At 35.3% G+C, this 72,089-nt stretch overlaps 1 protein-coding gene and 2 pseudogenes across 1 annotated transcript; all 3 read right to left on the minus strand.

The window, feature by feature from the left end:
- Positions 1–28,285: 28,285 nt before the first annotated feature.
- On the minus strand, positions 28,286–29,248 carry LOC114081922 (olfactory receptor 2B6-like; annotated as a pseudogene).
- Positions 29,249–44,129: 14,881 nt separating this feature from the next.
- Positions 44,130–44,828, minus strand: LOC139706262 (olfactory receptor 2J3-like). Its single transcript, XM_071613967.1, has one exon. The coding sequence runs from the start codon at positions 44,826–44,828 to the stop codon at positions 44,130–44,132; it is 699 nt and encodes a 232-aa protein (XP_071470068.1).
- An 11,577-nt stretch (positions 44,829–56,405) lies between these two features.
- On the minus strand, positions 56,406–57,323 carry LOC139706263 (olfactory receptor 2H1-like; annotated as a pseudogene).
- Between the last annotated feature and the right edge of the window lie 14,766 nt (positions 57,324–72,089).

Genomic DNA, 72,089 nt, shown 5'->3' on the forward strand with positions numbered 1-72,089 from the left:
TACAAAGCAAAATTATGAGCCTAGATTATATATGCAGGTTGAAATGAGTACCCCAGTCATAGTAACACTTCCATCATTTCATATGGTTACCATGTCATGTGTATGAATGTATGTGCAGTTGGGAACATGTAAAATCTGATATTGCTAAGAAAGTTTCAAGTATGTAGTATGATATTACTAAATATATTCCCATGATATATATTACATCCTCAGAACTTATTCATTTTATAACTCAGTTTTTGTACCATTTGACCAATTTCTTTTTTTTTTCACTCCCCAATCCCTAGAAACCACCATGCTTGTATGAGTTCAAGCTCCCTACATTGTACATTTATGTGAAATCATATTTATTTATGTGTGTATATTTACTTCATTTATCATAATGTCCTTTAGTTTCTTCCATGTTGTCATAAAGAGCAGGATTTTCTTCTTATGGATGAATAACATTTCATTATTTAATACGTTATATATTCGTGTGTGTGTGTGTGTGTGTGTGTGTGTGTGTGTGTGATGTTTTCTTTATCTATTTATCCATCTATGAACACTTAGGTTGTTTTCTAACCTTGGCTCTTGTGCTGCAATGACTATGGGAATGCAGATATCTCTTTGAGGTACTGATTTCATTTCTTTAGAATTTCTGCCCAAATATTTTTAGTTTTTGAGAAACTTACAAACCATTTTGAAATATTATTCATTTTTAATGTTAGAAGTAATATTACCCATAAGCTTTAATTTTTTTACTCTTAGTGATATTTAATTATATTGATGATCATAACTGAGAGATACTCTCAAGCCAAAGATAGATTTCTCACTGCCCTCTAGTTTTTCAGGGGATTTAGAAGTATATAGATGGTGTGAATAAGTCTCTAAATTGTGATTTATACTCTAAATAATGCGTCTTCATAAACTGGGAACCAGAAAATATGTATGTATTGTCCACTTACCAAATTGCATTTTTTGTAATTCTTGAATATGTTGTACATATCACTCCTGGCATCACAAACTGGAATAGTGCTACTTCACCATATTGCTTTAAACAGACAGATTCAGTTGAAGTTAGTCAGCTTATAGAAATAGTGGTATAAAGAATGAGTATTTGAATACTCTTTTTTTATTTTGCTTTTGTAACTCCATCTAGATATTAATTGTACTTTTGTAGGTATTAGCCAGACATTCGTTGTAGTTTTACATTCCTTTTATGATCTAGATGTAAGTGATTCAAATCCTGTGTGAATTATTTTAAAATTAAGATTAAAAATATTATAGAAATTCTCTCAGTTGCTGAATGTGTCATCATTACACAGTCAACTCTGCCTGGATTTTCTGCCTGCAAAATTTGTTTCCATTGCTCTTTATACATATAATTTTTAAAATTTTCACCCAACATGAATGGTAATATAGGGTAGAGTTCCATGTGCTTGGACCTATTCCCCAACCCAGGCTTATATATGTAATATAATTCCTATAAATATCTGAGGACATGTAATGAGATCATTTCACATATCACACAAGCTTAACAAATGAAAAGAGATTCCTTTGCCTCCACTTTAATATTACATTTAGAATACCTCAAGTGGCACACCAGCTTCCGTATAAATGGATCTATTTTTTTTAGGTTTATTGAAGTAAAACTTAAACATAATAAAATCTACACATTTTGAGCTATAAAGTGAAGTGCATTTTACTGAGTGCAAAACTGTAAACACCACCACAGTCAAGACATTGAACATGTCCATTAATCTGATTAAAAGAACTTGGTGTTCTTTTGTAGTTGATTTATTCCTTACACCCATAACTTCACCCATAATTAGTTGACCTCTGATTTGCTTTCATTCCAGTTTTGCCATTGGTATAATATATAAATTCAATTATATAGAACATAATCTGACTTCTTTTATTCAGCTAGATGTTTTTTGAAATTTATTATGTCATTGAATTATCAGTTACTTCTTTGTATTGCTGGTTATAATTCCACATTATGAATAGGTAAAAATGTATTCATTTATCTGTGATGGACTTTGAGGTATCTTATAATTTCTAGCTTTCATGAATCAGGTGGCCATGAAAATTTATATAGAAGTATTTATGTTGATGGTCATTTTCAGTAACTTTAGTTAATACGTAAGTGTGGGGCTGATGGATGCTTAGTGTATATACACCTTTATAAGTGACTGTCAGAAAGTTCTACAAAGCTGGTCTTCCTTTGTAACTTTAAACAGCAGAGTATGAGAGTTCAAGCTGCCAAAACTTGATGTTTTCCGTGTTGTACTTTTAGCCTCTCAATTGTGTTTATACTTATTTTTTATTGTGATTATAATTTTTTATTGTGGTTATAATTGAGACTGGTGTTACCTTCTTTTGTGTGCTTCATATATTTTATTTTGTGTAACTTACATTCAAATATTTTGCTTACTGTTTATTGGGTCATTTTTTGCTTATATTTAGTTTTCAGGGTAATTTGTTCTAGACATAAGCCCTTTGTGTACTTAATGTTTTGCTCATGTTTTCTTCTAGATTGTAGATTACCTTTAATTTTTAAAATAATAATTTTGAAAGATTTTTAATTTTTTTTAATTTTAAAAATTTTTTGAAAGATTTTTAAACATTTTTATATTTTTACATTTTAAAACATACTATATGTTATTTCCATGAACACACACACGAAAATGTCTACTAGAATTTCTATTATATTTGCATTGTATTATGTCACACAATTAGGAACTAACAACTTGACTTTGGCTTTTCTGATTCAGCAATATAGCTTTTGTGTGCATTTATTTATCTTATTTTCTCTTGGAGCAATTTCAAGTTTTTTTCTGTATAGATATTAAACACTTAGTTAAATCCACCCCTAAGTATTTAATTTTTGTAATACCACTATATGAATACAATGTGATTTTTAAATATTGACCCTATATGCTGTGAATGCACCTATTGGTAGTGTTTTTATAAATTCTTTTGGTTTTCTAAGTACATGATCGTGTCATCTAGAAATATAGACTTTTATTTATAAACCTGCAGCTTTTATGACTGACACCCAATTATGCTGACACCCAATTCAAGTCTTCATACATCTAATTTGTATAATGACATCCATCACATTCCACCATGCATGCTAATCCCCTAGAGGGATGGGAGGGAAAGGGAGGGGGCAGGGGACTAGCAAGGATGGTGGAATGTGATGGACATCAAAGCTTTTTATGCATGGATTATTTTATTAAATTTCTTCCTTACTCTATTAATACTGTGAATTTCAATTATTGATTTTCATATGTTAAAATAGCATTCCCTCATGAGAAAGATACTGAATGTGATCATCAGTTCCAGAACCTAGCTATATAACACTAAGCCTGATAAACATATATAGTGCACAGGTTAATGGATAGTTCTCAGAATAGACACATAGCACGGAAGTAAACACTTTATGCCTTCAATTTTTCTCATATTTTATTGAGAATATTTACACTGAGGGAGAAAATTATATTGAAAATATAAAGGAATTTACCCTGGGATTGGCAATTTTTTATAGACAGATATCTGTATTTATAATTTATAATTTACAGCTATATCTATTATTATATCTATTGATCTATGTCAACTAGCTCTCAACTCTCATTGTATAGGGGAGACACATGATAGAAGAATATAAATGATGATGGTTTTCTTTGTACCTGTATGTGATATCATGAAATATCAAATCACTACATGCAATCCACCTGTAAGAGCATGAGAAGGTGTGGTATGAGGATAATGATGGTTGTGAAGATGAAAGCCTCAGTGTCCTGGTATCCACATAGTAGGGGGCAGCATCTGTATCTATGATGCCAATGTGAAAACATTGCAATTGTGTAGTTATAGGATGCCAGCTAGGTCATGGCTTTGCAGACTTCAGGGCATTTGCCAAGTATCTTGACAGAAGAATACAATTTACCCTTCCCAATGCCAGGACAGTGCTGATGGGCCACATAGGTAGAGCTTGGTTATGATCTTCTGTGGCCCTAGGTAAGATTATACAACACAGCTTGCAGGGAGCCTGTAGTGAAGCACACATCTGGTCATGAAAATGTGACTCTATGAAGAAACATCTGTAGGAGGGCCTGGGGATTTAAGCTGAAGGCATGAAAATATTTGTGTTTAACAGGAGACTGAACAAATAAAATGTGAGAAAAAAACACAAAGAGAATCGGCTTTCTAGGAGATAGTAAGAGAAACCTGTCAGAATGCAGCTCTCCAAAACTATGCTACTCTTCTTATTTTATTCCTTATAGTCTTCCGTTATCTCTGGGGGAAAAGATGTGTGTCTATGAGAGGAACACAGTTAATGACTACAATGAATGGCCATGGGAGATAAGTAAACATTTGAATAGATATTTCAGTAAATAGACATTAAATAAGTATGACATCTGTGATAGAGGAGGTTGTTATTGGTGTTAACTGAATAATTTTTAAATTTTTGTGTCTTTCAACTTGTCAGGCATATAAAATGCACTTTCAAAATATGAATACGTACAATGGGAATAAATTTCAATATCTACCATCTTTTCTTCTTTCAATCAGAATAGTTTGGAATTCTTTGTTTTTTATTGGTATGCAACTCAAAAGTTTTCTCCCTTAGATCATTGACATTCTAACCTTTATATCTTTACAAAAGAACCAAGATCACATTAATAATCAGTTTAAATAAATAAATGATTTTTGTAAATCTCACTTTATTCAACATAGTCCCTATGAGACTCCAATAGCTTATAAGTGACTAAGCAATGCCTTAGAAACTAAACAATGGGATTACTTTTTTATATATCCTTCTAACTAAATTCCTTTGTTTTAGAATTATATCTCACATTTATCTTGGTGAATGAGAATGAATAGTTATTTCTAGCATTAGTAATGCTATGCCCTGCCCTACAACAACCTCAGTGGTGTCATTATATTTTATATCACTGATGTGACCTCTCAATCTTGAAGCATGTAGTCTTTCTGACAGCTTATAAGAATGAAAAAAGGGGTACAAATGACAAAATATTTGTACATTTATGGTAAATAATGTGATGATTTCACATGTGCATGTATTATGAAATTATTTACTAAACCAATTAATTTGTATATCATATTTTTGTGGTGAAAAATATTTAGGATCTATTTTGTTTGAATTTTTTAAATATATAGCTGTAGTATTTTTGTGTATTTTAGCCATGCTGTATAATAGATTTCTTGAACTTACTTTTCTTGTCCAGCTAAAACTTTAGCTAAAAATTTCCCTCTTTTGCCTTTCCTTCCTATACCCAGCCCCTGAAAACTAACATTCTCCTACTCTCCTTCCATAAGTCCTATTTTTGCACATTCTATTACCAAAAACTTGTTCCTTGTCCCTGATGACAATTTGATAAGGAGAACAAGGATTTGAGAAGGAAAAAGAAAAAGAAGATTTATTTATTGCTTGCAAAGGGGACTCCAGTCCCAAAGACTGTTCAATTGATCCTGTATAACAGGGGGCTTTAAAAGAAACTAATTATAGACTCCCTTCCAGGTGTTCCCAGTAGGGGTATTGTGATTCATTTGTTAATTTGGGAGATAATCACTTTCTAGATCTGGCCACCATCCTCTTCCTATTGTAGGTGTATGCTCTGGGAAAGATAAGTATGCCTAAAATGGAGAAGAAAACAAAATCCTATCTCCATAATCCTGTTGGGGGTGAGAGAGGGAGAAGAAAGAAAGAAAAAAAAACGTCAATTTTAAAATAATCCTTAGATCAGTGAGGGCTATATTCAAAAGGTGAAATGGACCACTGTAACAATAGATTACAGAACACTTGTCTTTCTGCACATGCCTTATTTCACTCAGTATAATATCTCCCATTTGTTGCAAATGTCAGGGTTGTCTTATTTTCAAATATTGAATTCCTTTATCCATCACATAGGGCCAGTTTGATTCAATCTTTTGGCTATTTTGAATAATGCTACAATAAACATGGGATTTGAGGCATCTCTACTATATATTGATTTAAATTCCATTAGATATAAACCTAGAAATGTGATGATGGTAATTTCATTTTTGATTTTTTGAGGAACTTCCATAATGTTTTCCAGTATTGCCATACTAATTTACTTTCTCAACAGCAGTATGCATTTTTTCCTTTACATCCTCTGTCTTTTGTCTTTTTCATGCTAGACATTCTAACAGGATGAAATATGAGGTATGGGGTGACACCTACTAGGGTAGACCTGGTTCCTGACCTAGTGGACCCAGGGGACACAGGCATAAATCTGGAGCTGGGCCTGCTTGTGCTGGTCTGGAGTCTGGGTCCCTAGCAAGACGCCTGACTCTGGGACCACAGAGGCTGCCTGGGGGTAGGTATCACTGGGGAGGGTCCTAGTTCTGAGGTCTGTAGCAAAGTCAGGTGCTGACTTCACTCCCCATAGCCTATGTCAATGTTTCTTTCTGTGACATGAGGCAGAGACATAGAGGAAGAATGATGCTGGTACTGGCAAACTCTCTTCCCTGTTTTCTTTTAATGTCTCTCTCTCTGTCTCTGTTTTTTTTTTTTTTTAAATCTCTGAGCTACCAGACACTGTGATCTCTCACCTAGACTTCATAGCTCTTATTGTTCAAGTTGATCCCCACCCCTGTAATCCCCTGCCAAATGCCCTGAGACAGAATGGAACCAGCTCTGCAAATCATATTCTGCCAATTCACTTTTACTCTGTAAATGTTTCCAAATTTTAACATCTTCTCTTCTTTCCTCCCTTTTATGTTTGTAAAACGTGTATATTCTTTTTTTTCCCATGCATACCCATTTTTCTTTCTTTTGGGCTGATTTAATTATAGTACATGTGATATTGAATCCTAGCCACATTTATCTAATATATTTTTTGTAACCTAAAACAGAAATCAGATAGCAAAATTTCAGTTGAAGGTTAATACCGATATTATTGCTTTCTTTGTTTTGTATGTTTTAAACCAGTTACATGAACCTGACAGAAGGTTAGGATCACAGGTTTGGGTAGGTATAAGGTTTCTCACTTTGTAAGTGGGAAAAGTAAAAAGAATATTACAATTGGTTTGCCTTAGCTTAAACAACTTGTACAAGACAAAATCTGTGTAAGAAATTGGACTTTTAATTTTAGAGACCTATTATTAAAATCAAAAACACTCAAAGCAAACTAGACATTCTGAAGTCTTTCCATTGCCAATCCTAACCTTAAGCCAAAATTTATAAACTTTCATTTTGATAACATACATGAATTTGTGCCATAAGCAAGGCATGAAGATACAATAGTTAAGTCAGCATTTTCCTAGACAAGGAAACTTCACTGCATGGAATTCCAGCTCCATTTTTACATGTGCGTTTCTCCTCCTCATTCAGACAGATATTCCCCCCCAAACTTTATCCACTCGTTTTATACATATTCCTATGCAGTATATTCATTATGTGCATGCCTATTTATCCCTTCTCTTTGTAATACACCCCACAGGTTTTGCCAGATACGGCCTGAAATGGGCATACTCCCTGTTTCCTTTGATCAGGAATAGCCTTGCACATTTGTTCCTTTTGTGTGCTATGATGTGAAAAATTTTAATGTACTGTCGTTTCTCCTCTTTTCACCCCACTGATAGTCTCTTATGGTTATAGGATGTGATTTTGGTTCTAAGCAAAACATTCCCAGTATTCTTTCCAGTTTGGTATGTGATAGAGAATAGGAATAGATAGTTATTGGTCAGGCACTCAGGGTAATAGGCCTCAATTTAAGTTTGTATTTGTTTTTCAAATGTAAAGACCACTTTACTATGTTAACCTATATAAACTTTCTGAATAATTCAGCAGACTCCTTTGTCCTGGAGCACCTAAAATGGAAGTGGGGGTGCACCAGAATGGACTTTACAGGAATCTTTGAACACAAAGGCTAAAACACACGGCTAATCAAGGAGTTGCAGGCCAAGCCAATAGCCTTAACCCTTTTCTAATACCTACTTAGCATGGATTTTGATCAATGCACCTACCCAAAAGATATATAAACTTCTAGACCAGTGCATTTAAGTGGAAAATTTGTTATCAGTCTCTATCTTCTCTTGTGGGAGCTCTATCTCTTTTCTTCTCACTTAAACAAATCATACTCTGATCATTTTTGCTTTCTGTTATTGTCTATGAATTTTATTATTCAGATATGTGAGACAAGAACCCAGAAAGAAATTGATGAAGCAGAGAATCTAGTTTCATCTCAAACTCCAGTTTCAATAGGAAGTTCCTGGCCATCTGAGGCAACTCTGATGCTTTAGAGTATCTACCTGAAATAGTGAAGTTTTGCCTTATGTAACTCCTGGAGAATCTGAATGGGGACCCGTTAGGAGGTAAGAGATTCATTCCAGATTTCTATGGTATAATGTGAGAGATGGTTGTAAGGGAGTGTATGTTTGTTTCTTAACACTTGAAAACTGAGTTTAGGTGACAAGGAAAAAAATGAATTTACTATAAAATTTCTGTACCAATCCAAAAAAAAAAAAGAGTATGATTTTCACAAATTAGGCTGGTTTAAGAGGATATGAGGATCTTAATTATCTTTCTTGGACTCAATTCTCTAAGTGCATAGGAAATTTGAATTTATTATTTATTTATTTATTTAATTATTATTAGTTGTTCAAAAAATTGCATAGCTCTTCACATATCATATTTCATACATTTGGTTCAAGTGGGTTATGAACTCCCATTTTTTCCCTGTATACAGATTGCAGAATCACATCAGTTATACATCCACGTTTTTACATACTGCCATACTAGTGTCTGTTGTATTCTGGTGCCTTTCCTATTCTCTACTATCCCCCCTCCCCTCACCTCCCCTCCCATCTACTCTCTCTACCCCATCTACTGTAACTCATTTCTCTCCCTTTTTTTTTTTTTTTCCCTTTCCCCTCACTTCCTCTTATATGTAATTTTATATAACAATGAGGGTCTCCTTCCATTTCCATGCAATTTCCCTTCTCTCTCCCTTTCCATCCCACCTCATGTCTCTGTTTAATGTTAATCTTATCCTCCTGCTCTTCCTGCTTGCTCTGTTCTTAGTTGCTCTCATTATATCAAAGAAGACATTTGGCATTTGTATTTTAGGAATTGGCTAGCTTCACTTAGCATAATCTGCTCTAGTGCCATCCATTTCCTTGCAAATTCCTTGATTTTGTCATTTTTTAGTGCTGCGTAATACTCCATGGTGTATAAATGCCACATTTTTTTTTATCCATTCATCTATTGAAGGGCATCTGGGTTGGTTCCTGAGTCTAGAAATTGTGAATTGTGCTGCTATGAACATCGATGTGGCAGTATCTCTGTAGTACACTCTTTTAAGGTCTTCAGGGAATAGTCCAAGAAGGGCAATAGCTGGGTCAAATGGTGGTTCCATTCCCAGCTTTCCCAGGAATCTCCATACTGCTTTCCAAATTGGCCTCACCAATTTGCAGTCCCACCAACAATGTACAAGAGTTCCCTTTTCCCAACATCCTCGCCAGCATTTGTTGTTGGTTGACTTCAGAATGGCTGCCAATCTTACTGGAGTGAGATGGTATCTTAGGGTGGTTTTGATTTGCATTTCTCTGACTGCTAGAGATGGTGAGCATTTTTTCATGTACTTGTTGATTGATTGTATGTCCTCCTCTGAGAAGTGTCTGTTCAGGTCCTTGGCCCATTTGTTGATTGGGCTATTTGTTAACTTATTGTCTAATTTTTTGAGTTCTTTGTATACTCTGGATATTAGGGCTCTATCTGAAGTGTGAGGAGTAAAAATTTGTTCCCAGGATGTAGGCTCCCTATTTACATCTCTTATTGTTTCTCTTGCTGAGAAAAAACTTTTTAGTTTAAGTAAGTCCCATTTGTTGGTTCTAGTTATTAACTCTTGTGCTATGGGTGTCCTATTAAGGAATTTGGAGCCCGACCCCACAATATGTAGATCGGAGCCAACTTTTTCTTCTATCAGATGCAGAGTCTCTGATTTGATATCAAGCTCTTTGATCCATTTTGAGTTAACATTTGTGCATGGTGAGAGGAGGGGATTCAGTTTCATTTTGTTGCATATGGATTTCCAATTTTCCCAACACCATTGGTTGAAGATGCTATCCTTCCTCCATTGCATGCTTTTAGCCCCTTTATCAAATATAAGATAGTTGTAACTTTGTGGATTAGTCTCTGTGTCCTCTATTCTGTACCATTGTTCCCCCCGCCTGTTTTGGTACCAGTACCATGCTGTTTTTGTTACTATTGCTCTGTAATATAGTTTGAAATCCGGTATCGCTATACTGCCTGATTCACACTTCCTGCTTAGAATTGCTTTTGCTATGCTGGGTCTTTTATTTTTCCATATGAATTTCATGATCGCTTTATCTATTTCTATAAGAAATGCCATTGGGATTTTGATTGGCATTGTATTAAACCTATAGAGAACTTTTGGTAATATCACAATTTTGATGATGTTAGTTCTGCCTATCCATGAACAGGGTATATTTTTCCATCTTTTAAGATCTTCTTCTACTTCTCTCTTTAGGGTTCTGTAGTTTTCATTGTATAAATCTTTCACCTCATTGTTAGGTTGATTCCCAAGTATTTTATTTTTTTTTTTTTGAGGATATTGTGAATGGAGTGTTTTTCCTCATTTCCGTTTCAGAAGTTTTGTCGCTGATATACAGAAATGCCTTTGATTTATGCCATGTTGATTTTATATCCTGCCAATTTGCTGAATTCATTTATTAGTTCTAGTAGTTTTTTTGTGGACCCTTTTGGGTCTTCTAGGTATAAAATCATGTCACCCGGAAATAGTGATAATTTAAGTTCTTCTTTTCCTATTTTTATGCCTTTAATTTCTTTCGTCTGTCTATTTGCTCTGGCCAGTGTTTCGAGAACTATATTGAATAGAAGTGGTGATAGAGGGCATCCTGTCTTGTTCCAAATTTTAGAGGGAATGCTTTCAATTTTTCTCCATTCAGAATGATGCTAGCCTGAGGCTTAGCATAAATAGCTTTTACAATGTTTAGGTAAGTTCCTGTTATCCCTAGTTTTTTATGTTTTGAACATAAAGGGATGCTGTACTTTGTCGAATGCTTTTTCTGCGTCTATCAAGATGATCATATGGTTCTTATCTTTAAGTCTATTGATGTGGTGAATAACATTTATTGATTTCCTTATATTGAACCAGCCTTGCATCCCAGGGATGAATCCTACTTGATCATGGTGCACAATTTTTTGATGTGTTTTTGTATCCGATTCTCCAGAATTTTATTGAGGATTTTTGCATCTAGGTTCATTAGAGGTATTGGTCTATAGTTTTCTTTCTTTGAGGTGTATTTTTCTGGTTTCGGAATCAGGGTGATGTTGGCCTCTTAGAATGAATTTGGAAGAGCTCCCTCTTTTTCTATTTCCTGAAATAACTTGAAAAGTATTGGTATTAATTCTTCTTTAAAGGTTTTGTAAAACTCCGCTGTATACCCATCTGGTCCTGGGCTTTTCTTGGTTGGTAGTCTTTTGATTGCTTCTTCTATTTCATCCATTGATATTGGTCTGTTCAAATTGTCTGTATCCTCCTGACTCAGTCTGGGCAAATCATATGACTTAAGAAATTTATTGATGTCTTCACTATCTTCTATTTTACTTGAATATAGGTTTTCAAAATAATTTCTAATTGTCTTCTGTATTTCTGTAGCATCTGTTGTTATATTGCATTTTTCATCCTGTATGTTAGTAATTTGAGTTCTCTCTCTTCTTCTCTTCGTTACCATGGCTAAGGGTCTGTCAATCTTATTTATTGTTTCGAAGAACCAACTTTTAGTTTTGTCAATTTTTTCAGTAGTTTCTTTTGTTTCAATTTTGTTGATTTCTGCTCTGATTTTAATTATTTCTTGCCTTCTGCTACATTTGCTGTTGTTTTGCTCTTCCTTTTCTAGGGCTTTGAGATGAAGTGTGAGCTCATTTATTTGTTGGTTTTTTCTTTTTTTGAGGAATGACCTCCAGGCAATGAATTTCCCTCTTAAAACTGCTTTCATTGTGTCCCATAGATTTCGATATGTTGTGTCTGTGTTTTCATTTATCTCTAAGAATTTTTTAATTTCCTCCTTGATGTCTTCTATAACCCATTGATCATTCAGTAACCTATTGTTCATTTTCCATGTGATGTAGGATTTTTCCTTCCTTCTTTTATCGTTGATTTCCAGTTTCATTCCATTATGATCAGATAAAATGCATGGTATTATCTCCACCCCTTTATATTTACTGAGGGTTGCCCTATGGCATAATATATGGTCTATTTTTGAGAAGGATCCATGTGCTGCTGAGAAAAAAGTATATCCACTTGATGATGGTTGATATATTCTATATATGTCAGTTAAGTCTAGGTTATTGATTGTGATATTGAGTTCTATAATTTCTTTATTCAACTTTTGTTTGGAGGATCTGTCCAATGGTGAGAGAGGTGTGTTGAAGTCACCCATAATTATTGTGTTGTGGTCTATTTGATTATTGAACTTGAGGAGAATTTGTTTTATGAACGTCACAGCTCCATTATTTGGTGCATACATATTGATAATTGTTATGTCTTATTGGTGAATGGTTCCTTTTAACAGTATATAATGTCCTTCCTTATCCCTTTTGATTAACTTAGTCTTGAAGTCGATTTTATTCGATATGAGGATGGCCACCCCTGCTTGCTTACGAGGACCGTGTGCATGGTATATTTTCTCCCAACCATTCACCTTCAGCCTGTGTATGTCTTTTCCAATCAGATGTGTCTCCTGGAAGCAGGATATTTTTGGATTTGTTTTTTTTTAATCCATGTTACCAGCCTATGTCGCTTTATTGGAGAGTTTAAGCCATTAAAGTTTAGAGTTACTATTGACATATGGTTTGTACTTCCATCCATGTTTGATTATTTATCCTTTTTTTTTAAAAAAAATTAGTTTGTTTCTCCATGATTAGCTTTCCCCCCGCCCTCTGTCATTACTGAGGCACTTCCCACTGATGGTTTTGGTTATTGTTTTTCATTTCTTCCTCATGTAGTGTTTTGCTCAAGATGCTTTGTAATGCTGGTTTTCTGCCTGAAAATACTTTTAACTTTTGTTTATCATGAAAGATTTTTATTTCATTGTCATACCTGAAGCTTAATTTTGCTGGATACAGAATTCTTGGTTGGCATCCATTGTCTTTCAGTGTTTGAAATACATTGTTCCAGAATCTTCTCGCTTTCAGCATCTGTGATGAAAAATCCGTTGTTAACCTTATTGGTTTACCCCTGAATGTAATCTGCCTCCTTTCTCTTGTACCTTTTAATATTTTCTCTTTGTTCTGTATATTGGATATCTTCATAACATTGTGTCTTGGCGTTGGTCTACTGTGATTTTATATGCTCGGTGTCCTGTATGCATCTACAATTTGTATATCCATTTCCTTTTTTTTTCTGGAAAGTTTTCTGTAATTATTTCATTCAGCAGGTTACTCATTCCCTTGGTTTGAATCTCTATACCTTCCTCTATCCCAATTACTCTTAAGTTTGGTTTTTTTATATTATCCCATATCTCTTGGATGTTTTTCTTGTAATTTTTTACCAGCCTTTCTGAGTTGGCTAGACTCTTTTCAAGATGATATATTTTGTCTCCATTATCTGACGTTCTGGCTTCTACTTGCTCCACTCTGTTAGTGACACTCTCATTTGAGTTTTTAATTTGGTTTATAGTTTCCTTCATTTCTAGAATCATTGTTTGATTTTTTTTTATAATCTCTATCTCCTGATAAAGATGCTTAACTTCTTCTTTTATCTGTTTATGTAATTCAATTTCAATGTGTTCTTTCACTGTTTGAATTTGCTGTCTCATATCCTCTTTAAGGTTCCATTCTATCTGTCTAAGGTATTCCTTGAGTTCTTTATATGACCATTTCTCTAATGACTCTAGGTCCTCCTGAGTATTTAGGCTGTCCTGCATTGTTTGTACTCCTTTTCTTCCTTGCTTTTTCATGCTGCTCATGTTACTTCTTGTTCTGTTTGACTGCTGAGTTACTGTTTACTCCTATAAATTTATTTGATGCTTGGGAGGAAAGGTATTAGAAGAGAAGGGAAGAAGTCACTGTTGCCGCTGGTTTCAATGAAGTTATCTCCTCCGCCGTATTCTGGTGACATCATTTCTCTGCCATGGTGGTATCCCATGCAAATGGCGACAGTTCGTTTCCCTTTGCCGGGTGACCAATGCAACGGGTGTGTCTTGACTGGCTCTCCTAAGCCCCGTTTCAATCCTGTGGCCACTGACTATGAAGGTTCGGTTGGCATTTACCTCCATAGGTGCAGAAGGGCCAACCAGTTGTTTCAGCGGGATTGTTTAGTGCTGAGTCACAACAGTTTGTCTGCAAGAAGCAGGCGAACGGGAGCTTGAATTCAGCTGATCCGGGCTCGGTGTGTGTTCTGAGAGGCCCAGACTGTTCTCCCCAGATCCACGTCAGCTCAGCATTGCCCTGTGATCCTGAGCAAACAGCATTTAAATGGTTTACGACTCCCTATGCCCACACAGCTGAAGAGGTCAGATACTTGATCTCTCCGCGCCCGCCGCCATGTTGGTTCTAGCTTTTCTGCATTGACTATACTCTTTTCGAGTTGATAAACTTTGTCTTCATTATCTGATGTTCTGACTTCTATGTGATCTAGTCTATTTGTAATATTCTCATTTGAGTTTTTTATTTGGGTTTTGGTTTCCTGCATTTCTAGGATTACTGTCTGATTTTTTTAAAATCTCTATCTCCTAGTAGAGTTCATTTTTTGCTTCTTGAATCTGCTTATGTAATTCATTTTCAAAGTATTGTTTCATTGTTTGGACTTGCTGTTTAATGACTTCTTTAAGATTCCATTCCATCTAAGTCAGGTATGCCTTGAGTTCTTTCTCTGTCCATTTTTCTGATGCCTCTGGGTTCTACTGTAAATTTAAGTTGTCCTGCATTGTTTTTAATCTTTCATTCCCTTGTTTTTTCATGGTGTTCATGTTACTTTCCAACTCAGTTTAACTGCTCTGTTTCTGTTTTCTCCTATAAATTTGTTTTGGTTTTGTATATCTCTGTGGTCTCTCCTTTGTGGTGGGTGACTATGTCTAGAGATGTTGGGCTTTATTGTAATTTAAAACTGATTCATTAAATTCATAAAGGCTTATGAATTCTGTAGGCATATAGTGATCTGTTGTTGGTCTTAGGACTTTATGTTTAGGTTGGGTGCTATGATGGTATGAAGGTTAGTATGTCTTGGCTACTTTGGAAGATTGCTCTACTGAAGGGGGATATTAACAGGCGAATGGATCAGGGTATTTGGTAATAGCTAGGTACTTAGGAGCCCTATGGACAGCCTTGGAACATTCACTTATTTGCATTTAGAAAATTACACGTAATGAAAGTCGTAATGCTTGGGATGAAAGTTATGGGGAAGGGGAAGGAAGGAGTCCTTAAAGAGAACGAGGGAGAGAAAAATAAGTAGAATAAAGGAGAATGGAAAGAAAAATAAAAGTTGAAAAGGGAAAAGAAAAAAAAAATGATAAATGAAGTCTTAGAGTTCTATTTTCTTCTCTTCCAGTAGGCGGAGATGTGCCCTCCGAGCCAAGCTTCTGCCCTCTATGTGCTGGCAGCAATCCCTGTAAGGTGGTTCCTCTTCCCCTACTGTGTGTCTCTCCAATCCTGTTAGTCCAGAGCCATTTCTCTTCTCCGGCCCCTCCCCCCCTTCCTCCTGCCAGCCAGCCAGGCCCCGCTCACTGGAGTAGATCTCCACAGATCTAGTTACACTTGCAGTCCCCCTCAGTGCCCTATTTCCTGAAGGACTGAGCACTCTCTCCGTTTGCCATTCACCAAGACCCCAAGGTTGTGGAGTGGGTTATCTGGGAGAACCATCAGTTTAATTTGTCTGGACCCCTACAGTGGCCACACCCCCAGGAACTGGTGGCTAAGGCCTTGGGTGTCACCGCTGGAGGTAGGAGGAGTTGGGGGTTGGGAGTTACCTCTGCATCGCTCGGCCCCTACAGTCATGCCCACGGAGTTCTGGGGCAAGATTTTTGAGATTTCCCAGCTGTATGCATCTGGTGGGGATGGGAGTCACACACCTGTTGAAGCAAATTCACTGGGAAGGGATCCCGTCCGCCGAACTCTGGTGACATCAGCTTTCTTCTATGGTGGTCCCCAGACTACTTGCCAGAGTGTCCGATGGGAGGGGTGGGTCTGGTCTGTCTCTGGTCTGTCCCAGACTTGGTTTCAGTTCTAGTCCACTGTTTCATGAAGGCTTGGTAGCAACCTCTTCAAAGGTCTCTACGCCCCACATGGTATCCAGCAGTGCTGAAATGCCTCCTTCTTCACTGCTCGCCAGGCAGTGGCGGCCCAGACCTCCACCCAGGGTGGCTGAGATTAACCCATCCGGGGCAAGCTGTCACCTCCAATAATTCCAAATTTCCCAGCTAGGTCTCATTTCAGCGGAATTTTGCTGGGAGTTTCTCAGCAGGTAGAGTCTGAACGTTCTGGTGTGTCTGTCTGTCTGCGTGGCTGAGGAGGTGCTAAAAGCGCTGTCTTCCTGCCCGCCGCCATGTTGAGTCTCCGAATCGGAAATTTGAATTTAATGTGATTCAAGTTTTTAAAAGATAGAAATAAATGTCATTCTTCTTTAAGTCTGAGTAATATTCCATTGTGTATATATACCACATTTTCATTATCCGGTCATTTATTGAAAGACATCTAGGTTGGTTCCATAGTTTAGCTCTTGTGAATTGAGCTGCTGTAAACATTGATATGGCTGTGTCACTGTAGTATTTTGATTTTAAGTCCTTTGGGTATAAACTGAAGAGTGGGATAGCTGGGTCAAATGGTGGTTCCATTCCAAGTTTTCTAAGGAATCCCCATACTGCTTTCCAGAATGGTTGTACCAATTTGCAGTCCCACCAACAATGTATGAGTATTCCTTTTCCACCACATCTTCACCAACAGTTATTGTTGCTTGTATTCTTGATAATTGCTATTGTGACTAGAGCGAGATGAGTAGTTTTGATTTGCATTTCTCTAATTGCTAGAGATACTGACTGTTTTTTCGTGTATGTGCTGATCAACTATACATCTTCTTCTGTGAAGTGTTTGTTTAGCTCTTTAGCCCATGAATTGATTGGGTTACTATTATTATTATATTTTTGGTGTTAAGTTTTATGAGTTCTTTATATATCTTGGAGATTAGTGCTCTGCCTGATGTGTGTGTGGTGAAGATTTTTTCCCATTCTATAGCCTCTCTCTCTACATTGTTGATTGTTTCCTTTGCTGAGAAGAAGCTTTTTGGTTTGCATCCATCCTATTTATTGACTTCTTAAAGAAGAATGAAATTATAACATTTGCAGGTAAACGGATGGAGTTGTAGAATATCATGCTAAGTGAAATAAACCAATCACAAAAAAACCAAAGGCCTAATGTTTTCTCTGATATGCAGATGTTGATCCATAATGGGGTGGGGGGAGTGCTAGGAAAGAATGGAGGAACTTTGGATTGGGATAGTGAGGGGAAGAGAAGAGGTGTATAGGTGGAATGATACAGACATTATTACATTGTAGCATGGTATCCTGGATTGGGTCCAAGAATAAAAATGAGAAAAAGCAAGCACAGTGAAATCCAAATAAAGTCTGGAATTTAGTTAATAGTAACATATTGGTGTTAGTTTCTTAGATTTGACAAATGTACCCAAAAATGTAACATTAATGGAAACTGAAATTGAGGGGTACTGTCCATATTGTCTTTGAAACTTTTCTATAAAACTAAAATAGTTACAAAATAAAATGGAAAGTATGTTTTTTCTGTTGCCACCAATACTTTAGAAAGTGTATTTGATCAGAAATGTATGTCCATCCTGCCCCTACGTGCTGCCCCTGATCAGAGTTACACAAAGGATAGACAGAAACTCTTCAGAAGGGATGGAGGAGAAGTTGAATCCTTTTCAGAATGTCTCTCTCAGCTTCACCACATGTTAGAAATGAGCATCAAGGCAGGAAAAGTAACCAACTACTAGGCAGAATTAAATATAAAACTCAGGGTCAATGAAGACTTGATTTAGGACCAATGGGTACTTCAGTTTCTCCAATAGGTTAAACATATCTCTCTACTTGTTCAAATCATCCCTTGCCAATGATATATACCATATTTTATTCCTGAGCTCATTATGCTATTAGGAGATTAACTCTCTCTTCCACCTTTCAGTTTAATAGTAGCAAAGTATATTGTGACCATTTAAAATTATCACATAAAATGATAGCATAGAGGACAATGGAAAAAAGATGATAATATTTTAAGTTTAGTATTTTCAATTACTGCAAAACCAAAGGGCAAGTTAAAAACTTGTTATTTAGAAATTTAATGACTCTTTACTGGAATTACAGAGTCATTTATTCCAGTTATGAATTTTAAGGTATAATCCTTATTATATATAATTTTTATTCTAAGAATAATCTTTTGCAAATGAAAGGTACAAGATAGTGAATAATTAACAAAATTTACATATTCATTAATTTATATGCAAATACCCCCAATAAGTTTATTTAACTATTGATGTGCACAGAGCAGTAGTCAAAATTAACTAATGCTTATTAAAGTGACCTATTAGATGTGCGTGTTTACCAAAAAGTCACTTAGCAAATTGAGATTCAGTCATTATTTGGTATTTCTCTTTCAAAATAGTGTGATTCTATGGAGGTAGAGAAAGACAACAAAAGGATTTGTTGCACTTAAACACTTATAATCTGAGATAATGAATCCCAAAACAGAGTAGAAGGAAGTGAAGTCTCAGTGGTTCTGTGAACTCTACTGTTTACTCAGTGGGAAGAAATCAGAATAATTATAAAAGAAATAATTCTAGCAGAAAATTGTAAATCAGTTCCTCTGCAAAACATTTCAATCCTTCCTGCTGCCCACTTAGCCTCTGGATCCTCACTGTCCTCACACAAACAGCATATTACATTATACAAAGACCTTAAATCTGAAGTTTACAGGTGCTTCTTATAAGTGAGGAGTTCTGGGGAAAGAAAATTCAATCTCTAAGACTCAGAGGTTTCTGTAGAAACTACTCTTCTCCAGCTTTTTACTTCTCAGTACACATTCTTATAATATGACATGAAATCATTGCATACATAAATGATTAATCCTACAATATTATAATATCAAGGCAAGTGATTGGATTTATTTAATGTATTCTTAACTAGAAATAAAAATGTATATCCTTCCTTTGCAATTTTAACTATTTTATCTATATTTTATTTTTAAGTTTAATTTAAATTATATATAAAAACGTTAAACTATACATAAGAGTGAAGTCATGTGTGATGTCTGTGATTTATTTTTTTATACATTGTATAATGTTTAAATCAGATTACACTAATGTGAGATGAAGAATGAATAAGCACTTGACTTTGCTGGATATCACAAACTTGAACAAGTTTAATTTGTACCTGTTCAAGATAAACCCAGGACCAAACCAGTAATGGTGGACCTAGCACCCATAATATACCCCTTCTAGCCTATTATTCACACTAGCATAATCACACCCTGCCTACAGGTTCCAAATCAGTCCCCAAAGAACTAGATTCCAGTTCTGATTCATCAGCACACCAGTCCAGATTCTAGGCTTTCCTGTGGCTCAGATTCCAGAGTCTAGTTCTTTCTTAGTACTTATTATCTTGCCCTTCACACCTGGTAATGTTTCAATCATGGACAAGAAAAAAGTTAATTATGTTGGCAAAGAATGTAGATAAAAGTTAATAATGTTGGCAAAGTATGTACATAGGTTATAATGTAAATTTTTATAAGCATTATGGAAAACACTATGAATATTACTTAAAAATTAAAAATATATTTATTATATGATCCAACAATCTCATTCTCGAGCACATATCCAAACAGAAATCACTGTTTTGTAGAGATATCTGCATATCCATGTTCATTTCAGTATAATTCACAATAACCAAGATAAATTAAAAAATCTAAGTGACTATTGACAGATACACACACACACACACACACACACACACACACACACACACTGGAATACCTCTAAAAATAAAAAAATCCCATCCAAGTACTAACCTGGCCCAACTAACATACCTTATATACAAACAGAGATATAATAAATGGTGGTATAAAGGTGTATTAAGAATTGTATGCAAAAAATAAGAGAGCTCATGCATAATGGCATAATTTGGTGTGAACATACTTTATATACAGAGTTACAAAAAATTGTGCTGTGAATGGATAAATATGAATGTAATGCACTCCACTATTGTCATGTATGTAAGAAATAAATTTTAAAAAAGAAAGAAAAAAATAAGAAAATCCTGATTTTTGTAAAAGCACAATCCTAGAGAATATCATGTTGAGTGAAATAAGCCATGTAAAGACAAATACTGCAAATTATCACTTACATGTGAATCTAAAAATCTGACCTGTATAACTAATTAGAACAGCAATAACAACAAAAAGCTGATCTCTAAAAGCATCAAGGACTAGAATGCTGAGTGCCAAAGGACCTGATGATTCAGAAAGAAATAGATACCCAGAAGGAGTAAGGAAAGAGGGAAGGAAATGCTAAGTGGTAAAATCACTTATCCAAGAAACCAGAGCCAACTAGGGACAGAAACAAGTGTGCATAAAGGACAGTGTAATGCAAGGGTTGAAAAGTAGTTACATAATGGTCATAGGTCATCACCACCAATAGGACATACTTTGTGGTGCCCATTGTAGGAACAAATTAGAGTTGAATGATACAACCAGCATAAGAAATGTAAAAAGGGACAATTTGAGTTCTTCCTTTCCTACTTTTTCTATTTATTTCTCTTTTATTTATTTCTCTTACCTAATTGCTCTGGCTAAAATTTCCAGTGTCATATTTATTAAATAAGAGTTGTGAAAGTAAGCATCTTGTCTCTTTCCTGATCTTAGAGGAAATGCTTTAAAAAAAAAAAAAAAAAAACTTTTATTATGATGTTGGCTATGGTTTATATCCTCCCATACTTGGTTTCTGTTATGTTTTGCATATGAGGTGTCCCCCAAAGTTCACATGAGAAAATGTGAGAGGGTTCAGAAGGGAAATGATTGGATTGTGAGAGACCCAGTCAATGAATCAATACCCTCATGGGATTATCTGAGTGGTAACTGGAGGCCAGTGGGGTGTGGCTGGAGGAGGTGGGTCACTGGAGGCAAGGCTTTGGCATGTATGTTTGTATTTAGTAAGTGGAGATCTATCTCTTGGCCTTCTGATCATCATGTGAGTTGCTTCCCTCTTCCACACTGTTCCACCATGATGTTCAGCCTCAACTTGAGCTCTGAATGGAGACTGATATGCTTCGACTATGACCTTTGAAACATGAGCCCCCAAAGAAACTTTTTCCCTCTACAGTTGTTCTGGTTTGGTCCTTTAGTCACAGCAGAAAAAAAAAGCTGATTAAAACAGTTTCTTTAGGGATTTTCTCATAAAGTGATGCTGAATTATGTTGAAGTTTCTCCTGCATCTATTGAGACAATCATGACAAGCTAATACAGCAAAATAATAGGATACATAATCCATAGATCTTCTGCACACTAATAACAAAACCACTGAGAAAGAAATCAGGATATCAATCCCATTCACAATTACTTCAATAAAATAAAATAAAACCTAGGACTAAATCTAGGCAAGAGGGTAAAAGACTTCTACAGTGAAATTATAGCTCACTGAAGAAATGAAAGCAGACACCAGATCTGCAGAATTAATATTATTAAAATGACAATATTACTGATAATAATCTACACATTCAATGTAATTCCCTTCAAAATACCAATGATTCTTCACAGAACTGAAAAAAAGAAAAAGAAAAAAAAATCAATCCTAAAATGTATAAGGGATTGACTATTGTAGCCAAAATGATTCTGAGTAAAAAGTAAAAAGAGCAGTGCTGAAGTATCACGATACCTAATTTCACAATATACAACAAACCATAATGTTAAAAATAGCATGGCACTGGCATAAAAACACATATATAGACCAGTGGAATATAATAGAAGACACAAATAATCCCATACACCATCAGTCACCTGATTCTTGACTAAGGAACCAAAAACATATATTGGAGAAAACATATCCCTTTAACAAATGGTGCTGGAAAAAAATTGAATATTTATTTGTAGAAGATGATCATTGGATTCCTATCTTTCATCCCATATAAAAATAAATTCAGAATAGATAAAGACCCAAAAGCAAGACCTAAAACTTTGCTAGAAAAAAAAAAAAAAAAAAACATAGGGGAAACACTTAAAGATACAGACATAGGCCATGACTCAGGAAATAATAGCAAACAATGACTAATGACATTAAAGATTCTGCACAACAAAGGAAACTATTAAAAGAGTGAAGAGTCAGCCTAAATATAAGAGAAAAATTTTTGCCAGCTTCTCTTAAAGCAGATGATTATTATCCTGATTATATTGAAAACTCAAGAAATTTAACAGCAAAAATAACCACCAATTGATAATTGGAGAAATGAGTTAAAGAGACACTGATCAAAGCAATAAGTACAAATGATGGTCAATAAGTCTATGAATTCTATGAAAAAAAATGTTCATCAAGTTTAACCATTAGGAAAATGAAAATCAAAACTAAATTGAGATCTCATCTCACCTAGTCAGAATGGCAATCATCCAAAAACATGAAAACAATAAATATTGAAGAGCATGAGAATTAAAAGAAGTTCTTATACACTGGTGGTAGAAATGTTATTTAGCAAAAGCAGTATAGAAACCAGTCAATATGGAGGTTTCTCAAAAAACTAAAAATAGAACCTCTAAATGATCTATTTATACCACTCCTTAATGTATACCCAAAGGAATTAAAGTCACAATACTATGGTGATACTTGCATATGCATGTTTACCAAGGCATTATTCACAATGGAATCTGTCTAGGTGCCTACCAATGAATGAGTGAATAAAGTAAATGTGGTATATACATACACAATGGAGTCTAATTCAGTCATAAAGATTAATAAAATTGTGTTTTTTATAGGAAATTAAATAGAACTAGAAATCATCAATTTAGTTCAATAAGTAAGACACAGAGCCAGGTGCGGTAGCTCATACCTGTAATCCCAGTGGCTCCAGAAACTGAAGCAGGAAGATCACAAATTCAAAGCCACTCTGAGCATAAGTGAGGTGATAAGCAACTCAGTGAGACCCTGTCTCTAAATAAAAATAAAAAATAAGGATGGGGTGTGGCTCAGTGGTCTAGTGCCCATGAGTTTAATCCCTGATACTGTACCCTTTCCCCACAACAGACACAGAAAGATAAGTATCAGATTTTATTGCACATTTGGCATCTAGAAAAACCAATAGACCACATGAACATAGAAATGAGACTGCTAGTGAAGAGAAGATGGATAAATGGAGGGTAAGGGTAGGTAAAGGGGGGTTACAGAGATTGGATATGATCACAGTATGTTATATGCATATACAAATATGCCCAAATGAAACCCATTATTCTATATAATTCATATTCACTACTAAAAAGTAATCACTATACAAACTTTAATTATCTTTCATATATGAAGTGCTTCTCTGAATGTAGACTAGTACTTGTTAGAGGTTATGAATGATATGAATTGATAAAGGAAGGCTAGGTTTTTTTTTTTTTAATTTGGTACTGAAGATCAAACCCAGTGCCTCACAGGTGCAAGTATTCTACCACTGAGTCACAACCCCAGCATGGGAGGCTATATTTTATTAGTGCTTGCTGTTTGCATGTATTAAAATATGACAATGAATCCCATTGGCGTGTATACTTAAAACATTTTAAGAATAAAATGAAATACTGTTAAAACTCATTGTGAAACTCTTATCACCTAAGGACATAAACATTTTTTTAATACTATCTTTGTTTCTGGTGCCTGGTTCTGGTTCAACATATATCCCCATTTTATTCTTATGTACTGCCCCAGGGAATTGGCATATTGAGATATATTGAATAATATTATTTTGATGCATAATTGTATTTACATTGCTATCATAGTTGCATTATAATTATGCATAATAGTGGGATTTATTGTGACATAACACATGCACATAATTTGGTTAATTTCATTCCCCAATACCTTCCTTTTCCTCTCCTTCTCTCTCCCCCTGATTGCCTAAATCTATTGTATGGATCTTAATTCTATTTTATAAAATTAGAGGAGTATAATTATCTATAAAAGTTAGATTTCTTGTGATATATTTGTACATTCACATAGCATAATTTGGTTGAGTTCATTCTCCAATACCTCCTCTTTCTTACCCTTCTCCCACTCCCATGATCCCTTTCCTCTATTAATTTCTCTTCTATTTTTGTGAGATCTGTTTTTATTTCCTCTTTATCTCTAGCTTTTGGATAAAATAAAACATTCAACTCTTCATATTCTGATTCTGATTTATTTCAACTATGTGGAGCTTCATCCATTTACCATTTCATTTATTTTATTTTTGTGGTACTAGAGACTGATATCAGAATACTCTACCACTGAGCTACATATGCAACTCTTTCATTTTTTTTTTTTAATTTTGAAACAGTGATTCCCTCAGTTGCCCAGATTGGCCTGTAATTGTCAATCTTCCTGCCTCTGTCTCCTGAGTAACCACTATGCCCAGTTTTATTCTTTATCATGATTATTAAGACTCCTTTGTATATTTTGTTTGTCTACTCATCCCTTGGTGGATACCCAGCATGGTTCCCTAACTTGGATATTATAAATTGCACTGCTATAAACATTAGTGTACATGTATCACTATGGTATGCACTAATTTTTGTCCTTTTGTATAAATATCACGGAGTATTATGATTATAATCAGTGATTAAATATCAGTGATTCCATTCCTAGATTTTTTAGGAATATCTATACTGATTTCCATATTGTTTATAATAATTTAGAGTCCCACCAACAATGTGTATGTGTACATTTTCCCACATATTCTTACAAGCATTTATAATTATTTGTATTCTTGATGATTGACATTCTACCTAGAATGAGATGATATCTCAATGTAGTTTTGTATTGCATTTCCGTGATTGCTAAGAATGTTGAACATTTTTTTCATATATTTGTTGTTCTTTTTTATGTCTTCTTTTGGGAAATATCTGTTTACTTGACATTGACTTTTTTCTGTTATTTTGGTGTTATGTTTCTTCATTTCTTTTCTGGATAAAATCCCTTGTCAGAAGATAGCTGGCAAGGATTTTCTTCCACTTTGTAGGATCTTACTTCACTCTTAATTTTAAATTTTCATCATATTTATACCTTCTTGGAAGTTGAAGTAAACATGGATGAGACCTTATTGGATTGTAAACTCTGAAATTATACTGGTGTCTACTTTATGATATCATATTTAGAAAAGTAAAAATTAGTTTTAAATATCAAAACATAAGAACTTAGTTAACTCAAGTTTTTTCAACCTTCTATGCAATAATGAGGTCTTCAACTAGAATAAGTGTGCTTAAAATGGAAAAAATGGAAAAAGCATGAGATATTGATACAGGAGATTGACATGGAAATTTAACTATATTTGAATCTTCTGGGAAAGAAATAAATCAAACATAATAGTGATATTCTTAGTTTAGAACACTGATAAGAAGATGGAGATTTTGTAAAGGAGTTTATTAACATCATGAAAAACAAATTTGGAGCAGATCTTATAAGATCTTTGAGCAGAATCTAATATGCTTTGGAGTATCCAATTTTAAGAATAAATTTTAATGGCATTCCTTTTCACTTCTAAAACTTCTGTATTTTAGTTGATAAAGTACATGGTCAACCACATTGTGCCCTAAAAGATCCAAGGCACATGAACTATCTGTGAATGACCAGAGTGTCATGTGCAATCTCCACCAATCTCTAATGGGATAATTACAGCTCATACTTACAACAATTTTTTACTTGAATAGCAGTTTCCAATTTGTCACTGACCTTTGGTCAGACTGAAAAAGCAGGTCATGGGCCACCAAGAAATATTAAGAAACTATTATTTACCATGATAGGATTTTAATTTTTAAATTTTAAATTGTGTGTGTTTGTGTGAAATTTTCAAAAATTCTGTCAGAAATCTTCCAGTTTTTAAATGTAGATTTTTTTCCAAACTAAATTATTGAAGCCCATTGATCTCAAAAACTGGGTAAGGGCTGGGGTTATGGCTCCATCACAGAGCACTTGCCTGGCATGTGTGAGGCACTGGGTTAGATCCTCAGCACCAGATAAAGATAGATAAAAATAAAAATAAAGGTATTGTGTTCATTTACAACTAATTTTTTTTAAAAAAAGAAGTGGGTCAGCACCATATGATACATTATTTTTCATCATGTACATAGATTACAATAAATTCTTATATGGAATAACATGGACTTTCCTTTCATTCATTGATGAATATGTTGATCAAAAGGAAGATGTATCAGAAAAGTCCAAATGAAGTTGGGCATGGTGATTGACGCCAGTAATACCAACTATTTGGAAGGCTGACTGAGGAGAACAACAAGTTTAAGGCTAGCGTCATAAATTTAGGGATAGAAAATAGAGAGTTGAGAGTTTTCAGTGGCTGAGTGTCCCTGGATTCAATTTCCATTATAACAAAAAAGGAAAAAAGAAAAAAGAAAGAAACAAAAAAGAAATGTCCAAATTATTTTTTCTTGCAAGTATTTATTTTCTTTACAACACATTACATGGAATTTACAACATACTGATTAAAAAAATACCTATTTAATCCAAGTATATTTGTTCTCATGAGTTGTAACAAATTTTGTGATGAAATTTTAAGTTTTAGGTATGAGTTGCACACTTATGTTATCACATTTTCAACTTTTAGTGATGCAGATTTTCAATATCCATACATCCAAAATATATATAATAAAAATACTCATATTATTCAAGTAACCAAGTTGCTTTCCAATTCAGAAGACAAATTATAACGTTTTCATATATTATAAGAGTTTCTTTGATATTCTAATTTATGTAAAAGTGCTTCTAATTGCAATTCATTAGTAATATCACTTCCCTTGTTCTTTCAATGTTTCAGAAGACTTATTTTTATGATATTCAAAAGGAATGTGAATAAACTTATCCATATTTTTCTTCAATTGTTCTATTCATTTTAATATTTAGTAATAAATTCTTTAATTAATCATAAAAAATTACTACTCACATATTTGTTAAGCCAAACCATGGATTTTTAAAATAAAGATCTACATGAAATGAAGTTAATGAAATTTAAGAATCATGATTCTTTCTGTTCAGACACCCTTCAATATATGAATGAATCAATAAAATGTGATATATATGCATAATGGAGTTTGATTAGGCCAAAAAGAATAAAATAAAGACATTTGCTGGTAAATAGTTGGAAATGGAGAACATCATGCTAAGTGAAATAAGTCAGATTCAGAAAATTAAGACTTAATTTTTTTTTTTCATTATGTTGAAGCTAGAAAAAAATACAGGAAAGAATTAGCAGGGGTGTTAGCAGGGATTGGAGTGCGGATCAGATATCATAGGGAAGATCAGTGGTACACAGAAGGTAGAGAAAGAGGAAGGACAGAATGAATTTAACAAAATCATGTTATATGCATACAAAAATGTACCAAAGGAAATTTCATCTTTACATATATGTGGAAATAACCCATCAAAATAAATAAATAAATAGATAGATAAAATCTAAGTACAATAGAAGAAGGAGAATAGGAGTAGGAGAATGGGAGATAAAAGTGGGAGAATGGTAATTAAAATAAATTTCTTGCCTGATGACTTTATCAAAATGAATTCAACTACTATGTATAACTGTATTGTTAAAATAAAAAAAAATCATTATTTTTTTGAGAGCAGAATGCTTCATACAAAATGAAGTACAGGCAGGCTGCACATAGAGACCTTAAATGGCTCATAGAGAATGATGAAATGTTTCTCAAGTGACACTGATAGGAAGCCCACTGATGAATGGTTGCCAAGGAATTGTTATTGTGATTTGCTTGAACTAATGTAATTATAATTTATACTATTAACATATCTTAATATTTAACAAAGTTACTTTTTCATTATGTAACAACCCAAACAGAATTATGTTAGTAATTTTTCAAAAAGAGAGCACCCACACGTTAGCCAGGTGTAATACTTGCCTACCTGATTAAGGAATATATGAATTAAGATATATTTTAATAGAAGAACATACAACACAAGCATACAACACAAGGTTCATGACAGGAACGAGTAATAAAAGAAACCTTTATAAACCTACTCAAATTGCTAAATAGTTACATTTTCTGCCTACAATTTTTTTGTTTTGAACTGAAAATGCTCCTCACCAGATTGCCTAATGCCCCCTTTACATCCTTATTTCTCAGGGTGTAGATGAAGGGGTTGGCTGTAGGAGTCATCACTCCATAGAAGAGGGCCATGAACTTGGGCTGGTCCCTTTTAATGGAAGAAGGGGGCTGAAGGTACATACTAATAGCTGGGCCATAAAATAATAAAACCACAGTGAGATGAGAGGAACATGTCCCAAAGGCCTTTTTCCTTCCCGCAGAAGATTTAATGTTAAGTACAGCATGTCCAATGCTAGCTTAGGAGGCAAGAATTAGGCATAGAGGAACAGCTACTATAAAAATTCATGCCACAGAGAGTGCTAGCTCATTAGCTTCCTTTTCACCACAGGCAGTCTTTATAAGAACTGGAATCTCACACACCAAGTGATCCAGTTTGTTGACGCCACACAGTGGCAACTGGAGTGTTACAGTGCCTTCTGAGATAGCATAAGTAATTCCACTCAGCCATATAATGGACATTAACTGGATACAGACGCACTGATTCATTATGAGGGTGTAGTGCAGAGGTCTGCATATGGCCACATAGCGATCAAAAGACATGAGAGCCAAGAGAAAACATTCCGCAGCTCCCATAATGTGGAAGAAATAAAGCTGAAGAACACACCCCACATAGCTGATGGTCTTCTTACAGCTTCCCAGGTTAAAGAGCATCTGAGGCACAATGCTTGTGGTGTAGCATATGTCCAAAAAGGAGAGGTTGGTGAGGAAGAAATACATGGGACTGTGGAGGCTGGGGTCTAACTTGGACACCAGAATGATGGCAATGTTTCCCATTAGAGTCATGGGGAATGTTATCAGAAGAATAATGAATAGAGGAAGCTCTAGCCAAGGTAGCTCATTAAAGCCTAGTAGAATGAATTCTTCAGGTTGACTTTCATTAATGAGTGTCATTATCTTCAGTTTGTTTCACCTGTAATAGTGAAATTCAAACACTTTCAACAAATAAATCATAAGAGTTAAAAGACAAAACATTCTTACAAGTTGGCCATATAATTATAGAAGTTAGGATGTAGTAAATCTTTGCAGGGGAATATGCAAAACCCTGACACCAGGTGACCAAATTTCAGTTCACAGCATTAAAAATAAAGGCAGTTGCTTTGAGTAAATAAGCTAAATACTGTGAAACCAATTTTTTTTCCTCTGTATAAGAAAGCTGTCAATAATTATCTCCTTGAGTTATGGTGAGGATTCAATAAAAATTAGAAGTGACTGTGTTGAGGATATTCCAAAATAGTGGCTTTCAAACATTTTCTGACATAAAAATTAGCTGTGGAGGCAGTTAAAATGAAGCTTCTGGTTTCTACCTCCAGGTGTCCATAGAATAAATATAGCATGGAGACCTGGAATCACATGATTCACTTTAAGAAGAGTAGAAATATCAAGGTAGCAATAGTAACAGAAGAAGAAGGAGAAAATCTTGAGCTATGAGAATCATCAAGAAAGGCCCACCCATAGCCTACTAGTTAAGTGAATATTCTTACTATCTCCACATGGAGTGAGGACACTGTATTTCAACAAATCTCTTTTAAATTATGTGGAACTGAGAAAGAAATTAAAACACTTTCAACATTAATTTCCTGCACATACATCCACTGGGTCAATGTTCAATAATCACATTGGTTTCCCCATGCATGAGAATTTTGTGCTTGTTTGTACCTTTTTTTGCATAACTATTTACTTCATATTCTAAGCATTTAAAGTTTAGTCTTTTGCTTTAGTTAATTGACTTATCTACATCACAGTTTTTCATTTATCAAGTAATTTTATCATCTTGATGAAAGAATTTTGCCATTTACCAGTGACTCACAGATAATAGATAACTACAAATACTTTTTTAAAATTTTATACAAGAAAACTGCTGTTAGGAGAAAAGTCAATACCCTGATTCATGCCAGAGACTTATTCAAATCCACAAGAGGACACTTAGGACTGAAATGGAGTAAATCTCCTGACTGTATTTATGTCAAAATGAACCCAAATTCTATGTACAAATATAATGCACAAATAAAAGCAAAAAGAAAAGTAGCCTTCAAAAAATGAAGTATGAATAACATACATTAAAAGGAAAAGGTAAGTGGTGATAAAAAGAGGACATCAAAGGGATTGCAGTGTGGCAATTTATTAAAATGACTTTAAACATTTATGCTTAAATTGATCCCTATGTAGTGAAATAGTAGTGAAATAGTTATGGAAAATTATTGAAAGTAGAAGTTACAAAAGTAATGGAATCCAAGACCTAAAATTAATGAAATATGTATGAGAAATATGTGAAAAAGTTGAAGGACAGACTTACAATTGAAAAGTAAAGAAATCTTTACTAGAAATGTAAATTAACTTGTGGATTTGAATAAGTCTCTGGCATGAATCAGGATATTGACTTTTCTCCTGTCAGCAAAATAAAATAAAGGTCCATTGACAAACTAAAAAAAAAATTAAAAAATATGATATTTTCAATGAGAAGCATTCAGGGATATTTTTCAAAATGCTATAAAATATTAAATGGTTTTATAAGAACAGGATGAAAATAATTATTTCTTGTGTCTGTATTTTCTGTAATTGTTTCCCCATAATACTTGTCACACATGTAGATAGCATTAAGATGTTTCCAAAATGCTGAATAAGAGCAACAAATGGTCATGTTTCCTTTTGACAACTGTCTCTATGGTATAATCTCTCTCTTTTCTCTAAAGGTGACCTCTAATATCATATGACTATGTATTTACATATATTATACATGTAATGGATATTTTTATTTCCCATCCTCTTCCTGAATCTACTCTATATCCCAATATATTTGTCTTGTCAAAATAAAAAATTACCAGAAATTTTTGTGTTTTAGAACTTTCACTTATTTGGAAGTTTCTCCTTGTATTTATTTATTTTTCAATTTACAGAGAAAATTTTATGTATTTGTCATGTACACTATGATGGTTTGAACTACATGCACATTTTACCTTGGCTAAATCTAGTTCAGTAATATATGGTGTTTATATATATATGTATATTTTTATATTTGGTAACCATACACAGTCTTTGCAAATTCCAAGTGTAAGTACAAAAGTGACTGAGACGGGTACAGACCTCACAAATTCAGCAAAGCCTTTATTCAACAGCAGAGTCAGGCATTGGAGTGCTCACTTTCTGGGTAGAAAATGCCCCCAATTACAGGAGAGGTCTGCGTTTATATAAGTTACACATGGAGAGATAACCAGTGAAGATATTAACAGAACATATCAGTTTGGACATTCAAGAAACAAGCATGCATTACTGTAAGCTTTATGCATTGGATTATATGATGAAGATTTGTAAGGTAACAAGTGAGAAATATTCCCAAAGCTTATTTTTTAAAAAAATTTAATTTAACTTTAAAATTAACACATACAATTGTATAATACATATGTAGTATCAAGTGATATTTTGGTGTATGTGTATATTTTAATGCTCAAATAAGAATAAACATGTCTATCTCTTTTAAAATTTACCATTTCATTTTAGGAAAAAAACATTTAAATACTTACCACTAGCGCTTTTGAAATATGCAATACATTACAAACTGTAGCCATCTTATCATACAATGTAAGACCAGAAATTATAACCCTTAACTGCAACTCGCTATTTTTTAAATAAACTATCATGTTTTCCTTCCCATTACATTCTCTAGCTTTCTGTAATCACTATTCTACTCCCAATTTATATGAGATCCCACATACAAGGAAGATCTCATGTTACTAGTCTACTTGTATCAGGTTTATGTCATTGATCATATTTACCTCCAATTTCATCCATATTTGTGAAAATGGAAAGATTTTAACTATTTCTCTTAGCTGAATAATATTCCATTGTGTGTACTTACAATTCTTTATTAACTCATCAGTTGATGAACACAAGATTTTTTCTATTTCTAGGCTACTATGAATTGGAGTGCAGAAATCTTTAGTACACCAAATTCACTTGGATATACACACAGAAATTTGATTTCTGGTTTATATGGTAATTCCATGTTTTATTTTTTGAGGAAACTCCACACTATTTTGCATAATTGCTATAATAGTTTGCATTTCCTCCAGAGTTGTAGGAGGAATCCTTTTTCTCCACATGTTATCAGATACATTTATCTTTTGTCATTTTGATAATAGTTGTTCTAATTGGAGTGAGGTAATATCTTATTGTGATGGTGAGTGCTTCCTCATGTAGCTGCTGGCCATTTGTATGTGTTCTGTAAAAAATATCTATTTAGGTCTGTTGCCCATACTTTAATTGGATTTTTTATTACTACTGAGTTGTTGAGTTTTTACATATTTTAGATATAATCCCTTATCAGATATATACTTTGCAGTTTTTTCCCATTTCTGTAGGCTGTGTCTTCACTCTTTTTTTTCCTTTGTCATACGGAAGCTTTTCTGCTTGATATAATCCTATTTTCTATTTTTGCTTTTGTTTACTGTGCTTTTTGGATCTTATCCTAAAAATATGTGTAAATTCCAATGTCCAAAAGTATTTCTTCTCTACATTCTTCTTATAATTCGAGAGTCACAAGTCTTACATTTATTTCTTTAATTCATTTTAGTAGATAACTTACTACATGTGGTGAGAGATAGGGGTTGAGTTTCCTTATTCTTTCTATGGATATCCAGTTTTCTCAGCACCATTTATTGAAGAGCACTCTTTCTCCAAAGTATTTTTTAGCACATTTGTCAGAGATCAGTGGCTTATAGATGCCTGGATTCCTTCTAGGTGCTCTGTTATTTTCCATTGTTATGTCTCTGTTTTTATGCCTTTGACTTACTTTATCTTTTAATAGGTTTGGGGTCTGGTAGAATAGTGTCTCTTGCTTCATTATGTTTCTCAGAAATGTTTGTCAATTTTGTGTATTTTAGGTTCTGTACAAAGCATAGAATATTTTTTTTTCAGTCATTGGCATCAAACACCAGGTGACATGCATGAGAGAGGCAAACACTATACCATTGAACTATATCTCCAAACCTTTAGGAATTTTTAAAATGTTGTTGTTTTAGTTGATAGACTTTTTTATATACAGTGCTAAGAACAGAACCTTACACATGCCAGGCATGTGTGATACCCCTGAGCCTCATCCCCAGCCTTCAGGATTTTTTTTTTTTTTTTAATTCTGTGAAGAATGGCATTGGCATTTTGTTAGGGATAACATTAAATTTGTGGATCATTTTAAGTAGCATGGATATTTTACCAATGTTGATTCTCTTCAGGGGTTATAATTATTATGTAGTAAGGTCATTGAAGTTATTAATAACCTGAGACATATATCAGAAATAAACTTTAAAAAAGTTGCATGAATTAACTCATATATTTAAATTTTTACTAACTCAGAAATGGATTCAAGGGATGTGATAGTCAGCTTTTCATTTCTGTGACAAAACTACTTGCTACAAATTAGAAGAAAGTTCGGATGAGGAAAAGTTTATCTTGGCTCCTGGCTTCAGAGGTTTTACTCCATGGTTGGTGTCTATATTGTTTGGGCCTGAGGTAAGGCAAACCATAATGGCAGAAGGGCATGGAAGAAGAAAACTGTTCATCTCTTGGCATCAGGGAAGCAGGGAGAGGGAAAAGAAAAAGTCATAAAGAAAATAAATCTATTCTGAGCATGCATTTACTGACATCCTTCATCTAGGTCCTACCTCCAGTTAGTCCATTCAGCTATCAATGAATTAATTCAGTGATGAATTTAAGTACCTCATGATTCAATCATTTCCCAATAACCCATCTCTAAACAAAGCTACATTAGGAATACATGAAACTTTGAAGGACATTTTTGATCCAAATCACTACATTCTGCCTCTTGCCTCAAAAGTCTCATGCCTGCTATCTCCTGAGACACAAGGCAAATTCTTGAGCGAGAGCCCCTGTAAGTGTTGAAAACAACTTATATGCTTCCAACATACAATAGCACAGAATAAACACTCTCATTCCACAAAAGAGGAATAGGAGTATACAGAGAAGGAATGGGAACACAGTAAGACTGAAATCCAGCAGAGCAATCATTAGGTCTTGTAACTCCGTGTCTGGCATTTGAGGCTCACAATGATGAGATGCTGGCTCCAAAGGGCTTCGGCAGCCCTACTTTTCTAACCTTATTATTACAAGCCACATGGATGTTCTTGGGCATCGTCTGCTTGCATCTTTATTCAGCCGACATTCCATTTGTTTGTCATTTCTAACTTAGTGGGGTCTCCATTGGAGTTTAAGATTCATTTTCACAGGTCCACACATCACCTTATCAGAGACTGCCCATACAGATTCTGACCCTGCTACACTTTGCCCAGATCCCAGGCTTTCTTTTGAAATATTGATGGAAACCTCCATATCCCCCTAATTCTAACATTTTTTCATTGCTGCAAAACCAACACCATGTGGCTGATGTCATGTATACATTATTTTCTTTCTTTTGAGATGCTTTAAATATAGTACTTGTGGTATTAAATGGTAGCCATATTTGAACAATCTAATTACTTTGTAGCGTAAAATGTACATTGGCTACAAAATCTTTCTTTAAATATTAATACTAGCTAATTGCAGTGGTCCACACCTTTAATCCCAGTGGCTTGAGAGGCTGAGGCTGGAGGATCACAAGTTCAAGCTAGCCTCAGCAATTTAGCAAGACCCTAAACAACTTAGCCAGAGACCGTGTCTTAAAAAAAAAAAAAAAAAAAAAAAAAAATATATATATATATATATATATATATATATATATAAATTTGGAAAAGGAATTGGTCATCAAGTGATTCCAAAAATCATAAGCTTCTAAATACAAATCACCATGAACCAATTATTATTCAATAACCACAAACAACTTTTAGAAGAGTTGTGAAAATCAGTCTTACTGTAGACATTTGACTGATTTCACAAATGTTAACATTTTAGAATGAGTCTTTGTATTATCTTTCTATACTAACACGAAATTCACATGTGCTTCATTTTTTTTTTTTTTCTGAAACATTAAGTAGTACAATGCACACATACTCTTACATGATCCCAGGACCATTTTCTAAATAAAGGACCCAAACCAGTATCACAAATTAAGTAGTCACATCCCTTAATCTCCTTCAATTTGGAATCTACATCAGTATGTATTTGTTTTATGATCTTAATAATTTGAAGATTACAGGCTCTTTATTTACATAATATTCTTAACTTTAAATTTCTGAGTATTCATATTTGATAAGTTTGAAGTGACTCATTTTTGATGAAAATACCACAAAGATGGTCTTGTGTCCTCCTCTGCAACCTATTGGAGACATATGGCATTCATTTACTTCACTGATGATACTACCTCCAATTCTTTCATTAACATAGTGACTGCTAGGCTTCTTTACTATAAAGTTACCTTGTCCATCTTGTTATTTCATGAGTATTATGTGGAAAATATGTTGAGATGATGTGGGATTCTGGTTTTGGACTAAATTCTGCCATTAGTCTTATTATCAAGCATCTTTTATAATCCTTCCCATAAACAATTATTACTGTGGTGGATGGAAAATGGAAATTTATAAAATTATACCATTCCTTTTACATTTCTTATTTGGTATCATAAGCTGAATAATGCTTCAGACTTTCTTGAAATATTCAAATCCTGATCCCTGGGACATGTAATTATACATAGCCTCAGCTGACCAAAAGGTTTTACATATGTAATTAAATTAAGAATCTTGAAACTGGGTGCAGTGGCACACACCTGTAATCCTAGTGGCTTGTCAAGCTGAGGTACAAGGATCAAGAATTCAAAGCTAGCCTCAGCAACAGAAAGGCACTAAGCAATTCAATGAAACTCTGTCTCTAAATAACATACAAAAAAGGGCTGGGGATGTAGCTCAGTGGTTGAGTGTCCCTGAGTTCAATCCCTGGCATGCCAATCATCATCATCATCATCATCATCATCATCATCATCATCTGGAGATTGAAATACTATCTTGCATTTTCTGGTTAGGCTGGTAAAATCACTGGGGTACATATTAAGGTAAGCAAGAGTTTAGAAAAGAGAGACAATATTATGTTGCTGACTTTAAAATTAGAGGCAGAGGCCACAAGACAGAACAAGGCATCTTTTGGAAGCTGAAAATCAGGATCCTCTCCTGCTAGTGGAAGGAGGAATACAGCACAGTAACTTAATTTAGTCTTCTAATCTTTAGAAATATGAGTTAATTTATTTTTATATTTTAAAGATTAAATTTGTGGTAATTTGTTTTAGCAGCAGTCAAAAACTAGTTTAATTGGCATTTTATTGGAAGAAATATTTTTTTTAATTTTTTTTCTCTCTGTAGGTATTTATTTGTAGGATTGTGTTGTGTGTTATCTATCATCTATTTGTCTGTACTCCTATTTTAATATGGATTTATGAGTTTGTATGTTATTATATCATTATTTTGATGCTGAAGTAGGCACTGATTGTCTAGTGAGAACTGCTTCCAACTGGCTTGTATCTCCTTCTGATATGAATAGCAACTGGCTATAAGTCTGGGATTTATTTGATTGTAAATATTTGAAATATGAAGCCTTTTCAGTTTATCTGAATCTTTGGCAGGGACGGGGGTTACATTTGAAGTTCAAGCTGACTAATTAACAATGATGAGAATTTGATTTTCCCCTGCCTACTCTCCTGAACTAATCCCAAACAAAGAAGTTTAGGAATGCCAGGGGGAAATCATTGTTTGAATACTTTTTGAAGATTATGCTTACCAGGGCCTCAGAATACCATGTTTACATATACACTTTGACTACTGATGTGTAAGTCCTTGTCTAGAGCCAGCCATGGGCTGTGTGTATGAGCTATGAGCATTTGAGCACATGAAAGAATTGGACTGATGTTGCTGCCTGATTGGGCTGTGTGATGCATGTGTGCCTTTTCTCTCGCTCTTCCTATGATCCCACACAGCACCTGAGATGGGTGTGACTATCTAAGATGTCAAATTGCTGACCAAGACACCACCAAGCAAGACTCCACCTCCGAAACCTGACCACTTGTTCTCTTGTAATATTACCCCTTTGCTTTATTTGGATGGAATGTTCTATGGAACAGCTTTCCTCAATAAATATCAGGGTTGGGGCACACTTGATCTCTCTTGCCTGCCTCTCTTGCCTCCCTTTTGGGAGGTGAGGCTAAGGGCCCATCACTGCACCCCCCAAAATGATACTTTTTGTGTTTGTGTCATTTTTAGTTGCCAGGCCAATTCACATGGAGTGACCTGATTCAGTCCCATGTCATGACAAATTCTTAAGTGCCATGCTTCTTGGAGTTCCCTGAAGTGCATATTTAAGAAAAGACGTTCCTATTAGTAAGCCTTGTATTCCTGGCTGGGGCCTAGGAGGCCAATCTCTTTTGATCAAGAACACCCTGCTACATTTCTTTTTTTTGAGGGCTTTAATATTAAGATGTTTGGGAAGCACCATTCAGTCCCTGCCTCTAACACCCACTGATGGTATCTCCCAGTTATTATGCTGATATAGGTTCCAAGCCAAATGTACCTAGTGTTCTTTGTTGTCGGGTGTAGAACAGGAAAGTCCTGGTCACCTGATGTAGCTCTGGTACTTTGGAGGATCTCCCTACTGTTGTAAAGTTTCACTTGAATGATACTAGATCAAAAATCCATATGAAAGAGAGAGATCTGCAAAATGTTTCTATAAATATCCATGTGGTCATTATTTTATGCTTTGTAAGCCAAGAAGTAAACAGGGTAACATAATAAACATACTTATGTTACAAGAGTGAAAATAAATTTCCACAATTACTTTACTGGCTAAACAAAATCACTAATAATTTTAAATGCTAGGAATAATGCAAAGCAAAGGGACTATCATTTACTGCTAATGAGGCTGCAGATAGTACAAACACTTTGAATGACTGATTGGTGACTTCATATAAAGCTTAGAATAGACTTTTACATGATCCAAAAATCATCTCGCAAAGAATTTACCCCAGCCAATTGAAACATACATCCATACAAAAATCTATATGCAAATGTTCCTAGTAGCTTCATTCACAATCACTCAAAACTAGAAACAGCACATGTCCTTCAATAGGAGAAAGATAAAACTAGGTTATATCCACACAGGGAATACATGAGTAATAACATGGGGCCCTAAATGAATTTTACTAAATGAATGGAGCCTGACTTAAAAGCTGTGAGTCCATTGGTGAAATATCTGGGAAAGGCAAAACTATAGGAAAGAAAAACACACCTGGAGTTGCCAGGCATTGATTGAAGGAAATTGGTTGATGACAAAAAAGATGCATAGGGAAACTTAGCTATGCCTTTGTTAAAATCCACAAAAACACCCATCAAACGCCCACAAAAAATGAATTTTATTGTAAGGAAACAAACAGAAATATAAATGAGAATGTGTAAATTCTAGTGTTGAAGGCATAGGGTGACAAGTTAATCTAATTCTTTATTTACAAAAAGCTTGATGAAACTATACTGAAAGAAGTGGTACGTAAATAAGTACTTACCTAAGTAATTTTACAAAATGGTGTTTTCACTGAAAAATTTATGTCTATAGGAGGAAAAAAAAACTACTGGGCATAAACACTGTACTTTATACAGTATATGTGTTTTTTTATTATGTTACAATTAATTCTGAAATTATTTTTCCCATTTACTAGTACTATACAAAAAAAGTTAAAGATGGTGCATAGTACAATCAAAGTTTTTTAGTGAGAACAGTTACAAATAAGTAAGAAAGGAAGACTAGAGTGAGAAGTGAATTACTGTGTTAGAGTAAGAGATACTAGTATGACCTCAGGTTCACACATATACACACACAGAAACACAGAGATGGATACAAATAGAAACAATTAGAGATACCTGAGTATTCATGGGTTGGTATGTTGAAATAGACTGTGGCAAATATCAACCACTCCAATTTGGAAAAAAAACAAAACAAAACACTGAACTCTTGCTTTTTTTTTAGAGAAAGAGAAAGAGAGAGAGAGAGAGAGAGATAATTTTTTAATATTTATTTTTTAGTTTTCGGCGGACACAACATCTGTGTTTGTATGTGGTGCTGAGGATCGAACTCGAGCCACACACATGCCAGGCGAGCGCGCTACCACTTGAGCCACATCCCCAGCCCCAAGAACTATTGCTTTTTAATATCAGTGAAAATAACCAAAGATCCTCGAAAAATGTCTGAGGGAAGGAACAAATTACAAAATTAGCTTCTAGTAGTAATACCACATGTTACAGAAATGAAGGAGATTAAAAGAGAGAGAGAGAGAGAGAGAGAGAACAAAATGATGAAAAAATTTCCAAGGGATCAAGTAGCCAATCTGAAAAAACCTCAAAGGACAAAACTGAACAATTTGAGTAATGAAAAAAATAACACACATTGAAATATATCCTAAATTATAAGATAAATGTTCCTTAGTTCATATTGATATATATATGTGTGTGTGTGTATGTGTATATATATATATATATATATATATATATATATATATATATATATATATATATATATATGATTGGATAAATAAAAAATGAATGGAAAGAGTGCAATCTTCCTTATAGATAAATAAATACTCCCACATGGGAGATGGAATATAAACATTCTTCTGCCTTAACTTCAGGCCAGGCAAATTGACTGTCTTTGAAGGGTTAGAATATGGAAAGATAAAATTGTAAACTTAAGTTTGTATAATATAAACTCTATCTTCACTAAATGGTTAATGTTCAATATCATTGGTAATACCATGTAGGAATGGAAAAGGCATTTCTCCCCACAAACTCATAACCCCAGTCTAAACAGGACAAAATGACACACAAACTACAACTGAAGTACATTCTAGAAAACATCACCATCATTCATCAAAAAGCTCAAGGGATTCTGAGAAGACTGTAAGGCATGACAACTAAACACAACATGGCATCCTGGATTTGATCCTGGGGAAGAAAATACACAACATTAAATCAAAATGTAGAGAAATCCAAATAAGTCATGAATTCAAGTCAAATTTTATCTAACTACATCTACCAATACTTTGGAAAGTGTATAGAGTAATAAATGTTCTATAACACTGCCCCTGCCAACCACACGCACTATATACAGAAACACTTCAGAGGGGATGTGGGAGAATATAATGCTGTCTCTGGGTTTCTTTCTTTCATTTGCAAAACATGTTAGCAATGGGGAATTAAACAGGAAAAATGACCACCAACAGGCAGAACAAAATAGAAAATAGAAAGGGAAATATGATTTGGGTCAATGGGTACTTTAGTTTCTTGATTAGATTAACATACTCCATGCCATATTAAGATCAATACTTGCAATGAACTGTACTGGATTATATTTATGAGATAATGAGACCACTAAAAGCTAAAGTCTTCTATTCTGCCTTTCAGGTTAACATTAGCAAAGTCTAATGTGACCACTTAAATCAATACTATAAAATGATAGCCAGGAGGATGGTGGATAAGAAATGATAATATTGTCAGTTTAATATTTCACTTAATGTAAAACCAGGTGGATAGGATAAGGATATGAAGAGAAGCATATCTTTTCACTCTTGAATAGAATGCGAACTATTATAGCCATTATGAGAAATACGATGGACTTTACTCAAAAAATTAAAAATAATTTTACCATGAAATTTAGCATTCCTACTCCTGCATATATATCCAAATTCCATCATAAAATAACTAGGTTAAAGTGATACTTGCACATTCATGTTCATTATAGCCTTATTCCTTATTGCCATGACATTGGTAAAAAGCCCTTGTCTGCTGCCAACAAATGAATGAATGAAGAAAGAAAATGCATATATATATACACACACACACACACACACACACATATATATATATATATATATACACATATATATATATTACACACATATAAATTATACACATATAATATATTGATACAGATATATAATACATGGTACAAGCATGGTAATTTATGAAGCAGGAATTTGAAGCTTCCAAGAGACAATGGTTCCTCCACACAAAGGGGATCTCATCCTAGTTTCTGGTGACCAAATTGGTGGGTACAGGACTCACAATCTGTCCTTTTGATGTTCTCTGGGGGTGACCAGACCCTGGAATGAACTTTGCAATGAACCGTATTGGATTTCTCAAGATCTCAGGCAGATGCTGAGAACCTTGGTGATCCCTGCCATCCAGGCATGCCCCCTGTCCCGTTCAATGGCCCACGGTTTGTTATTGGAAGTCTGGACACCCATGCCCTGTGGTAACACTATCTCCAACTTACTCCTTGTTTATCCTGTCAACTTCCCAGTGATGTTTCCACCTGTATTCCCCTTGCCATTTCAGCAGTTGACTAGACAGAATTGGGCCATGTGATCAGCCTAAACAGACTGATAAATGAAACAGTCTGAGCTAACCATAAAATTCTAAGCCAGAAAAAGCTCTTAATAACAGTTGCATATAACTGGGTACAAGAAATCCAAGACATGGCCAAAAAGTGTCCTGTGGTCTTTAAGTAACCAATAAAACCCTGTTATCATTTTATTTATTTATTTATTTATTTATTTATTTATTTATTTATTTATTTATTTATTTATTTTTAACTTGTAGATGGGCACAATACCTTTATATTATTTATTTATTTTAATATGGTGCTGAGGATCGAACCCAGTGCCTCACACATGCTAGGGAAGTGCTCTACCACTGAGCCACAACCCCAGCCCCTGTTATTATTTTTATTATAGAAAAATTTCATAGATTATGACAATCACCATTACCAACATTGCCTCAGAGAATATACTATTTACTACATCCCAAGAAATATCCAGAACACTTTACCTAATTCACTCATCCTCAAAATGACCCTCTGAGGCAAGTTGTATTACTATACCCTTTTTAATAAGAAGAATCAGAAATTCAGAGAGGTTAAGGCCTAAAGCAATGTAGCTGGGATGTCCTGATACTTGCAATAATGTGGCAAAACTCGAAGACATTATACTGAATGAAATAAGCCATGTAGAAAATGACAAATATTGCATGTTCACTTTTATATATGAATCTAAAAATTTGAACTCAAAAAGGCATAGACAACTAGACTGCTGGGTCTGGAGATTCAGAGGGAAATGAAAACTGGGTAGAGGTTGGATAAAGACACAAAGTTTCAGAAAGGAGGACAATTGAGCTGTATTATAAAACATGGTGACTATAAGTATTGCTACTGTATTGTTTACCAGATAATACCTAAAAGTGTAGATTTCACCTCAAAAAATATTATAATTGTGTGGGGTGATAGACATGTTAATTTTTTCTCAATTATACTTATAAAAATCTGAAAGAAAAAAAAGTGTGGTAAAGATGGAAATTGTGTAGGGTGATGGACATGTTAATTGAATAGAAAAATAATTTCCTAATATGCATATATAAAACATCACATTTTAGCCATAAATACACACATTTTTTTTTCTCAATTATACTTATAAAAATCTGAAAGAAAAAAAGTATGGTAAAGATGGAAATGTAGCAAAAGTTGTGCAAAATCATAAGCTTTTCACAGTTAAATATGGTCCAAAATACTAACGTACATTTTTATGCCTTAAAAAGTTTGTATTCATGTGCTATTTCACAGTATACAGATTAAAAGTTCTGTTATATACATGATTCTTACTTAGTGTTAAAGACACATAAAGAGTTCAAAGTGAGCACAATTAGTATAATTGCAAGCCACACAGGAAATTCAGGGGAAGTCTAGTGTGTAGTTTTATTGTATAATGAAGCAAATTGTTTAAATTAGCCTTTACAAAGCCCTCAAAGACTATTGACTGGCAATTGACTCATAGATAAAATTCTTATATTGCAAATGTTACTTTATATTATTTCCTTGTAGTTTCTTGTACTACAATTGATATGACTGACAATTAATAGGGTGAATATATAGTTCTCATATTTCATATAGAAATTTTTTAATAATTATGTAAACAATAAATCATTCTTTTCATAAAAATATACTCCTTAATTTGGAAAATATAATTGATGTTCAATATATATTAATAAAAACATATTAGATCAAGCTTAAAACTGAAGATAACAACCTCTCACAGCAGTATTTATCACAATTTTTTCCAATACATTTTCAAGTAATTTTTGAACTCTATGTCTTGAACTACCACAAATATTCTTTATGGATTTCTAGGTAGCCCAGGTGCTCAAACATATACTTCACCAAATTATATGCAAACTATGATGACTAATATTCAGCAAACTACTTATCAGAACTTTCAAGTTATACCCATTTTCTATACTTATATTGTAGAAACTATACTATATAGTATATAGTATAGAAAATATATGTAATTATATATATATATATATATATATATATATATATATATATATATACACACATATATATGTATATATGTATGTGTGTGTATGTATATGTGTGTATAAGAAAAGAAATATAAGACAATTACTTATGGTACATAACTCACTGTTGTGCTACAATTAGTGAACTTATAACACATAAATGGTATGAAAGAACATGTTCCAAATTCCCCTCAATACTTATTGTTCATCAAAGAACAACAGTGTTGGAGAAAAGTATTGCAGGTGTGCCATTAGTCTCTAAATAAACCTAGATAGGAGACAAAATTATCCTGCCTAGAAAGACAGAAATTAAAAGACAGATTCTGCAGATTTAAGAATTGATAGTACCATCTTCAGATGGGAGTTATAAACTGAGTTTGATGTATTATTACACTGTTAATGTCACAAGTACATAGGTCATTCTCTTCCCATTAGTCTTCTAACTGCCTCTCTTATGTCTTTGTTTCTGAGGGTATAGATGAGAGGGTTGAGGCTAGGTGTGACAACAGTAAAAACAGGGAAATAAACTTCCCTTGATCTTGAGAATTTTCTGTTGGTGGTTGAAGATAAATGCAGAGAACTGGAATGAAAAAGAGGAAAACAACCATAAGATGGGCTCCACACGTCCCAAAGATTTTCTGACGTCCAGTATTTGACAGCATCCTCAGAACAGCCTGAGCAATGGCACCATAGGATGTTAGAATGAGGACAAGAGGTGTGAGAACAAAAATAGAGCTTGTGAACATGAGAGTCAGCTCATTAGCATGAGTATCAACACATGACAATTTCAGGAGTGCTGGAACTTCACAGAAGAAGTGATCCACTTGGTGATGTCCACACAGGGGTACCCAGAAGGTAATGAGGGAATGGAGTACTGAGTTAATAAAGCCACTTACCGAGGAAGCCACAGCTAAGTATTGGCAGAGTCGAGGGTGCATGAGGACAGCATAATGCAGGGGTTTACACACAGGTGCGTAATGGTCATAGGACATCACCACTTGCAGGAGGTTAACCAGCAATTGGGGGATGGAGCTGGTGGTGTAGCAGAGATCCAGAAAAGAGATGTTTGAGAGGAAGAAGTACATGGGAGTGTGGAGACGGGAATCCAGGTATGACAGTATGACGATGAACAAATTACCTATCAGTGTCATCAAGTAGAATATAGAGATTACAACAAAAAAGCTGTTTCCAGGTTAGGCCAATGAGAAAAGCCCGGTAGAATGAAGTATCCTTCAGAAGTTCCATTGATTTTTTTTTCCATTGTTGTTTTCTATTACCTGAGGAAATAAAATCAAATTATCTCAAAGAATATAAGAAAATGATCCAAGAATCATAGGGACATGGAAAAAATAAGGAAAAAAAAAAACAGTTTTTAAAAGCCTGCCACTGTTGAATGCTATGATAAGTAGGGCATTAAGAGAAATTATCTCAGTAATTGAACAATAATAGAATCTTCAAGTTCATATTTGATATCAATGTAATAGTAAAATATATTGGTGAAAACTAAAGTACTGCCTATACCAGTATATTACTTAATAAATATAAAAAGGAATGATGCCTTTAGGAAGACAAAAATGGAAACAAAATTGGTAGATGATAATTTGACAAGGAACAGGTTATTTACATAGTCTAAAATATCTGTTCACCATTTACTTGGTAATACAAAGTGAAAGATTGTAATTTTATATTTTTTAGTTGCAGAACCTGGTGGACATCCCCATAACCAGGTGATGAGTGTCAGCATCAACAATGTTGAGAAAAACCAACGTTATGGGGATACTGATGCTCTCAACAGGACACAATACTGCTTCAGTCATATTTTTGCCAAGAATGCAAAGTCTAATTCTAATAATGAACAAACTTGACCCATCTTAAAAGAAACAGAACACTTTACCTGTACTCCACAAAAATGTCAAAGTCAATAAAATCAGTGACAATTGAGAAACTGGTTTATGATAAAGGAGACCAATGGGGCACAATAGCCTAATTTGTGATTCTACAAAAAAGATCTACTAAAAATTATTGAGACCATTAGAAAATGTAAATATAGACTATTGATTAGATAAAATTATCTCCCCATTAAATTAGCTGATTTTTAAGTGTACATATTTTACATAAAATGCTGTTCTTTTCCTTAAAAATTAACACAAAAAGACACTATGTTGGTGGAACATAGCCTCTCCAATTCATTCACAAGTGCTCCAAAAAATAAAAATGATGGATAGATAGATTGACAGATAGCTGGAGACACAGACCAATAGATACATAGGTAGATGATAGAAAACTAGATGAAAAAACAAAGATTTTCAGGGAAACAGTTTACTAAGGCACAATCTAGGTAAATGGTACATGGTGGTATATTGTACCACTTTTTCTAATTGTTCTTTAAGTTTGAAATTTTACTACAAGAACATACAAGATAATTTCATTTACCACATCCAGATATTTGTCTTTTTGTAGAAAAAAAGTAACACCAACAATTTAAGTTAAAATTCATTCTTAGGTGAATTTTAATTGGTATGTAAATAGTAATTGAAGAAATACCTAATTTAGCTGAGAAAGATAACTTCCATGAAGCAATATTTGTTACCAAACAGAATTTTTGTTACTAAATGAGTGACTTCAGTTTTCTTTTTGGCATTTTTAGGTTAATATCATTTACGTGACAATAAAAACCATAATAATTACAATCCTGTCAATCATACATATGGCTGAAAGTACAGGAGGAAAAATTCTTAATTTTGTAATGATATCAAATTATTTATATAGGATACAAGATATTTAGATTCAATTAGATGTGCTTATAGAAAGAACTTTATCATCTTATTTGTGCATTTAGACTCAAAGCTACTTTCTAACTGTAAAATAAAACACAAATAGAGATAACAAAAAGAGACACATCTTACAATAATTTAAGAGTATTAATATATGAACAAGATAGAAATATTGATAAATGAATATTCAAGTGATCTGTAAAGATTGTATGAGTCTAAATTTGGAAAGAAAAATTTGTAGGGAAAAGAACAAAATTCACTGACAGCACAAAGAAAAGGTATGGAGAGGAACCTGGTGATAATACTTAGAGTTGGAAGAGGGCATCACGGGGATGAGAAATTGATACCCCTGGTCCTGAGGTCATTACATGATATCTTTTTCTCTAGGATATTAAATGTTATGGTATTTAAATTCTAAGCACAAGTTCTAATTACTACATATTTAGAAATTTTCAGTTTAGAGCAGAACTATGAATATCTAATGAAAACATAAAACAGATTAGGTTATTTAATATATTGTAGGTAATGAAACTTACTTTTGGTTTTAAAAAAATAACACATATATTTGTGAGTCTTAAGTAATATCTTTTCTCCAGCAATTTTTCAATCTGCATCTTAAATATTAATATTCCCTTTTGTTATATAGTTATTTTAGCAATGTATACTCCACCATTTGAGTTTCCTATTTTCCTCTGAATACATGGTCTCCTCCCAATTTGTCATATCCTTTTATCCTTTCCTTTCTTGGCCAATGCATTCTTTCATGATTCCTCATAAGCCATGACAGAAAAAGAAAAAGGTTACCTCAGAGCCACCTGTGGTTTCCTCTTTTTGTTGTTTCTTAGTTGTTTATGTCCTATAAATGCACCTCTAATACTAAAAAGAAAATGTTGGGAGTAGCTAAATAAGTGGGTTTCAGCAGGAAAATGTGAAGCATTCAATTTGGCTCCAGTCTTTAAGACTGCTCAGATTTAGTAATTCCTAATGATATTGGTCATGAACAGAATAATTCACCGGTTGTTACACTAGCCTAGAATAATAGCTTCAACTCAGAAACTGTCCAGTTTAATCAGTGACTACACTTAAAAAAACTTTCTTAAAAGTTACAACATAATTCAAAAATAGCAATAATCAAAGAGTAAATCACAAGTATTTCTTCACCATAGACCACTGCCATTTGAGGGTAATGGTAATTTTCTAAAAGAGTGTTAAAATTTCTTTAGAATGAGAAATAATACATATAAAAAGTTTGGGCATAAATGTTGTAGTTATTTTCTCATAGAGAGGTAATTTTCTTTGTCTTTTACAGGGCTTCCATGACTTAGTTCATTAACTAAAACAAAGTGGCAGTTGTGAAATAACTTTATACAGTGCATGAACTTTCTTGACTATTTGTACACAAGAACATAAAGATGTGAAACTTGAGATGGGGAAAATTTCATTTTTTCAGATGCAAAAACTTGAAAGTAGAATCTTATGTTTTAACTTTCTTATTAGTGGAAGGGAGAGAAATAAAGACCTGCTCCAATGTTGTTCTTATTGGCTGTGGATGACTTCTCCACTATAGGTTTAAAAGTTAGCAATGTGGAGGGAAAAGGGTTGCTTTTCCTATCTCTTTTTTTTACAGACAAAACCTTTAGATCTTGATTATATTACTTCTTTCATATTCTTACCTAGTACTCAAATGGTACTGAAACAACTTCTTTCAATTCTATCATCCCATTTCTGTCCACGTTCCCTGTATGTCATCTTCCTTATGTATACTTCAGGTCTAGAAGACTTGAGTTTGTTGATTTTCTTGAAATCCCCAACATAAATTCTTTCCTACACCATGGATTATAATCTACAAAATCAAGTCAGTAAAGCAAAGTCTTAAAGTTACTCCACGTTACTAACTGTGATTATCATTGCTACAGAAGAGAAAATCCTGTGTTTACTCAAAGTATTTGAAGCCAGAAGGAAAAACTCAGAGCCATCAGTGTATAGGGGATTGATTCTTAGAACCTTTGGGCCTTTGTGGAAACAGAAGAAGAATGTGACTTAATTTCCTTGACTGGGCCATAGGGATGGAAAATCACAAGTGTCAATTAATGCTTTTTGAGACTTGTCTTGGTTATCATACTTTCACAGGAATTTGACTACCATGATACCACATCATTGTAGGAAAATTACAATGAATTCGTAGTCTGACCTTCACTGAGAAAAATGCTGAGCAGTGTCTTATAAGAATAAAAGGGGATTTCTAGAGTTACCTTACATTTCTTCTGCAAATTCTCATCCTGCTAATGACTAAAATTGGAGGGATAAATTGTCAACTATCACATTTGAAGAAGGAAGAAGGCATGAAATAGTAAAAAATAAAGAATGAGAGAGAGAGATCCAAGATGGCAGAAAAAACAAGAAATCAGATAGGCAGCTCTTCTGCAATGTGGGTGAACAAATAAAAGTGGGGAGGTACACATTACTGGAACATCCATTACTGGATGTAATGGGTCCAGGAACACATTACTGGACATCCAAAGCAGAACGGGGACACAGGACATTGGACATAATAAAATGAGAAAAAATCCCCAGAGGCACAGCTGTCACAGCCAGTCCAGAAGCTCCAGCCAGAGTTGTCCCTCCATAAGCATAGCAGAGGGATAAGGGAATTAAAAGAACCTGCATTTTGGGGAGGCCCAAGTTATGTCTGGGTATGGAGCATTTAGAGGCCAAGGACATTGTCAAGCAAACTCAAAAGATGCACTGTGCAAAATCCACACCTAGGGAAAGAAGCATCCATCTCTCTAAGAGCAGAGGACAAAGGAAGGAACCATTTTGCAGCTGCAGTGCAGGGGTTGGTGACTAAGCAAGCTTATTCTTGGCAAACCCAAATTTGACCAGAAATGCAGGCCCAGTAAATATACACTGCACATTATAGGGTGTGCTTAAGTGACCAGAAGAAATCAAACATGGAGAGAGTTTTACATACGAGACAACATGACCTCTGTCCTGCTATCTTGGATCTCTCTCTCTCCTTCTTTATTTTTTGCTATTTCATGCCTTGTTCCATCTTCAAATATGTTGCAGAAACTCACCTAGCTCTATTCCTCTCTCTCAAATCTGATTATTTGCAGGACCAGCTGGGAGAGATGCATCTGGCTGGGAACTCAGAAGGGCAGGGGCTGAAGAAATTGTTTGGAGACTGAACCTGGGACCAGGAAACATGGAGTCTGCAGGTGATGTAAGCAACTAAGAATTGGTTAGTCCAATACATGAATGGAACCCAGGGGAGATCCCTAGGGTAAAGACTTCCAGCATGGACCAGCAACTACTGGGCATTGGAGGTGAGCTGATTTAAAATTTCCAGACCAATTAGCATTTGACAAAGAGTCCAGAACCTTCCTAAGCCTAAATTCTGCCTCCAGGAACTCCATTGACAGGATTACATCTCTCACTTCAGCAATGCTAAGAGTGGAGAATCACTCCAGAAGACTCCACCTAAAACTGCTGAGAAGAGAAGCTGAGAATATTTTGAACTCCAATGGAAAGAATTTTTTAAACTTTTCATGAAGATTTTTCTTCTTTTCTTTTTCTGTTTATTTTGTTTTCATTATTTAATTGTGACCTTAATTGTACATGGACATTTATGCAGTTTCCTATTTTTTTCTTCTCATCTCTAGCATTATTTAAGCCAGTTATTTCACATAAATTAGATTTTTATAAACTAGGATATTTGATTAGTATATTTTAGTTCCATTTTGTATTCTTTTGTTTTTTATTTTTTTTAAATTTTGCTTTATATATATAGTTTTCTCCTACTTGTTTCCCTTAATTTTCTTTTCTTCTTCTAACAGCCAATGTCTATTTTTGTATCTTTTACTCTTCCATTAATCTTCTGTCTTCTCTCCTCCTACCTTATAATCATCACATCTTATATCATTTCTGTTCTCTCTGTCCATCATCTGAAAATGTAAACCCTTTTGCAAACTTGCTGTTCTTATTATAGGCAGTAACTTATCATAGAATTTCTGTTTATTGTGATAATTAACATTGTAGACATTGTGGTAGAAACTATTTGATTTAATGCTATAAATTGTGTGCATTCATTGTTTTTGTTATTATTTGTCTCTCCCTAAACAGTGAGATACTAGAAACCTTCAAGGAAACTTCAAGTTCACAGTGTAGAAACTCTACTGACTCAGGACCATACTTTTAGATGAGTAGACATTAAAAAACAACATAAAAAGAAAAGGAAAAAAATAACACCAAGCAAACCAAGATACTCCAATAACAGAGTCCATTAACACCACAATGGAAGAAATGTCATAGAAGGAGTTTAGAATGTACATGGTTAAACTGACCTATGAAATAAAGGATAATGTAAGAGAGTCAATATAGGTAGCAAATCTCCATCACTTCAATAAAAAGAGATTCTGAAACAAACAAACAAATAGAAATACTTGAAATGAAGGAAATGACAAACCAAATAAAAAATTGAATAGAAAGCATCACCAATATGCTAGACCACTTTGAAGACAGAACCTCAGGCAATGAAGACAAAATATATAGTCTTGAAAATAGAGTGGACCATGAGGAAAAGCTGTTAAGAAACCATGAACATAAATTCCAAGAAGTATGGGATAACATGAAAAGACCAAATTTAAGATTTATAGGGATATATGAAGGTGTGGAGATACAAACTAAAGGAATGCACCATCTTTTCAATAAAATAATATCAGAAAATTTTGCAAATCTAAAGAATGAAATGGAAACTCAAATACAAGAGAATTATAGGACACCAAATGTGCAAAATTACAACAGATACACATCAAGACACATTATAATGAAAACACCTAACATAGAGAATAAGAATAGAATTTAAGAGCTGTGAGAGAAAATATCAGATTACTTATAAGGGGAAAACAATTTGGATCTCAGGTTATTTCTCAACCCAGATCCAGCTTTGAAGCTGGGTGGTCCTGGAAAACATATACCAAGCTCTGAAAGAAAATGGATACCAACAAATAATCCTATATCCAGTAAAATTAAGCTTCAGCTTTGAAGATGAAATAAAAATTTTTCATGATAAACAAAAATCAAAAGAATTTGCAACTAGAAAGCCTGCACTTCAGAATATTCTCAACAAACTATTCCATGAAGATTAAATAAAAAAAGTGAAAATCAACAAAGGGAGGAATTACACTAAAGGAACAGTTAATCAGAGAAGAAAATAATTCCAATTTATAAACTAGAAATAAACTCAAATGACTGGGAATACAAATCATATCTCAATAATAACCCTAAACATTAATGACCTAAACTCATAAATCAAAAGACATAGACAGGCAGAATGGATTAAAAAATAAGACCCAACAATATGCTGTTTCCAAAAGACTCACCTTTTAGGCAAAGATGTAAAGAGACTAAAGGTGAAAGAATGGGAAAAAAATATATCACTCACATGAATTCTTCTATCTTCATATCACGTAAAGTGATATTCAAGCCAAAGTTAATCAGAAGGGACCAAGAAGTAACCTTTCATATTGCTTAAGGAAATTATACATCAGCAAGACATGACAATCATAAATATTTATGCCCCAAACAATGAAGCATCAGCCTACATGAAACAAACCCTCCTCAATTTCAAGAATCAAATAGACCACAACATAATAATACTGGGTGGCTTTAATACAACTCTCTCACTACTGGATAGATCTTCTGAACAAAAACTAAACATAGGAGCTAAAGAACTAAATACTACAATCAATAATTTAGACTTAACAGATTTATATAGAATATTTTATCCATCAATGACATAATACACTTTTTGCTCAATAGCATATGGATCCTTCTCTAATATGTACCATGCTATGTCAGCTATCACATATGTTGGCATACAATTGTAATATTGCCTTAATTTATTTTAACATCTGTAGGGTTATTTTGATAACTCCTTTTCCATTGATATTAATTTATGTGTTTTTTCTTCCTACTACTTAATTTGAAAATAAGTTGATTATTTTTCTAGTTTCTTTCTGATACAAATACTTTAAGTTATAATTGTTCATGTGAGTACTGTTTCATCTCACAAATCCTGATATTTTAAGCTTTTATTATCATTTAGATGAAAGCACTTTTTATTTATTCTTCTTGTGTTTTCTTCCTTGACTTCAGAGACATTTGTAACTGTCCCATTTAATTTTGAAATAGTTGATGTGGGGGTGGCCTTTTATATATCTTAAGGTGATTGATTTCTAGTGAAATAAATCATGCAGGAACCACAGTCTGCATGATTTTTAATTTAAAAAAATTAAAGAAAAAATAAATGACTGAAATAACTGTCTCCCAAATTGTCAAGTGAATTATAACTTCAACAGAGAACACATGGAATGTGGCCTTTGAATTGCCTGTATAAATGCCCCTTGTTCCTTCTGATGGTCAGAATCACAGCATTTGGGACAGAAGACCCCTGTGTTTCTCCTTTGTTAGAAAAGCAATAAACTTTCTTTTTCCTTTTTCCTCAAAACTGTGTCCTTGTTATTGGATTGGCATCAGGAACAAGTATTGAGCTTTCGGCAACATATCTTCATATATTTGATCTTATGCCATATGCCTCTGTGCCTCTGTTCATTTTTCTCCAGTCTTTTTTCCCCTCTTCATACTGTATAATTTCTATTTATCAATCTTCAAGTTCATGAATTCTTTCTTGTCACCTCAGCTCTGTTTTTGAGATACTTAATTTTCTTTTGACTCAGTTTTAATATTTTCAGCTCTTGCATTTATACTTTGTTCTTTTTACAGATTATATCTCTTTGCTGATATTTTCTATTTAGACTTTTTATTTAATGTAAGAGTTTTGCTTTGTTGCCCAGGCTGGGCTCAAACTCATAATCCTCCAGTCTCAGCCTTCTGAGTATCCGGGATTGCAGGCACTCATTACTGCATTATTTAATATAATTCTGTCCATCTATGCTCTAATCACTCAAATATTTTATTTATATTATTATAAGTGGCTTCTCTCATTATAGAACTTTATAGAAAGATCCATTGAATACATACACGCTTCTGTGTTTGGTTTCTTGCACCCTGTACTACATTGTCTACATTCATCTATGCTGCTTTGTGAATCAATCGTTCATTCATTTCTCTTACTCCTGAGAACTGTTATGCTGGTTAAGTATACACAAATTGTTTACTTGTTTTCTGTTGATGAATAATTGATTCTGTTATCTTAAAGTATGCCTCCCTCAATTTTCTGGCATTACTCCAAGGACAAGATAGAGCCTGCTTCTCTTACTTTCAAGTGTGCATTGCACCTAATGACTCACTTTTAACAAACAGAATGTGGCAGAAATGATGGTGTGTGACATCTAAGCCTAGGTCATAAGTACCATTGTGACTTGTACCTGTCCTCTCTCTTGGATCTTCAGTCAGGGGAAACTATCCAAGCAGTGGCTACAGAGGTGCATTGCGGGGGTGGGGGTGTGTGGAAACTAAGGTTCTCCAAAGGAAATAAGCAACAAGTGACTGGGACATATGTAAGATAAACATTTAGTCTCATCCAAATCATGTGTGGAGGGCAATTGGCTGACATCTTGACTATAGACTTAGAGAAACCTAAGCTGGAATCACTAACTGTTCAGCTGCTTCTGAGTCTCACAGAAAATAGGAGGTCATCTCCCAAGAAACCCATAGAAATTGGGAGACAATATGTGTTGTTTAAAGCCATTAAGTTTTGGGGGGAATTTTTTTATGCAGCAATAGATGGATGGTTAGATGATTTACTGCTTTTACTGTTACAAGTAAATCTGCTATGAATTTTCATGTACAAGTCTTTTGTGATCATATATTCTCATTTCCTTTTGTTAAGTACCTATGAGTAGACTTTGTGTGTGTCACATGGTAGCCATTTTTGTGAGTGAGAAGTGATATCTCATTTTTAATTTTACTTTAAAAAAATTTGTAAATCTCAGGTATACAACATGATATATATGATATACATAATTATATACATATGGTATATTATGCATCATGTAATATATAATATATGATCACTATATATTATTATATATAATATACAGACAATTATATAAACAAGCTGTGAATCGATTATATATATATATATATATATATATATATATATATATATATATATATGATTACTATGGAAAACAATATATCTGCTTATCTAATAGGAACAACGTCTTCACTGAAGCATCCTCTTAAGCATCATATAGCCAACATGATGATTTCCTTATCATTCTGGGCTTCTTGGTAGAGAAGAGAAAAATATTATAATTAAAATATAGTAACATGTTGTTAAACCATGGGAAGATGTTTGGAAAAATTAATCATTAGATATTTTCATCATTATGTGAACATCATAGACTTTATTTATACAAATATGACTAACACATATCTAGCAGATAAAATCTGTGGGATCACTATTATATAGGTGGTTCATTGTTGACCCCAAAATCAATATGCAGCATATAACTGTCGAAAGCTTTCCTCCTAATATTCCTCGTTTATTATAATCTAATGAAAACTTCTATTGGTGATTATAGTATGACAGTAACTGTTTTCATCAGATTGACAGGATGCCAATTCTATCATTTTTTTTTTTTTTGGTACTGGGGATTGAACTCAGGGGGACTCAACTCCTGAGCCACATCCCCAGCCCTATTCTGTATTTTATTTAAAGACAGGGTGTCACTGAGTTGCTTAGAGCCTCTCTGTTGCTGATGCTGGCTTTGCATTAGCAATCTTTCTGCCCTCAGCCTCCTAAGCCCCTGGGATTACTGGTGTGCATCACCTTGCCCAGCTTCTATATTGGTTTTTAACGAAAACAATTGCATGTATTTGTATGAGGTGATGGATTTGGTTGAGTTTTAGTTCCTCTTCCCTGTGGCTATTACTTGAAGGATAAAAGAAGAAAAGGAAGGCAGAAGAGGATCAACAAAAGAAGGAGAGTAGAGACAAATGATCTTGAAGAGGAAGGAAAGAAGACATATAATGAATTGAGTGCTCATGTCCCCTCAAAATTTCTAAGTTGAGCCTAGGTGTGCTGGTGCATGCTTTAATGCCAGCAATTTGAGAGGCTGAGGCAGGAGAATTGCAAGTTCAAAGCTGGCCTGAGCAATTTAGCAAGGCCTAAGGCAACGTAGTAAGACCCTGTCTCAAAATAGATAAAGAGCTGGGGGATGTAGCTCAGTGGTAGAGCAGCATAGATTCAATCTTCAGTATCAAAATTAAAAAGAATATCAATGGAACAAAAGTGGACCAGGTGACTGCAGCAGTGTTGTGGGATACCCTTTGCTGAGGAAATAATTCTGGAATGGAGCCAGGTCTCATGAAATTCTATATCTCAAATGTACAGGGCAGTATGCCTCAAGCTACATTTCAACCTGTAAAGCATTAGGAAATGTCTCATGACAGCCTCCCAGGGGATTTAGGAAGAGAATGAGAGATGGTCTTGAGGCAAGTCCTAGCAATCTGCACATCTTCTCATACTCTGTGGGAATTAAAAGCATCCTTCTAAGTCTCAGATTAGCTGTGGCTCAAGCATTTGCTTGCATGGCCCACATAAATATCTGTAAGGTTCTAGAATGCCATGATGAACTGGTTCTCCTACAGTGATGTGATAAATGCAGAGAGATGACAGAGTGAAAATGGGCATGATACCTTTAGGGAATCTGTAGAAGGGAAGGCAGTAGAGAGAGGATGGAGAAGAGAGGAAATATTAAACACTGATGGTAAAGATCACTGAATTTAAGATGCTTTATGGAGATATTTGTCTTCTCTTCATTGAACCTCTGTCTCTCTCTCACATACCACATGCTTATGCTTAGCCTGTACACTGGCTCAGGCAAGTGGCTTGGGGAACTTAACAGTCTTATAAATCATGAAGAAGGTCTCTTGACTTAGAAGTGTACTTTAAGCAGCTCACCCTCAGCTCTCCCTGGAATCACCTTATTTCCCCAGCAACCTCCTGGATGCCCTCTTTACCTCCTTGTTCCTCAGGGTGTATATGAGTGGGTTAAGTGAAGGAGTACCCACTGCATAGAAGAGGCCAAAGAACTTGCCCCTCTTTTGGGCATATGGATTTTTGGGCTGGAGGTAGACAGCAATGACTGAGCTGTAGAAGATAGTGACAACCATAAGATGGGACGAGCAGGTCCCTAAAGGTCTTTTCCATGCTTGGGCAGAGTTAATCCTCAGCACTGCCTGGGCAATGGCACTGTAAGAGACAAGGATGAGGCTGAGAGGAACCACCACAAAGATGACACTGGATACAGCTAACTGGATTTCATTGTAGGTGGTGTCTCCACAGGATAGTCTAATCAGAGAAGGAACTTCACACAAAATGTTGTCTATCTGCCGGTGGGGACAGAAGGGCAGGTGAAGAGTAGGTGGTGTCTGGACTATGGATTGGGCCAGACCCATAACCCAGGCCACAGCTGCCAGTTGCCTGCATAGTCAGGGGTGGATGATGGTGGCATAGTGAAGGGGCTGGCAGACAGCCACATAGCAGTCAAAGGCCATCACTCTCAGGAGGATGTACTCAGTTGTTCCTAGGGACAGAAAGATGAAGAGCTGGATGAAGCAGCCCAGGAAGCTGATGGTCTTCTTGGGGCCCCAGAGGTTGACCAGCATCTGGGGGACAAAACTTGTGGTGAAGCAGAGGTCCAAGAAGGAGAGGTTGGAGAGGAAGAAGCACATTGGAGAGTGGAGCCTGGGGTCCAGCACCAACAGCAGGATGATGAGTGTGTTGCCCACCAAGGTGAGGAGGTAGGAAGTTAAGACAACCACAAAGAGAATCCTTTCCAGCCCTGGGTATTCAGAGAAGCCCAGAAGGAGGAATCCCAATGGGAAGCTTTGGTTGACCATGGCCTATTCCTATTCAGAATTAGAACGATAAGATTATCAGATGAATGAGCTCCAACCTGTTTTGTAAAAAGTCAACTCAGATACTTGTCCTGTCATTAAGTGGACATTTCTTCCCTTCTGCTCTCCCAGGCTTCCATTCCCAGGCACACCACCATCCAGCATCTCTGTTCCCTTGTTCTTCCTGGTCAAACCTTATCTTGTTGGAGGACAGAAAGCAGCAATATGGTAGTAATGGTTGGAACCTTGGAACCCTGTCCTGTTGTCTCTGACTTCCTGGCTAAATGCAAAGGCAACTGATATACAACATGTGCTAATTAATTACTCTTCGTTAATTCTGGAAAAACTTATTAGGCATCTATTTTCTTCTGAATACTGTGGTTATTCTGTGCATCCAGAAATAATTAGTGAAAGTTTGTTTGTTTGTATATGATCCTGGGGGTGAAACTCAGGGCCACAGGCATGCTGGCTAAATGCTCTACCACTGAAGAGCATCCATACCCCAAAGAAATCTTGTTAGAATTTCACTATTATATGTATGTATGCAGGGTTGTTTTCTACTCTGAGACATAAATATCCTATGATCATTTTATTTTCAGGGATGACAAACATTTAATTCATATTCAAAATACATTTATATATAGACAAATTTCCCTTGAGTTGGAGATTGCTATTAATGTATTTTATATTTTTCTTCAAAAGAGTAATGTTGAGACAAATTCAAATCCATGTTAAGAGGCTCTGATGAAGACACAGTCTGGGAGCTACAAGATAGTGCTTCAGACTGAATCCAATTCTTCCTGAAGAATTTTCATTCTGAAATCAATATTCCCTTCATCATCCTTTTTGTCCTCAGCCTGAGCTTAAGATAGTTTGCATGGGAGATAAAAACAATTCTTTTCCCATTTAGGACTCCAGTTTGATGTAAACTGAAATGCTTGTGGAACAGATTTAACAAAAGAATTGTATTTATTTATTTATTTTTGGTACTGGAGATTTAACCCAGGGACACTTCATCACTGAACTAAATCCTGAGCCCTTTTACTTTTCATTATGAGACAGGGTCTCTCACTACATTTCTGAAGTTCTCTCTCTCTCTCTCTCTCTCTCTCTCTCTCTCTCTCTCTCTCCATATATATATATATATATATATATATATATATATATATATATATATATATATTTAATTTTTAAATTTTATTTGTTTTTATTAGACAGTAGAGTATCTTTTGACATATTATATACACATGGAGTATAACTTATTCTAATTTAGGTCCCATTCTTCTTTTTCAATTTTATTTTTTCTATTTAATTATACATAAGTATATAATGTGTTTTGACATATTATACATACATGAAGTATAACTTCCCATTCTTGTGGTTGTATATGTTATAGAGTTTCATTGGGAATGTGTTCATATATGAACATAGGAAAGTCATGTTCTATTCATTCTACTTGTTTCCTATTCCAATCCCCACTCCCTTCCCTTCATTTTGTTAATGCTGTATTTCTAAGAATGGCCTTGAACTTGAAATCTTTCTTTCTCAGTCTCTCAAGTAACTGAAATTACAGGTGTGTCCTATGGTGCCTGGCAATTTTCAACAAAACTTCAAGGTCAACAAATTCCAGACTACAGAATATTTAAGTTTTATGTTCCTTTCCCTAAGGCAAAACCATCTTCTCAAGGAAATGATACAGCCATAACTTTTGCAAATTGTTTAAGGCAAGGGACTACAGCTCTGCCTGTGCTTGTGCTTGGTCATCCAAGAACAAGTGCGGCTGGTGTGGTGGTAAATGGCATGTAATTTCAGCTCTTTGGAAGGCTGAGGGAGGAGGATCACAAGCTGGAGGCCAGTCTAGGCAACCTAGTGAGACCCTGTCTCAAAATAAAATAAAAAGGACTGGGGATGTAGCTCAGTGGTTAAGCATGTCCGGGCTCAATCCCTGGGCACATGCACACATGGGCTCGCACATCCACACATATGTATAAACATGGAGTGCCCCCACTGTGTAGCAGTCCTTGAATACTTCAGGATGATACTCTTGGTTTCAAGAGTTAGTATGGCTGCGGGCCCAGTATGAGGCAGTATGAAAGAAATGAGTGCACCTCTGTGGGGGCTTCACACTCAGTGAGACCTACCTTGAAAGAATTAAACAGGACCGTGGAAAAGGCTGGGGGTTTCATTGTGCAGTGACTCAATGTAGAGGGTTCATGACAAAAACCACCATGTTCCTTATACTAGAATTTCCTTGTTGCTGACAAATCTGCAAGTCAGCATCACCCATGCCCCTGGCTTGCACCATAATGCACATTAGTACCTGCTTTTGTTTTCAGTGGAGCCAACCAGAGGCAGAATGTATTTATTAAGAAAGAGACTTTTTACACTCTATATAATGGGACTCCATACACAGAAAGATCAGCTAGGTGGTTTTGTCTCTTCCCTGTTTAAAAAAATAAAAGTTAATTAAAATTTGTTAACCTAAGAGCTTTCTCTACAAACAAACAACTCTAACCTCTATGCAATATAGGCAAAATAAAGTAGAAAAAAATGCTGCCAATTATTTTGTTCTGGGGCATAGTGGGAAAAAAAGACCCCTTTTTGGGTTTGGGGTTGTGGCTCAGTGGTGCAGCGCTCGCTCCCCTAGCACGTGCGGGGAGCTGAGTCCAATCCTAAGCATCACATAAAAATAAAATAAATGTATTGTGTCCAACTACAACTATTACAAACAAAAAAAGACTTCTTTTCCCCTTCAGATAAGACTACATCACTAGAAAAATAATACATTGAGTTGCTGGTCATGGTGGACATGCCTGTGATCACAGCTACTGGAGAGGATGAGGCAGGAGGATCTCAAGTTGAAGCTAGCTATCCTCAGCAATTTGGTGGGGCCCTAGGCAACTTAGTAACTGTCTCAAAAAAAAGAAAAAAAAAAAAAACAATGAAATATATGGGGATGTGGCTCAGTGGTTAAGCATTTGGTTCAATCCCAGGTATGAAAACAAACAAGCAAACAGAAACAACACTGCATTGAGACTGGACATTTTAAGAAGAATTTTGAATTTGTTTTATACTGTCTTTATTCTATTAACTATTTGTGACCTTAAACATCCTTTATATAAAAATTCAAACCTTCAGAAAAATTTTAAGGGTAGCGTGGTGTGGTGAGCCGTTCCTATAGACCGTGGCCGCCATTAGAAGATGGCGCCGGCTTCCACTGTGGCCTGTGATAAACAACTCCTTTTATGGAGAATTGGTACGCAATCCCTGACCACCCTATGAGAAAGATCCACGTGGCAGCTTGGGATTGGTATGTGGGAGGCTTTACTAGGCTATGCTTGGGCGCTCGGCGGGGGGGTTGCTAGAAGATGATACTTGAATCAAGGCCTGAATAAACTGCTGAAAGAAGAATCCTGTGTCGTGTTTTTCCCTTGCTGGCGAGGGGTTGCGACAATTGGTGGCCCGGACGGGGAATTATATTCCTCGAACCCAGGATCCAGAAATTTCAGCAGTCAGGGTGGTGCACCGGTAAGTTCCCAGGTAAAGTGGGAATCCACAAGCTAATAGCGGGACGCTCCCCTGTAAAAGGAAGAGAGCGGGGATTTTTGTACTTTCACTTTCTTTATAGCTCTAAAAACATTATGGGCGTTGCTTCTTCAAGCCCAATTTTGTTGGCCCTGGATGGGTTGTTACGTTCAAAAGGACTTAAGATAAAGCAGAGCACTTTGCAAATGTTTTTGAGAGAAGCTGATATAGCGGCTCCTTGGTTTGCCTTTTCAGGAAGTCTTACGATTCCTAGCTGGGACAAATTAGGGAAAGATCTAGATTTCGCTCGTGAGCAAGGCACCTTAGAGGGTGGCGTTATACCACTTTGGAAGTTAGTTAGAGGATGTATAGTAGATAGTAAATGCCAAGAAGCTGTGAGTGAGGGTCAAGCCGTTCTTGAACAACTACATGAGGAAAAATCTGAAGGGTCACATAGTGAAGTGGCAGAGAGTATCAAAAGTAACAGTAGTGAGAAGGCAAAAGAGCCTGAAGATAAAAATAGGAGAAGGCTCTATCCAGACTTGACCGAATTAAAAACGCCTGAGAACACAAATGACTCAGAGAGTTCTGAGGACCTTGATATATTGTTACAACAACTACATAAGATAAAAATGAAAAAGAAGAAAAAGGAGACACAAGGCGCACATGCCTACTGTAAGAAGGGGGAGGGATCTAATATTGGTCAACAGAATTCTGAGGAGGAGGAGGTTGAAAATTTAGAAGAAGATATGATGCCTGTTGCCCCACCCCCATATGTGGGGGGGAGCCAAGGTTCCGGGAGATCTTTTCATGCACAAGTTTGGAGGACAGTTAATACAGATATGGGACTTGCATACCCTGTATTTCAGGACAATAACAGGGGAAGATATCATGAGCCTTTAGACTTTAAGATAATTAAAACCTTAGCAGAATCTGTCCGCACTTATGGCATAGATGCCGCTTTCACTCTCACTCAAGTGGAAGGACTTACTAGATTTTGCACGACTCCTTCAGATTGGGCTAGTCTAGCCCGCGCTTGTGTTTCCCCAGGGAAATATTAGGAGTCCAAAGTTGGCTGTTTAATGTTTCTGGCAGTACCCAAAACTCGGAGCGAGGTAGGAGGCTTAAAATTTTTGCAAATAATTCACAATTATCTAATGCTACATTACCCTCTGCAACAGTCTGTCTCCAATCTCCGTTCCTGTTTCTTTTGGCTAATGATACATTACAGGGGATGCTTAATTGTTCTAATGTTACCTGCTATTTGTATGAGTGTTGGAATGGCTCCTGGACTATGGCAGTGGTTATGAAAATTCCAACCTTTGTCCCGATTCCAGTTGCTGCAGATCCAGAGTCTTTTCCTATTGTTGAACTGATTAGAGCCCTTAGAGATTTTGGAATTACGGCAGCTATAGTGACAGCTGTGGCGGTATCTGCTGCTGCAGCAGTTACAGTTGGAGTAGCCATGGCCAGCCAAGTACAAACTGCTGCCACTATTAATCAGGTTATTCAACAAACATCCACCATACTTGAATCTCAAAGTAGAATTAATCAACACATTTTATCTGGGATTTTGGCTGCTAATCAAAGGATAGATCTACTTCAAGCTCAAGTTGAGGAATTGTCTGACCTAGTACATTTAGGTTGTATTGATCAACGTGCACATTTATGTATAACCTCTGTCAGATTTAATGATTCCAGAAATGCCTCCCGCATCATCGGGGAATATCTATCCGGAACCTGGTCCATGGAAGCAGAAAACTTGATCCAGTCTCAACTAACTCAGATTGCTGTTTTGAATAGTACCCGTGTCGAACCAGTGACTTTGGGTCAATTCACCAGTTGGTTGTCCTCTGCCTTTTCCTTTTTTAAGGAATGGGTGGGAGTGGGCATTTTTGGGGCAATGTGTTGCTTCGGTGTTGTACTTTGTTTGTGGCTTCTCTGTCGCCTTAAAACTCGCCATGCGCAAGAGAAGGCTATGATCGTACAGGCTCTTGCGGCCTTAGAGAATGGCATTTCTCCACAAATCTGGCTTGCACATCTTAAACAGTGATTTCTGGGCATGGCCATTGCACCCCAAGTTAATTTCACATTGCACTGGGATTGGCGTACCCTCTTTCCTATGCTTTCTCAGTGCTGAATAGCCCTTGCACTCTGCAGGTCTTGTTACCATTGCACGCAGATGGGTTTCAGGACTGGCCTTTCTTCTCGGCTACAGACTCTTTACCTTCCTCTGGGGCTTAGGGATTGTGTTGCCAACTTAAATTTTGTCATCATTACCAGGCTACCTGTGTTATCCTACTTCTCACCGTTGTCACGATGCAGGATGCGAGGCAAGGCACTGCACTTGAGTGATCCCTCAACGGACCTCAAGGAAAGCATGTCCTATTGCATGCGGGTTTGACATCCACGCCCCGCCCTACGAAAAAAGGCGTCGGCTGATATGGGACCAGGTCTAGGGAAGGGCCCTCCTTAGGACTGAACCATACATTGCAGCCACTTCTGCACAGTGGGATAGGACCTCTACTTTCACCTGCATTGTTTTATAAAACAGAAGGGGGAACTGTGGTGAGCCGTTCCTATAGACCGTGGCCGCCATTAGAAGATGGCGCCGGCTTCCACTGTGGCCTGTGATAAACAACTCCTTTTATGGAAAATTGGCACGCAATCCCTGACCACCCTATGAGAAAGATCCACGTAGCAGCTTGGGATTGGTGTGTGGGAGGCTTTATTAGGCTATGCTTGGGCGCTTGGCGGGGCGGTCGCTAGAAGATGATACTTGAATCAAGGCCTGAATAAACTGCTGAAAGAAGAATCCTGTGTCCTGTTTTTCCCTTGCTGGCGAGGGGTCGCGACATCTTGGAGAACTTCAACACATCTTTTATTTCCATGTTATTAGAATGTGCCACTTTTTATCATTGCATTTTTCTCTTTGCATTTGTAATTATATTTATTCTGTGTCATTGAAGAGTGGATAACATATATAATGCCTCTTCATTGACTCATGATCTTAGGAAAACAAAGGTTATTTTTTTAAGGACAACAGATGTTGATAAAATACTTAGTAGACAATACCCAAAATTTTGTCAATCATGTCCTTTATAAATGTTTTTCCTCAAGAAATATCCAGTCCAGATCATGTATGTTGGACTTTGGCTTCTGTAGTAGCCTTTTACTCATCACAGAGACACTGAGCCTTAAAGTATAGGCTAATGGGTTCAGGTTCACCAGGAGAAGCTGAGGGTCTGCAGGGATGTGGCCTCTTGCACTCAATAAACACTGGAGGATCAAGAAAAGTCTACACAGTAAAGGAGGCATCAAGGAAAGCTTTTTGGAGGAAGGGACATGAATTTTTGCTGTGCAAACAGTGGGGGACACAGATTGCAAGCTCAGAGACAGGGGTGGGATGGCAGCCTCCCTGCAATTAAGAGGCAGGAACTAAGGGTCTTCTGAGCACAGGCGATTTTAGGAAAACCAATGAGGTGAGAGGTGGCAAGCTAGTTTGTGGTCTGGTGGGAAGAAAATGTCCTGGGAGTTTGTGGCATGACATGCTCACCTCCCAATCCTGGGGTATCCATCCTGTGTTAAAAGACACCTTTCATTTCCCTTTTTGTGCATATCTCCTCTTTCTAGTCTTCTATTTTCCTTCCTTCATCATTGCTCTTCCCTTTGCAGATAAGTTTTGTTCCCTTTTTTAAAAAGTAATTATCCAGTGGGTACGGTGGTGCACCCCTGTAATCCCAGCAGCTTGGGCAGTTTAGTCAGGAGGATCATGAGTTCAAAGCCAGCCTCAGCAACTTAGAGAGGCCTTAAGGAACTAGGGAGAGCACATCTAAAGGTAAAATATTAAAAGGGTTGGGGATGTGGCTCAGTGGTTAAGTCCCCTTAGGTTCAATCCTCAATACCAAGGGAAAAAAAGTAATTATATAAAAAAAGTGCACCTAAAACATACCTATGAATTATGTGGAATAATAAAATAAACACATGGTGTCTCAGCATGCCCTTCCCCACACAATGTTAGAACACAAAAAAATGCTACCAGCACCTCAGGTGTCTTCTGGGAACCCCTCCCTGATAACATCTCTTTTTTTCCCTCTGAAGATGGGAACACTGCTCTCGTGCCTTTAAGTCATTGGTTTTATTTAGTTATTCCTTTTAAACATCACAGTGCCTTACCTTTTCTAGCTCACCAACTTCCTACCCATTTCACACATCCTTGAACTTAAGCATTTTTCACATTCTTGCTTTCTTGACAACTTGTCTCACTTTATAATTTTTCTGAATCTCTTCATCTTCTATCTTCCTTTGACTTTGTTCTTTCTTATATCTACATGATCCTTCCCTATAGCACTAACATAAAGCAAGCACTACTTTTCCTGTTAATTTCACATACACGTGCATTCATTTATTCCCTTATTTTACCACCACCCCAGCCGTAAAATATCTGAAGCAAGGTAATGAGGTATAAATTCTAATATGCAACCCAATAATGAGAATCTCCTTTATTTTAGCAGTTTTTCCTTAGATACCAGACACTGGTTGATTTCCTGGCATCTCTGGAATCTGCAACTTAACTAATAAAGAAGATAGTCTCATAAGTATTAAGTAACTTGCTGAAAGTTACCCAGTCACTGGCACTGAAGACACAAGGTCAAGAGAGCTGGGTGTGGTGATGCATGCTGATATCCCAGTGATTTGTGAGACTGAGGCAGGAGGATTTACAGTTTGATGCCAGCCTCAGCAATTTAGTAAGAACTTGTCTGAAAAAAAAAAAAAAAAAACTAGAAATGTAGCTCAGTGTTACAGTATGTTTGGGTTCAACCCCTAATAACTTCACATAAAAAAAAAAAAAAAAAAAAAAAAAAAAAAAAAAAAAAAACCATTAGGTAGGAATCCAACACTGTTGAGTACATGTGGAAATTGATGAGCTGTAAGAGAAGAATAAGCTTATAACTTACTTGTGATTAAGGACGTGATCTCTTCTTTGCCTTGCTGCCAGAGCTTTCTGGTGACAAGCAAGTAGTTTCTGGACTGGTTGGAGCCTCCTCTTGATTCTCACAATGAGAAATAAAACTATGCAGTAATATCACACCCTTGAAATTGATTAGAGCTTAGATTTGGGGGAAGAGTGATGATTGCCAGTGTTTATTTCCTTGGGCACTTTCTGTTTACTGCTTCTTATAATAACTTCAAGAGGTGGGTACTGTTATTATCTTCCATTTCAGATAAAGGAGTGAAGGCACATGGAGGAGAAATAGTTTTTTCTGGAAAATGTAGCTAGGAATCACCAGAGCTGGGCTGAGTCCCTGTGTGGCTGAATTGGCTGTGCACTAACCATGTGCCCCCCACCCCCACCCCTCAGCCCATGTGCCAGTCAGAGGCATCTCTTTACTGTGGAGCTTTTTATTGACAAGCCCTTTCCCTCAATCCACTAGCTAAATTCTCTTCTACTGGGACTGAAGGTGGAAAGGGAGGCATCGTGAGCTTGTAAAGGGAGGGATCTCAGGACTTCCATGCCCTGGGGATAAACAGCTCAGCAATTCTGCCAAGACAAGGGGCCTTCACAGCCCACAGACAATTAGTAAGTCCCTGCTACTAATGATGACTAAGAAGGGAGGAGAAGATTTAGAGGAAATGTGTTAGTGAGATGATGCTGGCAGCTAATTGAAAGGTTACTCTCTGCTGCTCTGCCATTGGGGAGTACAAGGGCACCATTGTCTCCTTACCCACCTTCTGAGTGTCCCTCCTGTGTTTCCAGTTTTTTCTCTCATGGTTCTAATGTATTCATTCAATACCTACTGACTTGGTTTATTTCTTTTCTCTTCTTACATATATCTTACACAGATATAATTTACATAATACAATTTGCATTATTTTTATTGGTTGTTCAAAACATTACAAAGCTCTTGACATATCATCTTTCATACATTTGGTTCAAGTGGGTTATGAACTCCCATTTTTAATGTTCAGTTTACTGAGATTTCAAAAATGTGTATATACAAGCAACCACCACCCTAGCAAAAATGTAGAACATTTGCATTACTTCAGAAAATTTTTCATGCCAATTTACAATAATTTGGTCCATCTGGTTGCTCTTGGCAACCACAGATTTGATTTCTGGTCACTTTAGGCTGTTTTTCTCCTTCTAGAACTTCACAGAAAGATCCATTCAATACATTCATGCTCATCTGTGTTTGGTTTCTTACACTCTGTACAACATTGTCAACATTCATCCATGATGCTTCATGAATCAAAAGTCCACTTCTTTCTTTATTTTTTTATTCCTGAGACATATTCTGGTAGTTAATCATATCACAATTTGTTCATTTGTTCTCCTGTTAATGGATATATGAGTCTATAGTTTTAAGTTATGTTCTTCAATTTTCTGGTATTTCTACTTCCCTTCCCTTTGAGTGTGAGCTGTACCTAGTGACTCACTGTAACAAACAGAATGTGGCAGAAGTGATGGAGCGTGACATGTAAGACGAGGTCATAAGTACCATTGTGACTTGCACAGAAACTGTGAGTTCATCCCCCTAGAAACCCACTGACTGACATTGTGAGAAAACAAATATATATCATTTGAAGCCACTAAATTTTGGAGGGAATTTGTTATGCAGCAGTAGATGGTTGAATGGATTCCAATGTATGCTGTTATAAATAAATTTGCTGCGAATTTTCATGTACAAGTAATTTGTGAACATATATCCTCATTTCTTTTTGGTAAAAGAAGACTATCTGGGTCATGTGTTAGCCATTCTGGTGAGTGTGAACTTGTGATAGTAAAAGCAAATGTGACTACATTTTGTTTTGTAACTCCATTCTGTAAAACAACCATGCTAAGTAGAAGGGTCATGATTGGGGCAAGATGTTCTTTTCTTTTTGCTATAGAAACCTTTAAGAACATGGAACTACCTAATGGGGCATTGAGTAGGGTAATGTGGCTCTGTTTCTGTAACTGGGGTGATTGGGCTAACTGTGATTGGTTAGGATTTCCCCCACTTGACTGCACTCTCCTGCTTCTGTAACCTGGCTTGCTTGCATTGGCTAGACCCCTCTGAACATCCATTTTGCAGTTTTCAGGCTTATAAGGAGTGTCCTTGCAATTGTTCGGGGATGATCAGGGGAACAGCTTTATGTTCTGGTCAGCTGCCACTAGTGTGCTTCAATAAAGGCTTGATTCGATTATCCATGAGTGGTCTGGAAGTCAGTTTATGAAACCCTGGAATGAAGCTTTAAATATAACAAAGTGATGCTTAATTATTTAAAACTTTTTTTCATGTAAAAAACTTTATTGTTTGAATTTAAGTTGTATATCCTGATACATATATATGTATATACATATATATATATATATATATATATATATGTATATATGTATGTATATATACATATATGTATATATGATTATAGTCATATAAGCATATTACATTCAAATGTATATGATTATAATATATGATTATATTCATATATATGTAATCACATGATTATATTCAAAACACATATCAACTCACATGGCTTATTTTTGCATATAATAGGATTCCTCTTCATTAGACATACTTATCCTCTTTGTGGAATGTTTGTTCAATACATTTGCTCATAATTAACAGGTTCCTGTTCATCTCTTTGGTTCTCGCACCTTGTTTAGAGTCAGTTTCCTTTAGCCACCCTTTTTGTTTCTGTGATTGTATCACACTTTCCTGTTTCTTTATTTGTCTCATATTATTTTAGATTGTGTTCAATTCTTATTTGACTCCCTAAAAATCACTGTTTTATTAACTTAATCTGTTAGTTTAATTAATAAACTTGTTTTATCATCATTTGAAGCTTTGTTACTACTCAGTTTTAGAAACTTCTTAAGTTTTAACCTTTGAGTCCAGAGTTTCCCTTGTACTTGCATAATTTCATAGTCAGTTAAGGATTGACAAAGGTTTTTCTCAAATACTTTTGAGTTCAGAAGGCCTCCATCCTCTGCTAATGGATTTGTGTTCAACTGAACCAAAATGGTATGGGAGCCATCCTGGTTAAAGAGTTACAGATTTCCATGATTCTTGATATTCTAGTTGGGTTTCCTGAATAATGCTTCTCAATTTATTTTTTGCTTCAATTACTTTCTAGAGCTGCCCAATGCTTTTTGACAATCTCAACAATCTTGAAAATCTTAGCTGTTTGTCTCCTCTTTTGGAGGGAGAAAGAATTTTCTGTTTTCTCACTTCTAACATATCTGGAAGTCCCATCCATCTGTTTAGTTTTGACTTATTAATGTATTTGTATTTATTTATTTATTTTTTTAAAAAATTTTTTATTGTTGGTTGTTCAAAACATTACAAATTTCTTGACATATCATATTCCACACTTTGGTTCAAGTGGGTTATGAACTCCCACCTTCACCCCATACACAGATTGCAGAATCATAACATGTGTCTACATTTAAAGTACAAGGTTCTTAGGCTTTAGTATGTATTCTTATCTATTCTGACAATAATATCCTTAACACTGAATGTAAAAATTATACTATAATTCCATTTGTAGTTGTTTTCATCCTGTGTGTAACTGTTGCCATATTTTGCTTTAAATATATTACACATATTGCAAAATGTCATTATTTTTTACTTTTATTGAACTTAAGAAAGAAAAACACTCATATATTTACTATTTTTGGTACTTTTCATTCCTTGCTGTAACAAATTTTAATGTCTGTCTATTATGATTTATCTAGATTCTGATTGAATTCCTTAGGATTTTATTTTATTTTTTAGTGAGTATCTTCTGGCAACAAATTTTCTTATCTGCTTTTTTATTTAATTTCAAAATTCTTTATTTTATCATCATTTAAGAAAGAATTTTTTTCCCCACTGGATAATTCTACTTTGGCAATTCCTTCTTCAACATTTTAAAGATATTTTCCTTCTTCCTTTCTTCCCTTCCTCCCACCTTCCCTCCTCCCCACTTTTCTCTTCCTCTCCTTGCAACACTTTCTCTTTTTCCATATTGGGCATTGAACCCAGAAACATTTTACCTCTGAGCTACATCATCAGTCAATCAGTCATTTGTATAATCTTTTTTTTTTTTTTTTTAATTCTGAGACAGCGTCTTATAAGAAGATCCCTGGGGCAAAGCCTTCCAGCGTGGATCAGCAAGTACTGGGCATCAGAGGTGCCCTGATTTAAAATCTCCAGACCAACTATCATTCAGCAAAGAGCCTCAAACTTGCCTAAGCCTAAACCCTGCCTCCAGGAACTCTACCTATAGGATTACCTCTGTCTCTCCAATAAACTACAGGGTGGAGAATCACGCTTCAGATGGCCCCACCTAAAACTGCTGAGAAGAGAAATTGAGATTATTTTGAATTCCAATAGAAAACAATATTGATTTTATTGTCAGCATTATTTTGGGGGACACACCTTAAGATCTCAACCACTAGTGGAATCTGCCTTTATCTACAGTGATCCTGAGGGGAGAAGGCCCCTCCTTGAGCACCAGCAGGAAGAACAGTCTTGGCCTATTATTTCTTAGCAAATACCATTTTATCCTTTCCTTTTCCTGAAGACACTTTTTCTCAGCTTTTATATATTTTCTCAAACCAAATATAGGATGTTTCTCAAACCAGATATAGGTTGCATTTTTTTTTTTCTCATCAAATAAAGAATTCATATATTTTAGTTCTGTTTTGTATTTTATTTTAATTTTTAATCATTTAAAATTTTTGCTTTATATTTTTTCCTACCTGTTTCCTTTGATTCTCTCTTTTATTCTGCTAACAGACAATCTCTATTTTTCTATTTCTTTCTTTAATCTTTTACTTCTGTTTTTCTCTTTCCTCATAATCATCACATCCTATATCACTTCTGTTCTCTCCCAGTCTACCATATAAATATGTAAACCCTTTTGAAAACTTGATGTTCTTATTATAGGCAATAACTAATCATAGCATTTCTGTTTATTGTGATAATTAACATTATAGACATCATAGTAGAAATTATTTGGTATAATGCTGTAAAACATGTGCATTCATTGTTGTTATTATTTGTCTTCCTCTAATAGTGAGGTACTGAAAACCTTCAGAGACACTACAAATTCACAGTGTAGAAGCCCTACTGCTTCAGATCCATATTTTTAGATGAGTATACATAAAAATAAAGAAAACAAAAGATAAAGAAAGGGAACAAATCACCCCAAGCAAACCAAGATACTCCAATAACAGAATCCACTGAAGAAATGTCATAGAATGAGTTTAGAATGTAAATGATTAAACTGATCTGTGGAAGAAAGGATGTTATAAGAGAGCCAACACAGGTAGCAAAAGATGACTTCAATAAAGAAAGATTCTTAAAAAAACCAGAAATTCTTGATATGAAGAAAATCATAAACCAAATTAAAAATTTAGTAGAAAGCATCACCAATAGACTAGACCACTTGGAAGACAGAACCTCAGGCAATAAAGACAAAATATATAAGCTTGAAAATAGAGTCAACCACAAAGAGAAGATGGTAGGAAACCATGAACAGAACTCCCAACAATTATGGGATAAAATGAAAAGACCAAATTTATAGGGATAGATGAAGGTGTGGCGATCCAACCAAAGGAATGCACAATATTTTCAATAAAATAATATCAGAAAATTTTGTGAATCTAAAGAATGAAATGGAACCTCAAATACAAGAGGCTTACAGGATCCCAAATGTGACACCAAATGTGCAAATTTTTTTCCTATAATTTCTCTGAATGTGTTGACAAATATAGAAAAACAGAATTGTTCTGTGATTGTTTATTGTACATCCATTAATCACGTTATATGTGTACAAAAGGATTTTAGGACTTTATAAGTCAATGATTATTTTTAAATTGTTACATTGACAATAGATCCATTTGTACATTAGCTTTCAAAAATAGACTATTCCTAATTTTTTTCTCTTTTCAAAGATAAGACTCTAGAGATTATTACACTATGTGAACTGAGAAGAAACACTAGAATTATTACACTATGAGTTTATTACACTATGTGAACTGAGAAGAAACAGCTACATTGAAAGGCTCCCATGGGAACAAGATGCACTTCTTACCTAACTGGTTATGCTGTGCAGACCTGAGGACCTCTGTACTGTGGAAAAAAACATTTTTAAAACATCTTGAATTCTCTCTTAAAGATTTTTCTAAAAGCATCTTCAGTGTCTTTACAACCAAGGTTAAAATGCTCTGTTTCTTTCTGTTTGTTCTTCAGGATGTCTTGCTTGAGAAAATGA

Source organism: Marmota flaviventris, chromosome 6 (assembly GCF_047511675.1).
Source record: "Marmota flaviventris isolate mMarFla1 chromosome 6, mMarFla1.hap1, whole genome shotgun sequence".
Lineage (NCBI taxonomy): Eukaryota > Metazoa > Chordata > Mammalia > Rodentia > Sciuridae > Marmota > Marmota flaviventris.

What these genes read in the sequence shown, in the direction of transcription:
- LOC139706262 (XM_071613967.1), bottom strand. Translation starts at nt 44,828, where the DNA reads ATGACACTGATAGGTAATTTGTTCATCGTCATACTGTCATACCTGGAT.